Here is a 72,089-nt window from a genome sequence, read left to right on the forward strand (position 1 = left end):
GCTCAGTGGTATGAGCTATAGCAAGGTTGTTGCCAGGAAGAGAGAGGTGAGTTAATTTAGCATTTAAAGTGCCAAATGAAAGACCAACCAAGAGCCTTTGGATGCCACAAGGAAAGGATTTCCTCTGAACTTCCTCAAACACAGGAAGAAATGAACCACCTTCTCCAAAACAAGATTTCACTTTCTTCTAAGTGCCACTATTCTCCCCAAACAATATGCCTCGTAAAATATATAAAGCAGCTAAATATATAAATACAACACACAAAAAATAAAAGTATCAGGGTCTCCAAGGAGACCACCTCAAAAGAGAAAGTATGTGCACACATCATTTATCAGAAGAGTTTTACATAAAGAATCTGCACGAATCTGAATTTCTTTTCCTTTGGAAATCCATGTTTTTACAAAGAGGCAGCCCTCTGTCTGTGCATAGATAACAATTAACAAACTTCTATGATTCCCCCCCCCCCCTGCCTGAGAGAAAGACTCACAGATGGCTTCAGAATCTCAAGAAGCTGCCTGCTTCTGCTGTCTCCGGGGACATCTTACTTCTATTCAAGTACACCTGTGTTCCAGGAATGAGTTTGCAAAGAGTATGAAATCCTACCTGGAGTACAGCACAGCTGAGATGGACTCTCAAACCACCCTAATGAGAGTTTTTTTTTTAACCAAAAGACAATAGCGTTTCACTGACAATCCGAAAACTGCTCTGTGAATGTGGCAGCAGCAGCCCAGTTCTAATAATGTGTAGGGAACTCACATGAATTTGTGCCTCAGACACAGGTGTCTACTTGCAGATAAAAAACTCTCTTTGCTGTTAGCACTATGTCTCTGCACCACACATCTCCAAGCTGAGTCACCCCTCAGGAAAGGGGGGGGGAGTAGCTGCAATATTTCTACCTAAGTGACCATGTGCTTGTCTTAAGTGTTCTAGATGGGCAATAAACCAACGCTGGTTCCTACCCCATGCCAGAACAACCCAAGCTCAGCACCACCCCCTCTATCCCCGGACAAACTTATAGGCATTAAATTATGCAAGCATGTAACTCCATTTGACAGTCTCGGGAGCTGGATGTGGCAGTAATAAGGTTCAAATCCTACCTCAATCATGGGATTCACTGAATGACTGAATACAGTCATTCTCTCTCAGATTCAACGACTTACCTCACAGGGTTAGGGGGAAGGTAAGAAACACATGAACTGGGAAAGCATTTACTATGGACCAGTGTTTTATATGGGATTAGATGACAACCCATCCCATGGCAGTCACACAAAAAGTACTCTTGATTTTTGCAGATTTAAGCAACTGACAGGGTAGGAGATGAACAAGGAACCACATAGTCTACGTAGCATTATATCATAAGCTAGAAGCTTCTCTCACTAGCAGCAGGATCTGCTATTTGCAAGACAACTGTTCATATCACAAGAACAAGAATTTGGCCTGCAAGCAACTATCCCTAAGACTGCTGCAACATTGCATTCCAAAGCACAGGAATTACCTGCACGCACAAAACAGTCAAGTACAATGATTAAATAACACCACCCAGTGTTTGTCTTAACCAGGTCAATCATACCACACAGGAGGTTATTATTTTTGTCTTTGTTTAGGCAAAGCCCCCCCTTGTTTGTGGTGGTCCAACGTGTGTATCTTTGCAGATAACGCAGAGTTTGCTCCGTTTAAATCCAAGTACAGTACCCGAAGGCATTAATTTGCAGGCTTGGTCTCACAGCAGCATTGGAAGTGAACTGGCACACGGAGAAGCGGTTTTCTTGCCATACGCTTAAAACCAAAAGAGGGAGGGGAGAGAGAAAGAGGGGACGAAAGAAAGCTGCAGACACTGGGCCACAGTGTCACTTGGGAGTACGCCAGAAGTTTTGGCTTTTTCCTTGTGACCCCTTATAGCTGCACCACCAAGGTAAAAACTAGCTGTGAGAGGCATTGGTGGGACACAGAGGCCCACCTGATGTTCCACTAATAATACTTCAGGGTCTGAGAGAGAAAAGGTCTCCTTCTCTGCCATCGATGCTGCTCAGTGTTTGTTTTAGGTAACACGCCGTCAATCATTTGCACGTGTCAGTGTTGTTGTCTGTACTTCTTTCCGCTTCTGTCGGTGCCGAGTATGAGGCCTCCACACTGTGCCACATGCCGTAGGCAAAATAAATAACAAAACCTGAGGGAATGAACAAAGCATTAGAGAGGGCAGGAAGGCACACAGGCTGTACCTATTACATTAAGAACATAAGAAAGGCCATGCTTGGTCAGACCAAGGCCCATCAAGTTCAGCAGTCTGCTCACACAGTGGTCAATCAGGTGCCTCTAGGAAGCTCCCAAACAAGACAACTGCAGCAGCACCATCCTGCCTGTGTTCCACAGCACCTAATATATTAGGCATGCTCCTCTGATCCTGGGGAGAACAGATATGCATCATTACCTCAAGAGAATATGCTACAGCTAATACAGTGATACCCGTTCAGTGGCTCAGGGGCCTACTGTGGCTCTTCTGAGCACCATTGCTTGTGGAAAGCCAGCAATGGGGCTTGTGGGTAGCAGGTTGTTCCCATCTTCAAACATCCACTGCTGGAGGGTGAGACACAACATGCTCAGAAGTAACTCTGGTAATAGTTACGTATTTTGTAGTTACGTATTTTGTAGTTGTATGTCTTTGTTTGGTGGGGTGGCGCACAAAGCATGCAGTACTTGTATTTAGATCAGGGAGTTATCATTTTATTGTAGTAATAATATCTGATAGTTTTAACACTTTTTTGTATTATATCAGATTTTGCTGGTATTTGACTGTAAATAAACTGAATTGAAAATTGAAATTGTAGTAAGTCTTTGGCTCATTCTCACTGCCAGTACAACAAACATCTCTCTCCTTTACTTGGGGAGACTCAGTGCCACAAAGCTTAAGGTAGACTTTAACTCAAGAAATCATGAGGTAAAGGTGTAAAGGACCACTAAAGATACAGATGGGATTCTGGTCCTCTCAATATTCTAGAACCAAGGCCAGGCAAAATTAGTGAACAAAAACTCTCAGCCTACAAGATTCAGGAAGTAACCCACACTACACTTTAAGAGAGGACCTCTTATTTGTAGGGTTCATGTGGTGAAGTAATCATGAAGTATCCCTATCAGGTATGCACAGTGAACCCCTCTTCTAAATGATTATGTATTGTAATTTGTAATTCACTACAGACTGAAGATCTTTCAGAGCACAGTAAATAACAGGAGCTCTGACCACATTGGGGCATATTCAGAAAAAAGGGTTTCCCTCTCAAAATTTGACAAGGAGTCAGTGTGTGTGTGTGTGTGTGTGTGTGTGTGTGTGTGTGTGTGTGTGTGTGTGTGTGTGTAAAGCGCCGTCAAGTCGCAGCTGACTTATGGCGACCCCTTTTGGGGTTTTCATGGCAAGAGACTAACAGAGGTGGTTTGCCAGTGCCTTCCTCTTGTGAAGAACTTTAGTGGGTCAAAAACACATGTAAGAATTGGGACTTCAGATACTATTGAAAAAAGGGTCTTGGCCATATAAAATGTTGATTTTTAACTTTGCACTATGCCTTCTGAAAAGCAGCAAAGAATTTTTCCTCACAGTGTATTTTTTATAATAGGATCTTGCAAATCCTAAATTACAGCATGGGCTGAGGGATTAAAGGAGACCCAGACTAGAACAAACAAAGGGAGAAAGAGAGAAAATAGTTAGGGAAGGGGAAAATGAGATGGCCACCTGCAAGTCCTTGCAGGTCCCCTGCTTGTACTTAGAATAAATCTGATCATGAACCATGGTCAAACACCAACTAGCAAACTCACCTACTGACATCCAGATAGCAAAACGTATCCAGGTGCCACCGTCCAGCTGCATCATGAGATAAATATTCACAAAGATGCTCAGGATTGGAAGGATAGGCAGAAAGGGGACCTGGAAAACAAAACAAGCACAACTGTACTTCTGGATCACACCTAAAGGCAGGCATGGAGCAGTTCACACAGTCATTTTCTCGTGAGGTCATGTCAAAATCAAGGAACAGCTTCATTGCAGATCACTTGCTACTAAAGTAAATTTGTCACCCCCTGATCAATGGAAGGAAATGGGGGAAATTACACACATATTCTATCTAACTGCAGTTTAAAATTGAATGTGGAAACCAATCTCAGCAAGTAAAAATTCACCTGGGTTGGGACTTTCCCCTGGGATGTGATCCTATTACATCTATAGCAAACGTCGGTCCTACTATAGATATACTTGGTCACCAGCTTCCTTGTTAAAACCAACAGTAAATTCAATGTCACCTCATTAATTTTATTGATGTTTTGTCTAAACACTCCACAAAGATCAGAAGTAAACAAGCAAATTAAGAATCAAAAATACAAATGAGCCTTAAATCAACCAAATGCCTGCTGCTGAGAGATAGCCTTGCCCCTACACACTTCAAGCTAGCAGAGACGGGAATTCATTAGCTGCCTTCCTACCATGATATATGCCTGGACTCCTGGTCTGCCATACTGATGACCACCCTGATACCACAAGCCTCTTTTACTGAGTTAGAATACAGAACCTGGGCTGCATCAGTTCTTTTCCTGTCCACACATTTTTGTAACAGGTCACTATTAGCACAATAAATAGCGAACAACTCAGAATTGTAGACCTGAAAGTCATGTTGAAGGAGGGGCCATGGCTCAGTGGTAGAGCATCTGCTTGGCATGCAGAAGGTCCCAGAATCAATCCCCGGCATCTCCAGTTAAAGGAACCAGGCAAGTAGGTGATGTGAAAGACCTCTACCTGAGACCCAGGAGAGCCACTGCTGGCCTGAGTAGGAAATACTGATTTTGATGGACCAAGGGTCTGATTCAGTATAAGGCAGCTTCATGTGTTCATGTGAGTTCCAATCTCCCTTCACTCCCAGGCCCCTGAAGAAAAACCTCTGGACACACAGCTAAGCTTCTCCTCAGATATCAGAAGGAAACTGCGTGACTAGCCCAAGGTCACCCAGCTGGCTTAATGTGGAGGAGTGGGGAAACAAATCCGGTTCACCAGGTTAGCGTCCGCCACTCATGTGGAGGAGTGGGGAAGCAAACCTGGTTCTCCAGATCAGAGTCCACCACTCCAAACAACCGCTCTTAACCAATACACCATGCCAGCTTGCTTTTTTTTAAAACCACAACACTCTTAACTACTTCAAGATTTAAAGCATCAGCAGGTGTGGTACAGCTTGTTTGCCATTCAGTCAGAAGGAAGAAGTGCGGCCTAGCCTACTCTCAGCCTAACCTCTGTTAAGACAGGCATACAAAAAAGGAATACGAGGAACACTGAAGGCTAAACCCGAGGTGCATTTAGCCAATCTGCGTGGGAAAGTTTGCTCTCTGTTCCCCACAAGTGTTTTCTCCTAGCAAAAGCAGCCTCCCATTAATCTGTCCCCGAATGTGAGAAGTCAGCAGGCCCTGGGATTGCTTTCCGCAACCCGTTTTCTTGCAGGCTGCTTACCTTGAAGGAGAGCTTGGTTTTGCTTTCAGGTTGTCTCCAAATAACCACAGTGACAACAAAGCAGAGGAGGAAAACTATAACAAGCAGGCTAATAGCCCATGTGGTCCCCTTCATCAGAGTGTCTTTGCCAAGGACAGTCAAGCTGCAGAAGGTGACGATAAGGAAACCTGAGAACAAGATACACAAGTGTTTGTTATTCTAACATAGTGGAGAGGAGGGAAAGCTACAATTTTAAAGTGAAATCAGGTCAAGTAAAACCACCAGGAGCAGCCACACATACTGATGTAGGTAGGAGGATTCCATAGCTTGCAATGCCCATTTGCTGTACTGCTTAAGGCAAGCGGATGTTTTCTTAACAGTTAGCAGGAAAAAGCTTATCGATTATGGTTGCCAGGCCTTCTTTGTTGGGTTTATTTGTATCCCTGTGCCTTTAACAGATTGCACAAAACAGGCAAAAATGCAGCAAGCAAGCCTTAAAAAAAAAAAAAAACCACAAGCATTGTTTGATCTCCATGGTGGGACAAGGTCCAGCTGTTGAGGTGCTATCTCCTAGGCAGATGTTACAAGCCAACTCCACCAAGCTCTTGAGCTAAGAACTATGACAGACCTTGGTGCAAGTGCCAGCTCAGGCATGCGCTGGCCAGGTAAGCCTTAGCCATTACCCTCAGCTGCACAACCTTGTCACAAGTGAATATAAAAGGGTTTCTCACATCATGTACTGGAAACACTTTGCATGTTAGCAAAAGTTTTTCATAAAAGCATCGTTTACTATCATCCAGTTATCTCTCTGGCCATTTATAAACGGCTGTTTCCTCGTTGTCACCCCACTTACTATTTCGGGGCTTTGCTTTGATTATGCTTGCATTTTCTAACCGTCAAGAGGTTGCCTCGCTCTCCCCGCCCGTTTCCACATGTTTTGCCCGCGTTTTGTGGATTTGTGTTTAGCCGGCATCCAGAAAACATCGGGAAAATGCACGGAAAGAGTGAGCCGACCTCTGATGGTCGGAAAATGAATATATAATCAAAGCAAAGCCCCAAAATAATTGGTGGGGTGACCGTGAGGAAACAGCCATGCATAAATGGCCTCTGTGTTTCCTCCAGTATTAAATGGTCTTCACCTAGAGACTATGCTGGACATGCCAACCATTCCCAAATGGCCTGGAGAAAAAAGGAGGTGAGGCTATGGGTCACTGGTCAAGTGTCTGTTTTGCAAGCAAAGTGTCCCAGGTAGCATCTCTGGTTAAAAGGATCAGGTGGCAGATAATGCAGAACAGCTCTGGTTGAGACCCTCAACAGCTGCTGCCAGTCAGAGAGGACAATGTGGATCTTGACAGACCATTAGTCTAAGTCAGTGGTTCTCAACCTGGGGGTCGGGACCCCCAAGGGGGTCGCGAAGTGTTTTCTGGGGGGTCGCCGCCACTGTCCTGGGACAGCCCCCATCCCGGGCTGTCCAGGACTAACCCAGACACCTTGTAACCCTGATCCATCCGCGAGGGCAGGGAAGACCCCAAGCAGAGAGGTGAGGAACTGGCCGACCGACAGCCAGAAGGAGCTGGGCTGCAGAGACGCGGCGGCGTGCCGCCGCACACCAGCTGTAGCCCCGCTGCCCAGCTGAGAGGCCGGCGGGCCAGCCCTGGGCGCGGTCGCACCTGCACCGGGCAGATGATGCGGCAGGATGTGTGGGAGGCAGAGGAAGCTCCCCTGGCTCGGCCAGTTCAGGTCTCGCAGGAGAAGAGGGCGGTCCCCCTTGAGGCCGCTACAGCCACGTTGTTTTTACTTTTAGCCACGCTCGGGTGGGGGGGGAGCTTCAGCCTGGAATCCAAGTGCGCATGTCTGTAGTGTGGCTTCGCTTTTCTGCCCTGAGTCATCAGTTCCGCTCTGCCCTGATTCATCAGTTTCACTCTGGCAAGGCCAAGGGGGAGAGAGTTGAGGTGCATGTGCAGTTCGGGATTTCCCCCTCGAGCGCGCAGGTTCGGTGAGGCGCAGAAGGAGCGGTGAATGGCAGAGGGGAGAAAAAGGCACGAAAAGTCCGAGCGGGATAAGCGGCCCTCGGCTCTTTCCTGGCCCTTCGCTCTCGTGAGGTGATTAAACGGAGCTCCGCTTTGAGGGATAACTGCAGTTCTGTGCACAAGCAGTGTCCCAGTCACAAGAGATGGGGTTTCCTCACGAGAGCCCCGGCCTGCTTGGAAGAGTTTTTGGGGAGAGAGGGGAGGTCAAGGAACGCAGTGCATGCTCAGAGGCACTCTTTCCTCCGTGCCAGGAAAGGTTGCAGCGCCACACAGTCACAGCCGCTGCGCAACAGGTGGTAGTACCGTTGGCTTGTTGGTTTTAAACTTTAAAATTTAAAGTAATTATATATATGGATACCCTGGACTGCCAAAAAAACAAATGTGTTTTCTTTATCCTATTGAAAATGTCATTTATGCAAATGTGACAAGGGTCGCAGGTTACTTGGCAATTGTAAAAGGGGGTCGCGACTTGAAAAAGGTTGAGAACCACTGGTCTAAGTGGAATGCAGTTTCATGAGTTGAACATAATCCATCCATATTTTCCCACTTGGTTTGTCAAACACACCAAAACCCTTATTTAACACAATTCACACAGCCCCACCACCTCCATCAGCCCTGAATCAATAGGCACGGCCACATCTCTTACCTATGATGCAGGAGGAGACATTCACTATAAACCCAGAGAGTTTGGAAGGATCAGAGTTTTGGGGGAAGAGAACAGCTTTTAGGGAGCACTTCTCTTCTTCCTCCGGAAGAAACCCAACCTGGGATTCACTGGTGCTCACAGACTCATTGTTGTCTGCCTCATCCGTTGTGCTGGCCATCTGGTATGCCAAGTTGGGCTGCTCAGGTTGGTACCTAAGAGGAGGGAAACTAAGTTAACAGACACATCACCTGTAATGACAAGGAAGGCTGGCCTAGTTTTTGTTTTCTTCCACCTGGATATCATCACTGATGAGTCTCAAGAAAAGGGATGGCCAAACACTGCCAAACATTACCTAAATATTTTGGGTTTATCCAGAGCTGCAGTTTCTGGACACCATTGTGAAACTGTGCAACGGGCACCTAAGCACCATCTTATATTGAAAACCCAGTGACCAAACATACCTGCATGCTTCCAGCTACCACCCAGAACTATAAAATAATCCACAGTCTACAGTCAAGAACTAAGTTAGAAAGATCTGTGAAAAGATTTTCCACACCATGTGCATCTAATGAAGTGAGGTTTGACTCATGGAAGCACATATTAGCATATACTTTGTTAGTCTTCAAGGTACCACTGAACATCTGTTTTTTATTTTACTTTCATTTCCTTAGACAAATCAAACCTGCTCTTCTCTATTCCTTCGTATTTAATTATTTATAATATGTATATCTTGCCTATCTCCATAGATTCAAGGTGGCTACACAAGGGAACTCTGAAGATACCCACTATTTAAACAAACCAAGGAACAGGAGCACAAAACCACCCCACCAAGAGGAATCTAGGACACCAGTAACCTAGGAATATCCATACTGAGATAAACTTTAAAAATATAGAAGTGGTTTTCTTCTCAAAGATTGAGAAGACCTTATCAGTTCTAGAAGTGAGTTCTCTTTATCTGATGCAGCCCCTTTTCCTGTCTAATTTTAGTCCCCCCACACAATATAAGGAAGGGCCTGTTTTATATAGAGTCAGATCTATAACCACTCTAACTTTTTAAATCAACCGACAAGGCTGTTAGCCCTAAAAAAAAATCATGTGGGAGGAGGCTACACGGCCTTGTGATTAGAGGTGTCACAAGCAGATGTTATTGCAAAGCAGCCTGCCAAAGCAAATAAAGATAAAGGATTTTGTCCAGGCAGCTGTTAGGCTGAAGGAGTGATCAAACGCGGCACGGACATCTGGGCACAAGCAAGCCCCGAGCTATCTGCACCCACGATTAGGTGAGTGTAAAGGCGGAAGGGATCTTAGAAGCCCAGGTAGCAATGCTTCTGAAACCAATGTGCTCTCAGGATTAGCATTTGTCCTTTGGCTGTTAAATGGATGCCAGATTCTCAAAGGCCTTAATCTGTTTTCGGCTATCGTGTACAGCTACTTTTGAGCCCAAAGAATTTTTTTAAAAAATAAATGCCCCTTTGCTGCACATTAGGGTCCACCCTTTGGTGGTGGAAAGTGCTGTCACATCAAAGCTAATTTATGGAGACCCCATAGGGTTTTCAAGGGTTTTCGTCCTGCGTACCCTTAATGACACCGTTCTTGTTAGTTTTTAATTGTTGAATTTGTGTATACATGTGTCCTGTTTTCAAAGCCTTTTTAATTGTTCACCACCTTCAGAGTGGAAAAGCTGCATACAAGTGTTTTAGATAAATACTGAGCTAAATGGCTTAATGGTCAGACTAGATATAAGGCTATTGGGTATTATATGACCAGGCCTATGGAACAGAGGCACATTCTGAAATAGCTAAGTTAAGAAAGCATCTGATGTATTCAGTCTTTTCTCTGGGCTGCTGTGTATAAAAGTTGCTTCGTACCTTAGTACCAACACGCAGGCAGCCACCAAGGAGTAAGCCAGGAGTGTCCCGATGGACATAAGATCAACGAGATCTTTCAGGTCAAAAAGAAAGGCCATGACAGCTGGTGGGAGAGACAGAAAGAAAACATAAATAAACCAGGATATTTACATTTCACAAAAAAGCCAGCTTAACTGTAGCAGTTCAGTCCTTACGCACACCTCCATTCAGACCACCCTCAGAGAAAAGAGAAATTAGTAAATTGCACAGGGAGGGGGAGAAGAACAGGAGAGAATGGCCAACACAGCCAGCATTTATCTTCTGGTTTTTCCTGCAGTAATCTTCACTACTGAAGACCACTTTTTAAAAATTGGACAATGGCTGTCTTCAGGAACTGCGCAGAGTCCGTGAAGAAGAACCTTGAGGTCTAGAAAGTACAAGTAATCCTACATGCAACACTTTCCATTGCTTTACTTGTTTGAAGAAGTGAAACTTCTGGCAAAAACTGTGACAGGAGACGTAAACAAGGAGCAGTGAGAACCCTAGAGAAAAACAAAATACTGCAGAATGTATACATTTCTCCAGGATGATAGATTTTCTCCAAAAACAATCTAGTTTCTGAGCCTTTGACACTGCACATATGTCCAGTTTTTTTTACAACCATGAGAGCTTGAAACATCTCTTTAAAAATAATCTTAAGAGTTCTTCGTGTGTCCCTAGATTCTACTGTACACAAAGCCATTGAACACATGAAGCTGCCTTATACTGAATTAGACCCTTGGTCCATCAAAGTCAGTATTATCTACTCAGACCGGCAGTGGCTCTCCAGGGTCTCAGGCAGGGGTCTATTCACAAGCACCTACTTGTCTAGTCTCTTTAACTGGCGATGCTGGGGCCACAGCCCCTCCATTCCATGCTATACTTCTCCCTGACACTGTGTCGAAAGATCTCTCAAATCCCAAGACTAATGAAGCCTTGGCTACTTACCGTAGAGGCTCATTCTCTTCCGAGGCGAAGGGCATCCTGAGCAATGGGTTGTTTTCCTCTCCATCCAGGTAGGCAGGACCTAAACTTAAAACTTCCTGTCTCCCTTGGCGGGAAAACAGCCTACAGGAAGCCAGTTGCCGGCTAGCCTAGCTATGTTGACAGGAATAAGTACGAACTCGCGGGAAAATGCTTGCATAAGAACGTAACAGCTTGTGCTCATAACGTGAGCATAGGGACAGTCTTAACAACTAAATAACGTTGTCATTTCTAAAAGATCCCGGGTGGGCAGGGTGCCCTTCGCCTCAGAAGAGAATGAGCCTCTACGGTAAGTAGCCAAGGCTTCATTCTCCCCCGAGGCAAGGGCATCCTGAGCAATGGGCCCTTATCGAGCTCCCCATTGGGTGTGTGTAGCTCTAATCGACAACGTTTTGCAATACCCTACGGCCAAAGGCTGCCTGGGCAGAAGACCAGGAGTTAATCCTGTAGTGCTTAACGAATGTTGAGACCGATGACCAGGTGGCGGCCCGACAAATCTCCTCAGCAGGTGCCTGTTTGTCAAATGCAGCCGTGGTGGCCGCACTTCGAAGGGAGTGAGCCGTGATGCCACCTGGCACCGCAATACCGGTCTTCTGGTATGCCTCTTTAATGCATTGCCTCAAGGTGTAGCCGATAGCAGCCGCTGACACTGAAAATGCCTATAAACATAAAGTCAGATTGTCTAAACTCAGCTGTCCTATCTATGAAAATGCGGATAGCCCTCCTTAAGTCCAGTGAATGCCACTGGGTTTCCTTGGGACCTGATGGCTTAGGGCAGAAGGATGGAAGGTTAATCTCCTGTGTCCGGTGGAATCTAGAATTGATCTTAGGCAGGAACGTGGGGTCGGGTGTTAGCACGACCTTATCTTTATGGAACACGCAAAGGCCTTTCCTAATAGATAGGGCTCTTAATTCTGAAACTCTCCTAGCGGAGGTGATTGCCGTCAGGAAGAGAACCTGGGTCCCTTCGGCAACAATCATTCTAAGCCCTGCCCCATAATGGGGGGGGGGGGTCACAAGACCAGACTATGCTTCCTCTCCTTCCTTGCATGCTAGAATTTAACTCAGGAGACACCTTTTGGATAGATGAGAAAATAAACTGCAAATGTAAGACCGTTAGATAATGTTTTTCCTTTTTTAGCAACCAGCCTGGTGAAGAGTTCTTCGGAACTTGAATGTACGCTGGTTTTCCTTATACTACTTAACCTACAATACATGAAAATCTTCTCCCCCACCCCATTGATGTGTTTATGGGAGGGGAAGTCTACAAAGTACTTAGAAAGCTTTTTACATTCCATACTCTAAACCTCTTTGCCGATTTAAATTATGAACCTTGCTTATAATCTAGTAGAAAAAGCAAGCACAATATGCAACAGGAGGAAGAATTTCACAATAGCTTGTGCAAGGTACCTTAACTGTGCCTGACTTGCACATTTCAGGCTATCATAAGTATCAGAAAGCCCTATTTAGAAAAACGACAGGTGGACACAAACCTTGGCAGTTGTTGTGCGTGTATGATTTTGACTGTTAGGGAGAATATGCGATGAACCAGAGCTCTAAAGCAAAGGGGAGTAAAACATGTCATCTGTAGACAGACTATAACCTCAGCAATCAAGACTGTTCAGTTTAAGGGGAGATGGAATTTGACTGCTGGACCTCCTACAGTAATGAGTAAGGCAGAAATCCTATAACGAGCAATGCTAGAAATAACTGGGGTAGCCAATACGAGATGTGCTGTACCAAGAGAATTATTTTTCTTTAGGCACTGTAACCCATTCAATAAAAGATCAAACAAATAGGTGCAAAGATTATTTGCCAGAAGGGCACTAATGAAGCAAAATCTCACAAGGATAGGAGGAAAGAATCAGGTTCACTGTCCTGTCTTCCTTGGAAGAAGGACAAGATAAAAATTGTAAAAGGCAGGCCAAGTTTTCAAAGAATTCTTTGTAAAGAAAGGAAGGAAGAACAAAAGAAAGGGAAGAAAAAACGAAAAAGGAAGGAAGAATGAAAGAACGAAAGAACAGGAAGAACGAAAGAACAAAAAACGGGAAGGAAAGAACGGAAAAGGAAGGAAGAACGAAAGAAAGGTGACAGTATTCATATATAAGGTTGCACTGGTTTCTAACAATTACCTACCCAGGACTTAGGAGTGCCCCCCCTCAAAAGATGCCTGTACCAGTGAGTACTGCCACAAAAAAGCCCTTGTAATTATCTGCACACAAACTGAACTTGACCACTTCGCACACTGAAATCAAATGGTGGAAATAGCTTACAGCGAGCTGTTTGTGTTTAAAACAGTGGTGGATCATTCATTTGTGTTATTTTGAAATGTGGATCTGGTCTCACCTGCCACAGCTCCTGATACTAAGGTAGCAATCATCGGAGTTTTCGTCCTCTCATTGACACGAGCCAAACATCTGAACAGGAGTCCATCTTCTGCCATGGCGTAAATGACTCGAGGCATGGGAAACATAGACCCAAGCAGGCTAGCAAGGGACAAAGGCAGCAATTATTGACAATACATTTCTTACATACCCATGGCATAAGCAAATACAACGTAGAAACATTCCAGCAAAATGGTCTTCATCTCTACCTTAAGGAATGTACATTCTTCACAGAAAAAAACAATTTGCAATATCAGCATCTAAAACCAGGATGAGAAAGAGAAAGAAGAGAAGGGATGCTTTTGGAATCTTGTAACAGTGAGATCTAGAAAACTCTACTTCTCTCACTAAAGCTGGAATTTCCACTCAGTCTTACAGACCAATCCTAAACAGTGCTACCCTTTAAGCACACAGACTGACTGCTTAGGATTTCTCTGTTAAGAATTTCAAGCAATTCATTCTAAACTAAAACTGGTCTCTCAAACAATTAAACCGACATTTTAAACTCCTGCTTTTCTGCCTAATATGGAATTCAAGGTGCCTGGTATTTAAGTCCAGAGACTGTAAAATGAAAACAGTAAATTGTACCAAAAACAGCCTCAGATATCACATTAAGATCAAGTAGAGCCATAATTCTACAAGTGTACCAAGAATAAATACATGCTGTAAATCTGAGGATGGTCTCAGACATGCCCTTTCTGACGCAGAAATAGGATTTGGGCTTTTAAAAATCCTGCATCTGAGGATGGTGGAAAGGAGTGCCCTTTACAGTAGTTACTATGTCTTTCTCTCACTGAGTCACCATATTGATCACCAGCGTGTTTCCAAAGGCTTGAGATCTATCTTCAGGCAGCTATATCCAATACCCAACGGAGCCTCCCTAAGTAGAATTACATCTTTCTAAGTCCACCTACATAGGACGGCCATGTAAATGCTCTCTTAAGGACGAGAAATAGGCATCATCAAGGCACCATCAAGTGAACATTTCCTACCTACCATTCCTACTCCCCACTAATATATTTTGAGTTGTTGCTCGGGGAGGGGGTGCTTTCTTCATAACTTAAACAATTGTTTGAAATATTGTCGAAGGCTTTCACGGTCAGAGTTCATCGGTTCTTGTAGGTTATCTGGGCTGTGTGACCATGGTCTTGGTATTTTCTTTCCTGACGTTTCGCCAGCTGCTGTGGCAGGCATCTTCAGAGGAGTAACACTGAAGGACAGTGTCATAGACACTGATAACCTACAAGATAACCTACAAGAACCGAATTGTTTGAAAGTTACCTTTATCGTAGTATCCTTTCAAACAAATTTTAAGCGAAGATGGGAGCAGACCCCTTAACAGTGTAATGGATTTAAAACTGAGATTTAAAATGAAGATCATGGATGGTAGGGAGATGCACAATGTGATATCACTCTTCTGCTTTCAATTTCCAGTTATATATGGAGCTCACCCTACCAACAGTTTATACCCAATGGCTTGTTTCACCATCTCTAAAAACCAGAGGAAGTGTGGGGAACGGGATGGGAAAAGAGGGGCTCTTTCTCTGCAATTCCTCAATGGTCACCCATTTGTTTTTCATATCTGTTCATCAGTAAGAATCTATTTTCATCGTCCACCATTCAGTACAATGTGTTGTTAAGGCAGCTTTCCAAATATTAATGCCATCAATACAACAGAGAGTAAACCACAGAAGTAAAAGCAACAGAACAGCAACTCAGTAGTCAGGGATCAGAAGACAAAGAGACATCCTCTGCAGCAGGACAACAGAGGAGTTGGAGCACCATGATTTCTACTTCAGAAACAACATGGATCTAATTATAAACATAGAACTGGGTCCCATCTAAAATTTCTGCACATGCCGGGGGGAGGATTTTCACTCACATCAGGGGTTAAGAGCAGTGGTTTGGAGCAGTGGAATTTGATCTGGAGAACTGGGTTTGATTCCCCACTCCTCCACAGGAGTGGCGGAGGCTAATCTGGTGAACTGGATTTGTTTCCCCACTCCTGCATATGAAGTCAGCTGGGTGACCCTGGGCTAGTCATATTCTCTCAGCCCCACCTACCCCACAGGGTGTCTTTTGTGAGGAGGGGATGGTGATTGTAAGCTGGTTTGATTCTTCCTTAAGTGGTAGAGAAAGTCAGCATATAAAAACCAACTCTTCTTATCCCACAGCAGACCTCAGACTGCCGCCCCCTGCCAAACAGCAGCATTTTGAAGGACATTTTGGGCTGCAGGTAGAGGAGAAGAGGCAGGGAAAATTCTATTTCTGTAGGTGCAAATCCTTCTTTCTGGAAATTTTCAGGTGGGATCCAACTCAGAAAACCTGCTTAAGGCACACAACTCTTAAAGCAGCCTTTTTTGCCTTCTGCTGTAGAGCAGGTTTGTAACACCTTCACTGACCCAAGTCAAAGGAAATAACACTTACCTAGTAGAAAGAGCACAGAGTGAGCCCACAGCTACCGCATAGTTTGCACCTTCCCATTTCACATACTTAAAAGCATTAGGCAATGGGCTGTTTGTATCTAGCAGGTAGTAAGGCATCATAAGAGTGAGGGCGGCTGACACACCAAAGTATGCAACAAAGCAAATAAGAAGCGAGGCGACAATTCCTATTGGAATCGCTTTCTGGGGATTTTTCACTTCCTCTCCTGCAAAAAATCAGCAAACACAGAAACTGTTATTGCAAAAATGAACATTTAATAGGCCAACTCCCTCCTTGGCAGGGAAAATACCACTCTTCCCAGCCAGCAATGCTTAATCTTACTTGCGTCACCAAATCAAAGCCATCAAGTTGTAGCTAACTGACGAAACGGTACGCATTTGCCAAAAGGTACATTTCCTCTTTCAAGTTTTTAGCTTTTCAACGAATCAGTTCGTATTTGTGCAAGATATTTCTCCTACCGACACCCTTTTTTGTTTCTCTATTAAGATTTAGGACAGAAAGCAATTCTTTTTGCCACATTAAAACTGGAAATGGGATGAGATTCATATAGTATGGTGTATATATTCCTGCTAAACAAAATTAAGATTCTTCACTACCACCACATTGGAGGGGGGACATGCTCAGCAGGAAAAATCATAAAAACAAGATTACTTTCCACATGAAGAATTAATAACGTACACCTAATTACCATAGCTAATGGCATGTAGTTACATTGTTAATAACTATGACATTCCAGAATGTTGCTCTAAATGTGAAACAGCTTGATTCAAACACACCGAAGTCACATGGTTCACTAAAACAAGTCACATGGTTCACCAAAATGGAATCTGACTCGCTTTTACTTGTCTCCATTTCTAAGTAATTAGCATTTCTCCTTTCGAGTTTATCAACAAGAGCTAGAAGCTTTTTTAAAAAACTAGAACTATAACCCTCATAATTCTGTCCAGAGACTACAGTCACTAAAACAAACAATTTCAACGGACACGGCCTGCAGATGTCTATCCCAACATGAAGCCTTCCCAATCACATAACAATCAGTTTTGGAAGTTCTGACTGCCCGAAATGTTTAATCAACTAGAACATCTAGAAGGAGTCTCAGGGACAACTCTTTCACTCACCTGTCATGCTAGTTACTACTGATGATACCATGTCAGCTCCCTCAACCCACCTTGACTTACTACAGGCTTTGCTGTTATAATCTGGTGCTTTTTAATATCTTCATGAAGCCATAGTATGAGATCATCCATAATTCTGAGTTGGTCGTCATCAGTATCTGGGGGACACCTAGATCTTTATTTCATTAACTAAGCAGCTAGAACCACCTATCTCTGTCCTAAAATCAGTGCCTAGAAGGCACAGTCCAATGGACAAGCAAGAACAACCAGGGGAGTGGGGGGCACAAACTAGCAATATTAACTCTTCATAGCCAACATGATGATAGGACATCAAGGACATGGCATACTCTGATGTGAGTGTTGGAAAGCTTGTAGGACTTCAGCATACTTATTGTTGTGCTGGACAGTTAAAACATTGGGTGCTGCAAAGCTCACCAGAGGTTGTTAATATACATAACTTGGCAGTGCCTGGTCATCTCCACCACAAAAGATGCACTAAGGAACTTATATTGCTTTTCATCCCATCCTGTGACTTTACCTTCAAGGACAGAGGCCATGGCTCAGCAGTAGAGCATTTTCTTTGCATACCGAGGAAGGTCCCAGGTTCAATCCCAGGTAACTGGCTAAACAGATTAGGTAGTGATGTGAAAGGCCTCTGAGACCCTAGAGGGCCACTGCCAGTCAAAGTAGATAGCACTGACATTGCTAGACTAATGGTCTAATTAAGTATAAGGCAGCTTCAGATATTCCTTCCTCCAACTGGTGTCAGGGAGAAGTTCGGTGAAGCCTTTCCATTGGCATGTTAACTTAAAGCAAGCACCCTTTATTTGGTAGAGATTCCTCCACCCTGCAAAGCAGAGGCATTTAAAGATGTTATCACCTGTGTGCGTGTGTTAAGCGCCGTCAAGTCACTTCTGACTCATGGCGACCCTATGAGTTAATCATCTCGAAAATGACCTCTCATCAACAGCCTTGCTCAGGTCTTGCAAACTAAGGGCTGTGGCTTCCTTTATTGAGTCAATCCATCTCTTGCTGGGGTCTTCCTCTTTTCCTGCTGCCCTCAACTTTTCCTAGCACCTGTAGCCAATGTTTATTATGCAATTCTGCTTAGTTATTACTTCCAGTCAACAGTTCTGGCTACTACTTTAATTCCCACCTGTGGCACTGCTGACTACTTACGGGCATCCCATGCTGCATGGTAACGGGGTGAGAATTTTATTTTACTTCTGACTCTCTACTCCTATAGTTTAATGCTATCCTGAACAGCAAGTATTCAAATAAGGCACAAACACAGACAGAATTAACAGTGAAGAGGTGCGCTCACTCATGGTGAAGTGTGACCTTACCTGTGGTGGCAATGCAGTCAAATCCTACAAACGCATAAAAGCAGGTAGCTGCCCCTGACAGAACTCCAGAGAAACCATAGGGCATGAACCCACCGGCACCATGTGGGATTTCCTCCTGGGTGTCACTAAAAACATCAAACAAGAGACCGGAGGGGATTCTGTTAGCAAGACTCACCCATTCAAAGGATATCCTTGCAACCAGACACATGTTTGACAGGGTAAAGGCCTGTTCTATACTCTTTCTCAGGCTGACCCTTTCCTTACTAGATTGTTGTGATTTTATCTCTCTCCCTCTGAGAAAGCATAGTATGCAGTTTGCTATTGGTTTAAGTGTCACAATCTTCCTTCAAAGAATCCTGGGAACTGTAGCTTGGAGAGACACATAAAAGCTCATGCTACACCAAAACCTGTTTTTCCTTTATGGAGCTGCAAGACTCATATTTAGCTTTGCTGCAATACAATAAAAAGGCTACCCCACTGAAACGTGAAGATATTCTGTTAGAGATCCATAGGCTTCATTCTAAATTACAGTTATTTGGTACTGGTTTTATTGTTGTAACCTACTCTGGGTCCCAGTTATCTGGAAAAAAGGGCCTTTTTTAAGAGCCCCGTGGTGCAGAGTAGTAAGCTGCAGTACTGCAGTCCAAGCTCTGCTCACGACCTGAGTTCGATCCCAACAGAAGTTGGTTTCAGGTAGCTGGCTCAAGGTCGACTCAGCCTTCCATCCTTCCAAAATTGGTAAGGTAAGTACCCAGCTTGCTGGGGGTAAAGGGAAGATGACTGGGGAAGGCACTGGCAAACCACCCAGTAAACAAAGTCTGCCTAGTAAACGTCGGGATGTGACATCACCCCATGGGTCAGGAATGACCCCGTGCTTGCACAGGGGGCCTTTACCTTTTATAACGGTTTTAAATAAACAAAGTTCCCACAATTTCCTCAGGTGTGAAAAAACTATAAAACAATTTTAAAGTCTGTGGTATGGCTCTGCCCGAAAGTTTGGGGCTATGCAAAGGACATGCAGATTTGAAGTCATTACAAAGCCCAGCATATTAAGGCTGTAATACTCTCAAGTATATAGGAAATCCCACTGAAATTTGTGAGAAATATTTTTTGAGTAGGAATTGATAAAATAGGGCTTACATACTTGATTCCTTGATTATTTTTGAGAGATTTTTTTCTAAGTGTCTACAAATCTGCCAGATTTATTCAGGAATGGACTGGATATTCAAAAGGGGTTTTAAATCCCCATTCATCTTTCATTATTAAGTCTTGCATAACTTTGTAAATCATAAGGAAAGCATCTGACAGCTGCTTGCTTCTTCTTATAGCCAAGGGATGCTGTGCTGTAAAAGCCCAAATTAACAGTGCGATCCTAAACAGTTTCAGCATTCTAAGACTACAGAAGTCAATGGATTTAGAAGGGTATAAACTCTTCTGCAGATTGCTCAGTAAGAGTTCCACCCTCCTTTTTATCACAACAACCTAGTAAGGTAAGGGTCACTTTGCCAGAGAGACAGCAGGTGGCCCACAGTTACCCGGTGAGCTTCATGGCCCAAGTAAGAATAGGAGCCTGAGTAACCCCAGTCCTAGCTTGGTGCTTTAACCACTACACCACCACCACCCTCAGAGTTGTACTGTGTGTGTAAAGGTGCCGTTAAATCACAGCTGACTTATGGTGACTCCAGCAAGGAATGTTCAAGGCAATTAGAGGTGGTTTGCCATTGCCTTCCTCTGCAGAATTTGCCTTAGAGGTCTTCCTTCCAAGTACTGACCCTGCTTAGCTTCTGAGAGCTGGCAAGATCGGCCTATACCATGATGCCTTCCTTCCCAGTTTTGTAGTACTGTACCCAAAAATTACTCAAAAGTGAGATACAGTACACAAACTGCCCCTGCCCCCAAAAAACAACCTCCATGTTGATGGCCTCCACGTGCTTCGTAGCATGTCAACTAACCCCCAACTTGCTCCAATCGAACAATAAGCATTGGGGAATGTTCTACCATTCAGTAGGTCCTTATACTAGAACATTACCCCTGTGCATTTCTTTTGAAAAGGCTTTACATTTCACACTTTTTTTTTGTGAAAAAATTTTTTTCTTCTTCTAGTGTCATACACATGTTAAAACTGACTCAACAGTAACTGAGAGGCACAAATTCAGCAGGCAATCAAACAAATCCATTTATTCAGGGTTGGGCAATGATCACTCAATAAATGAATTTGGAGGGAGCCTACTGTACACCCTGGAATGAACCTGCAAAGAATCTTTCAACTGCTATCATCGCTACTCACTAAAACAAGTAAAATCATCCCGTGGCTCTGGAATATTGGAAGAGAAGAGTTAGTGGGTCAAGAACAGGAATGACCAACAAAGGAAGGAGGTGCATAAGAACATAAGGCCATGCTGGATCAGACCAAGTTCCATCACATCCAGCCATCTGTTCACACAGTGGCCAACCATGTGACTCTAGAAGGCCCACAAACAAGACAACTGCAGCAGCATTGTCCTGCCTGTGTTCCAAAGCATGCTCCTCTGATCCTGGAGAGAATAGGTATGCATCATGACTAGTATCCATTTTTACTAGTAGCCATGAATAGTTCTCTCCTCCATGAACATGTCAACTCCCCTCTTAAAGCCTTCCAAGTTGGCAGCCATCACCACATCCTGGGGCAAGGAGTTCCACCCCTTTGAGCTCAGGGGCTTGCTCTTGGCAGTCAAATTCCAGAGAAACTGAGCTCCTGGAAAAGTAATGCAGTAGCCTGTGACCTGAGCCAGGACAGAGACAAAGAGACCTCTGTATTACCTAGCAGGATTGTGAAAATCCTTCTCAGAGCGTAGTTTAGGAGGTGGTAAGAGGATTCCTTCTGTGGCTGGAAACATGGGCAGATTTAGCAACAAAATCTTGACGATTTTCCCCCCCTTTGGTATACAAGCCTTTCTTAATGTAAGAAGGCAGTGGTGTTAGCCAGTTCTGATTTCATTATTTTGTCATCTGTCTGCTGTCCAGGGAGTCTGAAGGCTTTGCATAATATTCAGAATAAATATCCTCGCCTACAACTTAAATTCAGCGGCTTGGATCCCGTACCTCTCCTCCATGGAGGGTTCTCTCTGGGTACTGTGAAGGCCATCCACAGCTAAGCTTGATTCCTCTCATGCTTAGGAACTTTGAGCTAATTGAAAATTAGCTGGAATTACACATCTGGAGTTGCCTGGCAAGGGAGGATGAGAACTCTGCAACAGAGGACTGCCTCTACAGCACCTGGAGAGAAGCAAAGGTATAGGATCCGAGCCATTGTGTCTTGTTTTATTTTTTAACTGTAGACACAACCGGCTCTGAAGGAGGCCAACAGGGCACCCAGTTCCCAGAGGTGTGGAGGTTTCAGAAATGTCACTATCATCACAACAACTGGGGGGTCCACTTGCTCGCCTATGCAGAGGTGTCAGTACACAAACCATACCTCCCCATGTGCACAAAGCAAAAACAAAATCTAATATAGGAAGACCTGTGTGTGACTCTTAAGCGTGAATCACAATAAACACTCTTATAAACCAATGTAAAGAGTCAAGTTCATTTGCAATGCAGGTAGCACATCCACTATAATTGTTTCCAATACAACTGGGATGGTAGATATTCCCCACAGGTGACTAAATCAAGTCCATAAATTGAAAGCACTCCGCAGAAGACACTACGAGGAAGATGGGTCTTCTAGAAGCAATCCATTTCGTGGTTGACTTCTTTAGTTCCAACTGCCTTTTCTTATGTACTGCATCAATCCTTAAGCTTACAATCAGCATACAAAATGTATGTAACACCTTTCAAAGTTCCAAAAATGGATACTAACTCCACATGTGAACAGCAACAGCCCATATGCTCACACTGGGGGGGCACCTCATGAACTCTAGTCTAAACACGTTCTAACAAACGGCACCAAATTAAGCAAAAATGAATTCTTAAGATGGAACTTGCACAGCGTGCATCGCCACAAAAAAACCCACAACATACAAACATTAGAAAAATAATAAAAGCTGGCACTTACTTGTATCCATGTGAGGCGTTTGTTGCATTATTCACAGTGTCACCTGGGAGTTGCCAATTTTTTATTGATCCCTTCACAAATCCCGACACCATCACAAAGCCCAAGACAAGAACGTTGATGCAAGTGAACACTTTGTTAACCATTGCAGATTCTTTCACTCCGAACGTTAAAAGTCCTAGGAAAAAAATTGATTGGATAATTAGACATTTTGCACTCCAGCCGTAAAGAAAAAACAAGGTGTTTTATTTCTGCAAAAGAGATGTATTGACCCCTTCATCCCACACAACCCACTGTGCTGCTAATCATTTTTTAAAAAAAATTTGGACACCACATCAAGTTACTGACAAGCCTGGTTCAGTAATACAGTATAATCATAGCTTAGTGATAGAGCATCTGCTCTGCATGCAGAAAGTCCCAGGTTCAACCCCTGGCATCTCCGGTTAACGGACTCAAGTAGCAGATTGACATGAAGGACCTCTCCCTGATATCCTGGAGAGCTGCTGCCAGTCAGAGGAGACAATACTTGCCTTGGTAGGCCAGTGGTCTGACTCAGTATAAGGCTGTTTCACGCGTCTCAGACTTGCTATGGGTTGCACTGATAAAGTATCCATGCAATCATTCACTTGTGTAAGCAGGCGTTCTGAGCTTCTTTGCCGTTACAGCTACTTGCTCACAAACTTGACAGGCCTAAAATATGGGCACTTTCAAAAGTAGTTACCAATGCAGAATGAGGAACTGCCCATTCAGGGTGGAAAAAAAACAAGTAGTCCCAAAGTTCGCACCTAAAGACCACACCTGGTCTGCATCCTTGGGAAAACCTGCAAAATGCTGATTGACCCAGAATACGGCATAGCTGCAATTTTCACATATCTGCAGACTGTTCATAAGACCAGTTCAACAAATGCCAAAATACACAGGTGGATCTTGCATTTTTATAAAAATGGCATTTGGTTTCAAGTAAACATACTGCTGGTTTTAATTTCAGCATAATTACATGCAACTACGGGGCTGGAAGGATTTTTTGTTTTGTTTTGTTTTAGAATTCTGCAGTCATACGTACATATTTTAATGTTTTGACTCTTCTAAAATAAACAGCCATCCAACAGGGCGGCTGCAATTTGGTCTTTTTTTTTTTTCCACAGCCTCCTGGCTGGGACATTATATGAACTGGCAGCATATGAAGGTGACAGTTACAAACCCAAGTTCTTCTGCCATGTCCAGAGCCTTTCAGCTGCCATCTCCCTAGCAACCATATATTCCATGGATGGTATAAGCAGCCACTATTGTAGCTCTCCTCATTTTTCCCCTTCAGCATCCAGGACACGCTTATCAAAGCAATTCCAAACAGGAGGTGGCCACAGCAGCCCTAACTCTGCAGCTGCTCAACAGGTCAACCTGACACTTACAGCAAACAAAGACACTTTAAAAACAAAGCCAAAATAAATCAGGGTGTTCTTCTTTTCCAGCAAAAGCAAACAGGAGGATTGCAGAACAACGAATTATTAGCCAGAGAAGCTTCGAAAAGTGAATCTGTCTTCCTTACCTGTTAAGATTAAGATAATGAACACAGAAAAGATGTCCGGGTATTTTGCTAACACTCCAGGAGCATCCATAGACATGTGCTTATGAAAGAAGGTCTCAAGATGCTTGCCTATAAGTTCATCAAATGTTGCGCTCCATGCTCTGGCCACGCTTGACGTTCCTGTCAGAGAACAAAAAATCAAAACCTGCGATAGTCTGCTTGTTGTTCGATTTAGAACGCAGAAAGACAATGAAGGAGAGAGGGGAGGGAGGTCTTTGGGTGCACTGAATTTGGACCAGAGAGAGACGGTGCAAAATTATTCATGCACATTCCTATAAACCCAAATGGCAGACTAGGGCATCAATAAATTCAATGTGGGGATTGCTGCCAATCCCTCCTAATCTCTCTCTCTCCCTTACACATACACACCTTATTTGTGTATCTTTTTTAAAAGGTGTGGGTTCCTGTTCTTCCAATTCCAAGCCAAACTATACAACACACACTTTGGGGAAGTTGTAGCCCCAAACTACCCTGACTGGTGCTAATGGAAGCTAATGGAATGATCTCCTGAGAGCTTGTTAGCCAAATGTACTTTCTAGTTATCAGGCATGGCAGCAGGTTCAGTTAGAGACTTCTAGAAGAAATGCTGCAGAATGCATTTTTATCCTACTATCCATTCAGTCTTCCATCTAGAATCCAAAATTAGCATAATCCTTGACTCTCATTTTTTGACAAATGTCCTTTATCAATCTCTCAAATTCACAACACAGGGCTAAAGTAAGCAGCTGAATTTTCTTTCTACCCATGTACTTCTTCTGACCAATGTATAGCACAAATCCTATGCAGAGTTAATCCAATCTAAGCCAGTTGAAATCAATGCATAGGACTGTACTCCAAGTGGGCCATAAGAAAATCTGACACTATACTAATTGGTCCAAATATTTTGTAAGTTACACCACAGCTACCAAGCTTTCTTTATATGAAAGTGTGGACACTTGTTTCCCCTATTTCCTCGAGCTCTCAAAAATATTAATAACTGGAATTTCAGCAACAGAGTGAAGAAGTTAGTATTACTAGGTCCCATACCACTAGGGTGGAAATGGCCATGTGGGACACAGCCGAAGAAGTGGTTACTTCCCATATTATTGCTATGGGTTCCCTAGGGAGGTAAGCGAGCAGCCACTTGTGACAAAGACGCCTTTTCTTGCTAAGTGAATGATGCAATCATATCCATGATTACTCCAGTGTAAACCCATTGAAATCAGTTGGTTATTACTCTGCATAGGACTAGATAGATAGATAGATAGCCTGCTCTTATGGAGAGCCAAGTTCTAACACACTCAATTGTATAAAAGCCAGAATCCAAGGAAATGTGCATTTCAAAGTTATGACCACAACCACCTTTGTCTGTCCTTGTCTTTTTGAAGTGTCTATCAAATATAAATGAACCACGCTTGCCAAACATTTGCCCTGCACTTAGTTTAATAGCCCTTTGAAGTGTTAAACCCCATCAGCTAGACTTTTTGATCTTACTGAGAGCTTCAGTCGGAGGATCTTTTGTATCAACTATTGACATATTAAGTGCATTCTAGCAAAGTACATGGTCTTGCTGCCCACCCAACCACTGGAGTCTTAACACTAGCTAATCCTAAATTTGGATCCTACATTAGCTAAGACTTTCTGGCAGTTTTTGACCAGGGCCCCAAAAGCTAATCCCCTATAATCCCTTTTGAAAATGGAAGATTCTTCTCCCTGGCCAGGCCTCTCCCATTGAGGGAATCAATGCCCACTTATCATTAGAAGACATATGTTTAGATCTGCGTAATAGTTACATATTTACTTGAAAGGAAGATGAAACAGTGTAAGTGACCATCCCTGAAAATGTTGAACGCAAAAAGTTTCTTTTTTTAATTATTGGACATAACTGTAATTGGTATGCGAATTTAAGATATTACCCTCTTTTTTGATGGTATACCTGGAAAAAAAACTCGTCTTGCATTTGAGTAAGTACTGCGAGTGTACGCCTGGCTTGCCACTAACACCCACACAATCCTATGTATAAAATTATAGCTTTAGTTCACTATTGTCCCCTACCCATTGCCTTGTTCTTTGATGCCTTATCTGTCTATCAATAACATGTTCTGCAATTTTTTTAAAATGTCCTTAAATGCCTGTAAACATATAATTGTCCTCCTTGGGAGGGAAAAGGGGGCTTTTGGTTCCTATTATGGTGGGACTCAAGTTCTTTGACAGTTGACATAACATACAAGAGGCTGAGAACCACTGATCTAGACCACTATCTCTATACGCTCTATAAACTACTGATGTAAAGAGGAATGCATATAAGGAAAGTTGGGAAGGGCCCCTGAGCTCTGTGAGTCTGAGGGATAACAACCTTGCTCAAGAATAAGCCCTCCTCTCAAACACTTCCACATGTAGCCCCAAACTGGAAAAGGAACAATATGCTGATGCATAGCAAATTCACCCCCAGGGGCATGATCCAGAGGGAGAAGAAGAGTTGGTTTTTATATGCCTACTTTCTCTACCACTTAAGGAAGAATCAAACCAGCTTACAATCACCTTCCTTTCCCCTCCCCACAACAGACACCCTGTGAGGTAGGTGGGGCTGAAAGAGTGTGACTAGGCCAAGGTCACCCAGCTGGCTTCATGTGTAGGAGTGGGGAAACAAATCCAGTTCACCAGATTAGCCTCTGCCATTCATGTGGAGTAGTGGGGAATCAAATCAGGTTCTCCAGATCAAAGTCCATTGCTCCAAACCACCATTCTTAACCACTACACCACGTTGGTTCTTGAACAGCTTCAACTCCCAAAAGCTTCTACCCTGAAACTTCTTGTTGGTCTCTAAGGTGGTACTGGACTTGAATATAACCATTCTATGGCAGAATGCCCTCTGAAACGTATTTTACTGGAGGCACTTGCTGTTTGACTGAATTGCTTTCCATATTTTGTAATCAGCCTTGACTCTCAAGTGAAAAAAAAGCAGGCTACAAATGAATAATAAAATAATAATGGTGGGACCTAATCCCACCAGCAAAGCTGATGGAACAATCAATTCTTCGCTGCACTACATGCACAAGTAGGGGATAGTTTAGCATTTATTTCAGGTTGTTAAAACGAGCTGGGGGGTTCCAGAACACAACTGTTTTAGCATCGGAAAGAAGAGGAGCCAGAAAAGCAGACTGAAAGAGGATGTGAAACGAGACTGACCACTTTTTCGTATCTCTATTCATCCCGTTGCTGCCCAGTTTTCTGACTTCAAGCCATGCTTCAGTCTAATGAGCAGCAGTCACTCCTATGAATTCACAGGACTGGAACAAAAATAAACTAGCTTGGCCATAAAAGCCTCCCCGCCCCATTAGCCCAGAGGCCTCTGAAAGGAAGGGGGGGCACAGAAGTTGTTACCCTAAGTTTCAAAATTTGGAGTCATGTAATTGTAGCAACCAGATATTCATAAAGCCACCAGACCAATGTCTTCTATAGCCTAGAATATAAATGAACATGTGAACACCATGGGCAAAGATTTTTTAAAAATCTGCAGTTCGGTTTCCTGAATTATCCCTGAGCACACCTCAGCACAGGTGAGCTATCCTTGAGCATTCCAAATTCAGTTCTTAATCAACCTCATACTTTGAGAAACTGACCAACAGAGAGAAGGGGGAAAGATTCCCACTGCTCCTAGGGAGTCACCCTCTGATCAAGAGCTGTGTTTTATAACGTGTACAAATGCCTACAAAGCAAGGAAATTCCTGAAACGATGTGTATGAACTCCAAGGGGATGTAAATAAATAGTGAGCTTTTGATGTTTAACATACATCCCTCCAAACCCTTCCAACAGCAACACTTATTTTTGTGAACAAATTTCCTCCTTGAATACAGTCACAAGGTGCTTCACCAACCACTACAAAAATAAACTAACAACTAACTTTATTTCTCTCTTCAACACCCCCCCCCCCACACACACACACACTTCCCTTTTTTATATATGATCTGAATGCTTGGGCCACACGATAAAAACTGCCCACTGCAGGACTGCACTGCACATAGTTTGGATACCAACACAGACAAAGACGAACATTGTTCAGCTGCATTCCAGTCATTGCAGAAGAGGAAAAAACCTGCTTTGAGCAGATTTTAGACACAGTTGCTGTAATGATGTAGAATTCCCTAAAGGTGTTCCTGGTGGTGATGCAATATTAAGCTCGACATGCTAAATTAAACTTGCTATCTAGGGAACAAAACTAAAAAATTTAAATCAATACAAGCCAAATTTATATACAGTCCCCCTACAGGGACACTAATTTAACGCAAGGGGAAAAAACAAATTCTGATACTCGACAGAATTCAGTAAATTACATGAACTGCGCGATTGTTTGGTCTAATAAATCAACCAAGCCATATTAGAATCAAACTACGCATTCAAAATAATTATGCGGTGCTATTCTATTGGGAATGTGCAACTTCAGGATGCAAACAAGGAGATCATGTTTAAATACTCCTCTATGAAAAAGTCCCTGCCAATTGAGGATAAAATAGAAGAGATGGCACGAGACCTGGCTGAAACTACTAAGGTGTTTTACCCCTCAATAAAAAGGTTTTTTTTAAGTCACCAGCCCAGGGGGTGGGAGGATACACCATGTGAATATTGGTCACATGGTTAACTAGGTTGTACCGTGGAGAGCAAATTCCATGTGAGATTTACCACTGGGGAAACCAGCATGGAGAGAATTATACCTATCCTCAACTGCGCTGCTTTTCCCACCCTGCCCCCGCCTACCCAACAGATGCTTTCAAGTATTAAAAAAAGAAAGAAACCAAACCTGCTAGTCAAGCCTTTAGAAAAGTAAAACATCAGCGCATTCTCAGTATGCCAGTTTCCTACATGCAACCTATTTTTACTGGGAGAACTGGCAATGCCACTCCTACAGTTTGAAGTGCTACACATATGTACGCACGTGTGTGCATGAACACACACGTCCCCTACACAAACACATAGTCTGCCAACTCTTGACAGTGCCAATCTCCTCTCCTCTGTATTAAATTTTCCCATGCCCTCAAACAGGAGACTGGCAATCAAATATGGTCTTGCCGATTACACTTTAAGGACCTAATGCAATACAGCACGGTTTTATCAGCCAGGAAGCAGGTCCACACACAGGGTTAAGGATCCATTCCCCTAAAGATCCATTTTCCAGTGCAAGAACTAAAAGAAATTCTTGAATCATAGTAAGCCTCCTTCTGCTGAATTTGAAGAACAGATCCTTGGGATCCAGCCCCATCTGGGGCAGCTACCTTCACCTCCTCCCCAAACAAGAGTCAGAAACTCAGACCACCATATATCATAGTCCAATACCCTTAATCCTACTGATTTCATGGGTCTAAACGTGTTTAACTTTATACTGCAATGCACTTTCTCTCTTTTTCTTAGTAACAGCATCATCTAGAACTAAGTATTATCAGTCTATCCATGTTCAATAACCACTCCTTCTTACCCAAATTGATTATGTTGAAACAGGAAACATAGAGTAGCTTGCACAATGAGCTTTGAACTCTGAAAAAAGGGAACTGCTGTTAAGAATACTATTATACAAACGTTCCACAAATGCAGATGTGCCGTTAAATGGAGCAGTGATCCAAAATACCCACCAATGACATAGGAAAGAATGAGATTCCATCCAGTGATGAATGCCCACAGCTCACCCACAGTGACATAGCTGTACAGATACGCTGATCCAGTCTTTGGAACCCGAGCACCAAATTCGCCATAGCAAAGTCCAGCCAGCACAGATGCCAGAGCAGCAATCAGGAATGAGATCACAATGGCGGGTCCTGCATTTTCTCGGGCCACTGCCCCAGCAAGCACATAAACTCCTGCCCCAAGCGTGCTGCCCACACCGAGAGCAACCAAGTCAAATGTGTTGAGGCATCGCGAGAAACGGCTGTCTTCTCTTGTGCAGTCCACGACTTTCCGACGGAACAACTGCTGTCCAATGCCAACAAGACCTTTGCAACCCATCTTTCTCAAAGGAACCTAGAAAAGAAAGAAATGCATAAGTGAATCAAAGGCAGTTTGAACTACCTATAGCAAATTCTTCCACATGTACTATACTTCCATGCAGAAAAAAATTCAGAAAATATTTGCAGAAATGTTTGCATTTCCAAAAAGGCACTGTTACATAAAACAGATTCATAACATAATGAATTCAAATGATGCCAGCTAGATTAGGCAATTTCAAAAAGCCATTAAATGTTTACCACAAAAATATACCGCTGCTTCACAGCAGAGAAGAAGAGTTGGGTTTTATATGCTGACTTTCTCTACCACTTAAGGAAGAATCAAACCGGTTTACAGTCCTTTGCTTCCTCTCCCTACAACAGACACCTTGTGAGGTAGGTGGGGCTGAGAGAGCTGTGACTAGCCCAAGGTCACCCAGCTGGCTTCATGTGTAGGAGTGGGGAAACCAACCCTGTTCACCAGATTAGCGTCCGCCACTCATGTGGAGGAGTGGGGAATCAAACCCGGTTCTCCAGATTGCAATCCACCACTCCTAACCACTACATCATGCTGACTCTCCTACCTAGAGCATGCAGAATTTGTTAATAGAATCCAATCCATAGTCCTGTTTGTCTGTTGCAACCAAAAGGAAGTCTTGTGGCAACTGAAAGACTAATAAATGTATTGGGGCATAAGAGTTCACAAGTCAGAATCCATTTTTAGATGCATAGCTTTAACCTCAGTATGGCTAGGGTGCCTCTGCCATTCATACACAAATTTGCTAAAAGAGGGTAACACGTCATTTGTTAGGCCTTAGCAAAGAGTGCTTTAAAATTTCATACACAAAGTCAGATGAGCAACCTAAATTTGTTTCTTATCAAACTAGGGTATTCCCTTTCAATTGCCAAACTCAAGAAATGCACTTGATAACTGGCACAGTTTTGCTACATGTGTGACAATGAGCACAAAGCCCAACTTTTCAGCTTCTGTTCCAGCAACGGCAAATGAGAGAAAACGTGACCTTCGTTTGCTGCAGAATCCACAGCTAAGGATGTTAAAAGAAAGAGGGCATTAACCTTCCTGCAAGTTCTCAATTATAAGGAGGGATAAGGTGACACTGGGTAGCAGCCTGAATAGCCCAGACTAGCCTGAGCTCATCAGTTTGGAAGCTAAGCATAGTCAGCCATGGTCAGCACTTGGATGGGAGACAGTCAAGAAGACCAGGGTTGCTATGCAGAGGAAGGCAGTGACAGACTCCCTCTGTTAATCTCTTGCCTTGAAAACCCCATGAGGGTTAGCCTTAAGTCAGTTGTGACTTGATGGCAACTGGAAGGTAGCCAGTATTACTATTTTTTTTAAAAGAAACATATAGAAGAACAACCTTCGCTGAAGAACCAGCATTGTTTCTGAAATGCAAACCTTATCTCACTAACCTTTCAAAAATCTTTGCAAAACAATAGGTATCTGCAATTTCCCAGGAGCCTACAAATAACCACGTGGGGCCACCATCAGCCTACAGACCTTACATTATGCAAGTCTAAATTAAAAACAAACTCAATAAGATTACTGCAATCTAGGAAAAAATATAATTGTCCCCCACTGGGACAGAGCTCTGTTCCTTTCACCTAACAGAAACTTATTTCCTGAAGAGGGCAAATTACTCTTCAACATATTGGGATGCAGAAAACCCAGATCCAAATCTTCTAGCCATGAAGATCAGCAATAAGCCTTTGGCAATTAATTTCTCAGTCAAACCTATACAGAACAGGTTTACAGCAATGATAAACAGACTAAAAACTATAAGGCACTAATCTATATAAATTAACAATACAGCTACCTCTGCTCCCAACCGCTGAACTAGCCTGTCTTAAGTGCACAGGAGCTGGGTCCTTGGGATTGGAGTGTTGTGGGCAGAGAGTATTACTGGCTCATACAGACAGGAACCATATAGAATAGCTACTTTAAATTATAATGTTTGCTAGGAATGATAATTACAGGATCTCTTGCTACACAGATATCTTAAGAAGATGCCAGCTGTAGAGATTATTTGACACCTGGCATTAAAGATTAGATCCCTTATCTAGCCTAGATAGCGTTGAAGGTTACAGATGACGTGATTCACTGATAAGGTTCCTGCAGTGAACGTATATAAGGGGTCTGGAATAGAGGCTCGTTGGAGGTCTTGGTAAGTGACTTTCCCAGCGGTAAGTGATGTATGTATAGATGCATTTGTGATCTGTGTATTGTACAATATGTAATATGCTAAGCCTATTTTGCAAATAGAGCTGTTTGAACTGTGTGCTTATGAGATATGAAATATTTGAAGTTATGTCGCTTACAATGAATTGTACTTTACATTGCTCTATACCTCAAGAAGATCTGCTTATTTGCTAAAAACTTACAATGTAACTATAACTGATTTGTAACTAACTTGATATTATGTTTGTAACTGAAGTACTTTGTGTCCTGATCCCACATTCTGTTTATGTTCTGAAGCATTTACAATAAAAAGGAATTTTTCTTAGAAAAGTTCAAAGCTTGTATCACTGCTTACGGGGCATCTGGTTAAGTAAGGTAACGTATTTCTTAGTGAGATACAAGACCTAGAAACCTATTTGCCTACACAGCACTAACCGCTACAGGAGGCTTTGCTGGGGGTCACCTGGGAAGCCCCTACAGACCAGACTGAGCCATGGGATACCCATTACACATCCCCTTTCTACAATGTAGCTTATCATAAGCAGAACAGGAGAACATAGTAGCAGCATGTGCAGTGATACTCTACAATTGTAGAGTTTGAATCTATTCTGGCCTCCCAAAATAGCATTACTAGGGTTGCCATCTGGCCAAGGGGGGGGGGGGGAGTGCTGTCCCTTTAATAGAAGTCAAAAGGAGAATATAGTAGCAGCATGTGCAGTGATACTCTACAATTGTAGAGTTTGAATCTATTCTGGCCTCCCAAAATAGCATTACTAGGGTTGCCATCTGGCCGGGGGGAGGGGAAGTGCTGTCCCTTTAAAGAAGTCAAAAGGACAGCTGAAAGCTTACCATGGTATGATAAACCATCAGTTTATAATTGCTGTACATCAGACTGAAATTAAAGGCACAGCTGGAGGGACCAGTTTAAAAGTTGGTAGCCTTAACTGAATTACAAATCCTGCGTAAGTCATTGGACATCTTCACATTAATAAATATCACATTTATTATTGTGTTCAAAGAAAAATGCTCTTGACAGTTAAAGATGTAAAATTTCCAGAAATTTTGAAGCCATAGGGAAGAAATTGATTTTTCCCTGCTTTTCCCCCAGAAAAAAAAGGACACTTGGGGAACATTTTGAAATGCATGCAATATTTTCTTTCATATTAAACCTAAGTTTATTCAACTGTGTGAACATAAAATGCACCTTTTATAACTTAGCACATAACACTGTATTATCTGACATATTTATGGAATCTAAAAGTATAAATGCCTTAGTTTTCTACAAGCAAAATTGCAAATACACCTAATGCTAAAGAGAATGGTGCAAACTATTGCACTCCTATACTTCAGCACACTTTTTTTCCAGTGCTCCCCCAAATCCCCAGGTTTTTGTTGAAAAAAGTTTAAAAAAAATCCTGGGGGGGGGGGAAGATTAGGGAAACTTTTCCCCAATATTTTTTGGGTTTCCCCCCTGGAACTTTCAGACTTCCAGCTATTTTCCTTTTACCATCAATATCTTATCTGACAGGACAAAGAAGGAGGGAGACATGGAATGGGGAGAGAGCTCAGAAGATGGGAAAAGTGTATAAACTACTGATGAAATCCTGCTCCCATATGTAACTCCTTACCCTTGATACTAGCGAGTAAAACCCTGCCTGGTGTCCCACTGTTGAAAATGCTCAAACCTGCCAGAGCACACAGTAGAGCTCTCTGAATATTGGCACCTTCCCATTGGAATTCTTTAACAAGGACTCCTCCCTGTACAGATTATATTGGCAGCTTCAGACATTTATTCACTAAAGCTGAGGCTGGCTAGTGTTGATTTTTTGCTTTTAATACTGTGTCAGCTGACAGAAGTTGTGTTACTCTTTGGATTCCCTTTGCTGTCCTTAAAATTGCTGTTCTCACTGATTATTTATTGGATTTAAGGTCTTGACTTTTATACGATGGTTTGAGCGTTCCAACTTATAAATCCTGAAAAGCAACTAAAAAACACACACATACAAATTAAAAAGATCGGTGCACTTTGCTTAAATGCATATTCACACCCTGTCTCCCTCTATAAACCGCACACCTCTGTATTTCAGCATTTCTCACTGATTTCCTTTACTTGCACAATATAGAAAGTGGAAAAGAAGTTCAATTGTTTCATTCCTAGCCTCTAAACGTATTTTGACTCTGCCTCCCAACAATCAGAAAACCAAGCATTCATTTTCTCTTTCTCTCTCCTATTATTAAGCCTACCATTTTCAACTATTCTGTCTACATTCTTCTCCAAATGCCTCCCACCTTCGCAGAGCTTGTAACAAACCACTCAAATTGCATCAGCAATTGGAACAGAAGGCCTCTTTCCTGCTGGGCTGGCAGACAAGAGTTTGTGTATGTGCTTTTTAAAATACCACCTTGCATTTTACCAGCATACCAGTAAGTAAGAATATCAGGACTCAACAGTTTATAGTTTAAAAGCATTTCCATGACAACGTCACCCACTCACTCACCTACCACAGTCACTAATAAACTTCACTAGTTTTCTTTCAGGTTTCAGAATGGCTGTTGGGTTCCTTAAGGTGCTATCCATTTTAAGAACTCTGATCCCTACAACATACCTGCCACTGAAAAACAAATGGGCCTTGCATACTTGCTGAATACCTAGCTATCTTTCCATTACATGATGCAGGGGAGAGAAAAAGTCCTCCAAAGATTGTGTAATAAAGGGTAATACTAATTGTAAACATTTATTCATAACATTTACCATTTTATTTTGCAAAGGACCACAGTTTTCAAGATCAGCTACATCCATAATCATTTATATAGGGAAAACAAACACCTTGACTCCCGCTAAGATATCGAGCAGCCTCATTTCAAAGAACATTATAGGTCGGGGTCCCCAACCTTTTTGAGCCTGCAAGCACCTTTGGAATTCTAACACAGGGTGGTGGATGCAAGTAAAAAATGGCTGCCACAGGAGGCACAACCAACCACAAAATATCAGGAAGTGCTGTTATGTATAATAGTTACAGACAGACAGTGTGGTGTAGTGGTTAACAGCGGTGGTTTGGAGCAGTGGACTCTAATCTGGAGAACCGGGTTTGATTCCCCACTCCTCCAAATGAGCGGCAGAGGCTAATCTGATGAGCCGGGTTAGTTTCCCCATTCCTACACATGAATCTGGCTGGGTGACATTGGGCTAGTCACAGCTCTCTTAGAATTCTCTCATTCCCACCTACCTCATAGGGTATCTGTTGTGAGGAAGGGAAGATGATTGTAAACCGGTTTGATTCTTCCTTAAGTGGTAGAGAAAGTTGACATATAAAAATCAACACTGCTTCTTCTTCTTACAGTACAGTTGCTTAGATACTACTGAAAATATCTGCTGGTGGAAGGATTTCCATCAGGATCCTGATTTCTCACCTCTTGCCTTCCTCTATAGCCCAATGTGACCCCTTTCTGCTCCTGATTGAAAGGGGACGCCCAGGAACAGCAGGAAGGGGAAATCGGAGATCTGCCAGGTCTGACAAAAATCGTCCCTAGCCCATAAATAATAAGTTTTTCTACAGTAGTGAAATTATTACATAAAAATAAAATTCTGTCTCAAATAGAATGGCTCTCAGTGCAGCAAATCTGACATTACATCCAATAGCATGTGTCCTAAAAACCATGAGTGGTAGAAAGTTTGCAGAACAGAGCTTCCCCACACCCCCATCACACTGGGGATCAGTGGACATACACAAACAGGATGGTAGTAAAGGGAAGGTCTACAGCAAGAATTAGAAATCTGGCGGAAATCACCCTATGCCACTGTTCCAAATCTCATCAGGGAGAAGGGTGGGGTATACATGAAAAAGTAAAAAAATAAATCTCTGGACCATACTTCACATTACACAGCAAGAAACCCAGGTTTGTCAAAATCCTGGGGCCATTCTTCACATTACACAGGAACAAACTCAGGTTTGTCACCAAGTTCAATCGGAGCCCAATTCCAGGTCTCTAATTTTGCATGACATGCTTACTTCACATTTTAAAGATGTAAATCTATGAAGTGTAAAAGAAGAAAACCAATACAGAAGTAATTGTTGTGTGGCATACTTACACTATGTCCTTCACTTGGTTTATTCTGCAGTTGGCATGACTTTCAAAATACAGTGTGTAACTACTTCAAAGTACAGACTTCAAGGATATGATTCGAGGTTGCTTATTTTACAATCTACAGAAATGCTACAAGTAGCGATGTTAAGATGGGAAACCTAAGCATGAACCCACAGCTATAACTGGCTATGTTAACTCCCATGTCATCCTTTTACAGATTATGGAACAGGGCCCCTGCCACATCCTGTATACCAGGGGTGGGGAACCTTTTTCTTGCCAAGGGCCATTTGCGTATTTATAGCATCATTTGGGGGCCATACCAGGCGTAGCTCTCCCGGTGGAGGGGGGTAGAAGCTAGGGTTGCCAGGTCTCCAGCCACCATCTGGAGGTTGGCAACCCTAGCAGAGGTTATGCAGAGGAGGGAAGGAAGGAAAAAAGAAAGAAAGAGGGAAAGAAGGAAGGAAGGAAAGAAAAAGAAAGAAGGAAGGAAAGAAAGAAAGGGAGGCTCCCCCCAAGACACACACACCCCTCATGGGGATCTCACTCACTCTCTCTCTCTCTCCGGGCCACCCAGCAGCCCAGGATCACGCACACACACTCACCCCTCCCCCACACAGGGAGCTCTCTCTCTCTCACACACACACACACACACACAAACGCAAGCATGCCAGCCGGGAAGAACGGAGCACGGGGAGGGCTGGGCGGGGACCCTCTGGCGGCGGCGCGGCAAGGGGGCGGGAAGAACGGAGCACGGGGAGGGTTGGGCGGGAACCCTCTGGAGGCAGCGCGGCAAGGGCGGGTGGTGGGAAGAAAGGAGCATGGGGAGGGTTGGGCGGGGATCCCCTGGCGGCGGCTCGGCAAGCGCGGGAGCTGGGAAGAACGGAGCACGGGGAGGGCTGGGTGAGGACCCTCCGGCGGTGGCTTGACTAGCATGCAAGCCAGGGGCAATGTAGCATGGGGAGGGTTGGGTGGGGACCCTCCGGCGGTGACGCAGCAAGCACACGGGGGGGGGGGAGAGAATGGAGACGGGTGCTTTGGCCACCTGGGGAACTTTAAGCTGCGGCGCGGCAAGCACACAGGGGGTGGGGGGGGAGAAGGAGGCAGGAGTTTTGGCCGCCCCAGCAGCTTCAGGCCGTGGTATGGAGTTGCGGCTGGGGGAGGGCCTGGCCGCTCGGGTCACAAACAAGCTAGGAGGGGGAGGAAGGTTCAAAGATGGCATGGTTGGAGAGCTGTTGGCCTTGGGGGAGAGCGAGGTGAGGGCTGCGTAGGGGCCCACCAAGCCGGCGGAAGGTGGGTGGCATACCACCCATTCACCTGGAAAAAGCTGGTAGGTTGCAGGCGAAGGGGAGGGGTCCTGAGAGAGCCGGCCAGACGCACGTGTTCTCCCTCCCGAGGAACAGGAAGCAAGGAACAGGAAGCCGGGAGACTTGGGGGAAACGCCCCCACAATCATCCAATCAGCCTTCAGTTTTTTGAGCATGTTCTCCCCCTTCCCAGTGAAGCCTGAAATGCCGAGAGGAGGGCCTGGCTAGCGATAGCTAGTTCCGTGGAGCTCCTGGCCTCGGCAGGTGGGCTGTGGAGCTCCCAGCCTCAGCAGGTGAGCCGGGGGCTTGACAAAATGTTCTCGCGGGCTGGATCCGGCCTGCGGGCCGGAGGTTCCCCACCCCTGCTGTATACAGACCACACGATGCTTCACTAAATAAGCCCAAAATGTGCAGTTGAATAAGGCTGTTGTCTATAGAGCAAAGGAGGTGGCTTCATTTTCCTTGTGGGACTGCCATTTAAAAAGAGACCCAATCTGTGAGGTTGATTCAGAAAACTCAGGAGTGGAAAATTTTTTGACTCAAAATGGAATGTTCAGAAATTCTAGCAACAAGCCTCTCCTATGGTTGACTGTGTCGATATAAATGGGTACTTCAACAAAAATCTTCAGAGCCTTATCAGTTTTCATATTCTCCCTTCGTACTTTGGAGATGCAAGTTACTAAGTGGGATTATATTTACTAAGTGGGATTTTATTAATATAACACGGGGGTTACCGCACTTGTATTCCCAGCGATGTATTAAGAGTTTGAAAACGTTATAAAAAATACTGTTCGCACTTTGTTTGGCCCCTTTAGCAGTGAAGACGTCTTCCAACCATTTATAAGCCGTGGTATCCAAAAACCCTTTTAAAGTGATGTTTTTTATAACGTTTTCAAACTCTTACTACATCGCTGGGAATACAAAGTGCGGTAACCCTCATAGTTAAAGTACACAGTACTTCGCCAAACACAAAACAGAGCCTAAAAATATGCTGCCTGCCCCATGGAACTTACAATATAGATCAGACAAGTGGGGAATGTATCAGATGCACTTTAGAAGAACACATACTGAGGAGGCAGTGAGGCAAAACCTTTCTCCAATGGAAGAGCCAGTTAAGTTGGAGAAAAGCTTTGAGTGATTACATTCACCTTATTACAGATACACAAGCAGGAACCAACTATAACTTGCGAGGGCATCTCATTTCCCCCTCGCCCACTATTTCTGCTTTCCCTTCACTGAAAGCCCTTATAGCTTGCAGAAGAAACTGCCTTCCAGATATGGGGGGAAGGGGGGGATTTATGAAGCACCTTTTTACAACTAAAAGAAGTGCCAAGCAGAGTCTCTGATCATCCACATCCTTCCTGGCTGAACACAGCATGCATCAAAATGTGGGAGTTTGCTCCGTAATTTTTCCCCCTCAGCTTTTTGCGCACGATCTGGCTATAATGGGACACATGCTCTTATTTACATGCACACACTTTCTGGAGAACACACAAAGACAAAAAGCTGGGAAGTCGCTCAGCAGAACCCAAAGCTGACAGAACACTCATGAAGGGGCATTTACACTTTGTGTTTTCCCCAACTGTACAGCTCCCGAGTATGCCAAACAAACAAATACTGATCTATTTCTGCATTATGGCTTAGTGTTACTTAAGAGGATCTAGCTTACTACTTTACAGACTTTATACTAGACACTGGCTGTGTAACAAGGAAAAAAACTCTCAACAGGATTAAAAACTTGCAAGATATTTAATCTAACGAGTGCTTTCCTTCATCTGCAGATTGCCCTTCAGTGATAACTATGTTGGCCAGGAGGAAAATCCAGACACAAAGAAATAGTTTTATCCCTCATGTAATGTTTCCTATAACTAAGTCCATTTTGGAATTTCCTTTAAATGTCTATAAAGAGTTTCCAGGAGAAAAGAGGGAAAGACCTGGAACAAATAACATTTTACCTTCCATTCTGTTACTGGTACCCTCATACGCTCTCTTTAAAACTGCAGCAATCAAAGGATCATTAGCTGTGGCTGAGTTTTACCTTGGAGATCTACTGAAAGGGAATCGTTTGGGAAGTAGTCATGTACAACTCAGTCTGGAGAAGGGAACTCCTTTGTTTGTACTCTACTCACTGGAGAACAAATTTAATGGAGAGCAATACCATCACCATGGACCAATTGAGAGGAGTTATGTCAGTTTGGGCACAGGGCAGCAACTGAGCCTCAGCCTAAAGTGTATGTGGCCAGGCTTAAAACACCTTCTGGTTTGCTCTGATCAACAATTTTCAACCCTCAGGCTTAAGCAGGGGAGATCAAAAACCAGGATGGGTGGGGGAGAATACCGACGCCAATTTTAAAAATATAAAGAGCTGAAAGAGAGATATCGTACCAAGGTGTTTAAACAGATCTCAAATAGTAAACTTGGAGGTAGCATGCCTATCCTTTATAATAACCACTGATTATTTGTAAAAGTGCATAAAGTATACTACATGCACACAGATGCACAAACATACAAGCCTGTTTACAGGCTCACAATATTAATATAAACATCAGACAGAAGATACCTTGAAGTATGCTGGAAACATTACACTTACTGGGTGAGGTTTAATTTTTTTAAAAGGTTATTAAAACGGAAGGGAGCAGACACAAGCCAGAAGAGGCACTTCCAGTCCCTTAACCATGGCCAAGTCAACACCAAGCCCATGAAGATTCCCCCCAACCCCATCACTCTCTAGGAGACCAGAAAGCTGCTTGGCTGATTTACATAGTGCAATTTGTCTTGGCAATTATGTATTTTCTACACCATGGTTTTTTTTACTCTTGGAGGGAAGAATACTTTGTTTTTCGTGCAGCCGCAGGAAAATTTTTCAGCACGCTTACTCCCTTCTGAAGTCAACAGTGCAGCTTCCAGGAAGGGAGGCGGTGATCCTGGTGGAAGATATGACCCAAACGTTTGCTATGAAAGACTTTGAAAATTTATTCAATTGATAAAAGCAACCCTCTCGATGAAATGGGTAAGAAATTTACAGACGTTGTACCAGCACTGAGCCAGTGGTAAGCTAAGGCTCTGTGCCTGGCATGGAATCATACTACGACGGCTGCTCCTGTGTCCTTTTTTGTTTGTTTCTAATGCTTAAAAGTGGCAAATTTTATTGGCAGAAAGTGGCCTTTAACATTTTATTATCAGCTTCCATAATGGAGTTATGGAAGCTACATATATGGCACTCACCATCTCCTAGGGCTAGAAAGCTATTGCCACATTATTAATAAAAGAAGAGATACTCTTGGAGCATGGACTTCCAACAGGTAGTTCATGAGCTACTGACAGCTCACTGGATACTGCAGAGTAGCTGACAGAGCCTCTAAAAGATCCAGGAAAGGACTGCAAAAAGATCTGCTCTAAACTTTTTTAACCTATTATTTCACAGAATTTTGCTCTGTGCTGTTTAACTGATAACTTTATGCTGGGGGAGGGGAATTAGCTCAGGATATTTTTCATTACCCAGACGTTACTTCATTCATGAAAACACCTCCTCCTCTAATGAAGTGGAGGAAATCTCAGATTGGCTCTCTTGCTTTGGGGGCGATGCGTTTTAGGAAAGAATCAAATGGGGACCAGGAAACATACCATTGAGGCCATTTTGTTTACTAAATATACAAATCAAGTAAACATGCCAAACAGAACGCAATCTATTTAGGGCAATGAAATGGTTTCCAATTAGGGTTGCCAGGTCCCTCTTTGCCAGCGGCAGGAGGTTTTTGGGGCGGAGCCTGAGGAGGGCGGGGTTTGGTGAGGGGAGGGACTTCAATGCCATAGAGTCCAATTGCCATAGCAGCCATTTTCTCCAGGGGACCTGATCTCTATTGCCTGGAGATCTCCAGCTATTAACTGGAAATTGGCAACCCTATTTCCAATTCATAATTTTTGAGCAACTGTCTTAAGGCCATTGATGCATGGCTGTTTCCTCGTGGGCACCTCACTGACTACTCTGGGGCTTTGCTTTGATTATACTTTCGTTTTCCAACCTGAGAGGTCACCTCGCTCTCCCCATGCATTTCCCCCACATTTTCTGGATGCTGGCTAAACACGAATCCAGAAAACAAGGGGGAAATGCGTGGAAACACACAGGGAGAATGAGGCGATCTCTGGTGGTCAGAAAATGCAAGCATAATCAAAGCAAAGCCCCAAAGTAGTTGGCAAGCTGACTGTGGGGAAACAGCCATACATAAATGGCCTTCAACAAAACTGAAGGCCTGAGGACTACCACCCCTTGTATTTGTGATTGAAGTCTGAAACCTAACTCCTGCTAAACATATCTATGTGTAAACATATCACTCCAGGCTTGAGATCTTCCCCTTACATTTGCTATGTTAGCATACCTAGAGAAAACCAAGCCTAATCAGCAGTTTTAGTAACTGGCAAAAGGGAAACCATCTCAGCCTAGTCGGCAGACTGCTTCCTCTTGATCATTCTTGGTGGATGGGAAGCCATCTTTTTTCTACACCCCAACATTTAACAAGGCCCGACTAAGAACAAGTCTTGACAGCGGAACTCCTCCTTTATATCTATGACAACTGCTTAGAAGTCACGACCTAGGGAGGAAAACAAGACCTTCCTGTAAACCCAGATAAACGTTATCCCAATGGTTGGGCTACTACTGTGTGCTGTTAAGTACACAAAGAATGGAGGGGCCAGGCCAATCACCAGCACCAGCCCTCTCTCTACTGCTGAGGATCATATACATAGGAAGAGAGATTTATTTAGTACATTTTTATCCCACATTCTCCAAACAGCTCAGGACACATAATTCACCTGTCTTTCATTTTATCCTCACAAAAATTCTGTGAGGTTGGTGAGACAGAGAGTGACTAGCCCAACATTACCCAGTGAGCTACACAGCAGAACAAGGATTGGAACCCAGGCCTTCCAGACCCTAGTCTAACATGCTAACCTCTACACTGTGCTGGCTTTAAGTTAGGGAACTGCTATCTTTATGCAAATAAAGATGCATACTGAAACAAACTGCTGACCTGTACGTGTGAGCTATTAGTATTACAAGCAATCCCTATCACTATATTTTTAACACTGTATTCCTTCTCCTAATAACCACTCACCTCAGATTACCACGACCCCATAACTCCTTCCCCCACAGAGAATAAAATACCATTATATGAAGTTATTCATTAGTAGCTTAAAAAGAACATATAAAAACTGATTAATGAAATAATTATTTCACAGGAACGAACCTAGTGAAGAGCCTATCAGGACCAGCTACTTAAACAAAAAGTATTTCACTAGTATTAACCCACTGAAATTTTGCAGTGTAAGATTGGAGAAAATCAAGTGATACTTCTACTTAGCAGAAACCAGTGAAGTGAAAATAAGAATTTTTTTTCCGGGGGGGATACTTCTTAGCACATTAAACACATTTCTCGTGATTATGTTTTTTAATCATAATTGAGCTGACATGTGTACTTTTTATGCAAAGGATTAAAAAGAAATTCATGGTTAATAGAGATAAAATCATGAAGATTAACAAGATTCACCAGAAAAAGATTTTATGAGCTCCAGTAACTTTTTGTTTTTAGCAGCAATAGATTAAAAACTCTAAAATTAAACCACCGATCTTGAGAGGAAACATGTATGATCGAGTCAGATAACAATATTCTTGTTTCTTTGTATTTTAACTTTTTATTATCTTTGTCTAAAAGCCAATGCACTGTATAGACTTTTCTAGAATTCAGTAAAGGTCTGAGTCAGATACTTTGAAGACGCCTAAAAATGTGTAGCTTACACATTTAAGTAACAAGTAACAAGTGTACACCACCCCCAAATTTCTGAACGCTCCTTCTTGCTGTTAGCATTTAAAACCAACATTTTGTTTAAACATATTTTTTGGCATGCATATTCAGTTGCGCAGTGAAGATCCTTGTGTTGTGGCAGCTGCTGCTGAAACAACTTTTTAAAAATCTGCTCTGCCAATCAGACCTCCATTGGCCAAACCAATCCCAGAGGGGGAGGAATAAGGAAGGGGGGAGGAATAAGGGGGGAGCAAACTGAAATTACAACATAATATATCAAATAGCCCATATCTTCCATTGTGAGAGGAAGCTTAACAATACTCACAGACCACCGCAAGTATCTAGTAATACCCAACTAGGTGATTTTATCATGGATGTTTTAAATTGCTGGCCACCTTGCTGGCCCTTGTGAGGGCAGAAAGATGGGATATAAATGTTGTTAATAAATAAACAAGCTGAGGGAGATAAGGAGATCCAAACAAAGTATTCAAAAAAATTGTATTGCTCCAATGCATTTCAAGTCTCCTACGGACTCAATCTGCCGCAATCAAGGGAACAGATTTTTCAACTTATTACAGGAGCAAAAGCCTGTCTTAACTAACCCAGTGAAAGAGGCCATGTGGTGTAGTGATTACAGTGTTGCAGGCTCCAGGTGAGAATCACCACTCTTCCATGGAAACTTGCTGGGTGATCTTGGGCCAGTCGCACTCTCTCAGCCTAACCTATCTCGCAGGGTTGTTGTGAGGATAAGGTGAAGGAGAGGAGAATGGGGTAAACTGCTTTGGGTCCTCATGGGATAGAGAAGCATGATATAAATGATGTGCACACAGAACAGAGCAAGGTTATATTCATGTTGAAATACTTCTTTTTAGCAGCACACAGACTAAGTAACCACATTGTGCAATACAAACAAGGGTCCGTTGACACGTACAAGAAACACTGGAATGCACCTGTTTGGGAACACAGCTGTGTGGGGAAAATTTTACTGCGAACTGGACCACTTGTACAGAGAATTAGCCACAGCCCTTTCAGTAATAATTGCTGCCCCTTCTCCAGCTGATGAAATCAAGGAAATGGCTGCGGATTCTGTCATGTTATACATTCATTTATTACATTTTTATCCTTCCTCCAAGGTTACTTCCCTGCCCCTTTTAACCCTCCCAACACCCCTCCATTTGGGAGGGAAGCAGTGTTCACCATTAGGATTTCTGGCATCCTAACCTTGATCTAGATCAAATCAACCCAGAACTCTCCCTAGAAGCTAAAATGACAAAACTGAGGCTATCGTACTTCAACCACATTATGAGAATACAAGAGTCACTGGAAAAGACAATAATGCTAGGAAAAGTTGAAGGCAGCAGGAAAAGAGGAAGACTCAGCAAGAGATGGATTGACTCAAAGGAAACCACAACCCTCAGTTTGTAAGACCTGAGCAAGGCTGTTAGTGAGAGGACGTTTTTGAGGTCTTTAATTCATAGGGTTGCCATGAGTCAGCAGTGACTTGACGGCACTTAATACACATACAACCTTGTGTTAATGGAAGAGTGCGTTACCCACGATCCTCCTGACATGCATGGCTGCAGTTTTGTATGATTAGGGCAACACTTCTATTTTCCCGCTCTGGTTCATGCAAACCCTCAAAACATCCAGGCTTCAAATCCCTCATACAAAAGCTAGAAAATATCAGCATGGCCCTATTTGAACAAAATGGCAATCATCGATATTGAGAAGATTACAAACACCAGTTTATATATGGTTGGGTCGCCAAAGGCATAATGACTGACCAGGCCTCCTGGGACTGTCCCATGGTCACTCAGTAAGCTCAAAAATCAGATCTCTCCACTTCTAGCCTAACACTCAACCCGCTATACCATACAAGTAGTGTATATGCATATATGTGATGTGCAGTTGCATAACTAAACAATACAGCATACAGAAAATAAGCAGTTTTTGTTTGTGTACAACTCTTACTGCAAATACAAGCATGCCTGGCTTATGCAATCATCAAGTGGGTGAAATACATTTGTTTCTAGCTATAACATACATAAGATATTAATACATAATGCATAGGAAAACTCTGAACACTTAGTATTACCAGTATAACTAATTGCATTGACATATGAAGCATCTTAGGAACAGGCTGGGCAATAATGCAATTATCTTGATGTCAAGAGCTGGTCTCTGAGTTGCAACTTTTTACTGCTTAGCTAAATAGGATTATCTACAACTGCAACATACTTTGATCCAAGAAAACACAGTGACCTATTTCAGACGTCAGGAAAATTCCCTTAAGGCTCAGACTGCTTCTCCCCTCCCATTTTCCGTTTCCAGTGACCACAGTTTGCCATGGCACCCAAATTGGGAACACCATGGTTACTGGTAACCCAAGTTTGCCTGTGGATCAGAATCTAGTTGGAGGGCAAACAGTAGTCAGTAATAATCAGAGGTTGCCTGATTCAGCTCTCATAGCAAACAATGATTATAGAAAAGCAGGAAATTGAGAAGGTAACTGGCATGCACTAAAAGAGAAAGGAATCAGAAACATACAACCCCTACACCCGTGTTCCCAGAGACAAACCATGGGCACTTTCACACATGCCAAATAATGCACTTTGAAGCTAGATTTTACTATGTGAAACAGCAAAATTCACTTGCAAACTATTGTTAAAGTGGATTGAAAGTAGACTGAAAGTGTATTATTCGGCATGTGTGAAAGCGTGCCATATTTAGGCTATGATGTCCCAACTTGACCCATATGTATGCTACACATATCAGAATTAAGTACCCTAAGGTCAAGAACAAACCTACATGAGGGCCAAAGCTAAGTGCAAATGATCTTCTGTAATTGTATATAATGAATTTATTACAGGCAAAAAACAACAACTTGTATACAGCCTCTATATTTCTATTATAAAAAAACCATACCTTTTGCTTTCAGAGAAGTTATACCTATTTCTTTGAAATTAAAAAGGATATAATGTTGTGGCCTACACAAAAGTTGTGCTCAGATCAAATTCTGGGAATCACAAAGTTTGCTTCCATTCTCTTTTACACAGCCTGGAACTATGGAATAGCTACACTAGATCTACACTCTTTCTGCTTTCAATGTAAATTGAAGTAGTTAATAAAACAGAGCATGATTCTTAGGAACATTTATGGGTCCGACATACCAAGGGTAGAAGGTACCTAAAAATACTTAATTTCTCCCAAAAGGGGAATTACCTAACATCATCCACAGTAAAGAGCAAGTTCAAACAGCTCAGTCACTGGAGAAGACTGACGTTTGTATTAGGGCAGGGCGCACACATAGTGTTTCTTCCAAGAAAACGCATTGTTCCTGGCTTGGGAGAAGTGCTTTTCAAGGCAGGAACCTGAGCCTATACTGAGGAAGTTGTTTCAAATACACCTGGCAGGGAGCAAGTGGGAGGGGGCTCTGTATTATATCCCTGTCACTCTTTCCCTTACATTCAAATGCTTAGGGCTGGTTTACATATTACAGCCACCATATGCAACCTGCTTTCAGTCATTCCAAATGAAAGTTGTTTGCAAACAATAAACCAGCACTAGAGCAGTTCACAAGGCAGTTAAATGTATACATCGGCACTATGAGCTACTCCAAATGAACGAAGTAATATTAAACAACAGCTATCATGTGCAGCAATTTAAGAGAGCCAGCTGTGGAGTAGTGGTCAGGAGCAGCGGATTCTAATCTGGAGAACTGGGTTCTATTTCCCCACTCCTCCACACCTCTGAATGTCTCTTGCCCTGAAAAATCCTAAGGGGTCGTCATAAGACAGCTGTGACTTGACAACACTTTCCACCACACCACACAATTTAAACCAGGCTCAACAAAGATAACAAATGTATTCGTCATACATACTGGCATCACAACAAATGGCAATGAGACAGCCAGTGTGATGTAGCGCTTAGTATCAGACTAGGATCTGTGAGACCCAGGTTGAAATTCCTTCTGTGCCATGGAAATTTGCTGGGTGACTTTGGGCCAACCACTCCCACAGCCTAATCCTACCTCACAGGGTGAGGACAAAATGGAGGACAGCAGAATGTTGTAAGCCATTTTGGGCCCCTATTGGGGAGAAAGGTAGGAAATAAATGAAGTAAATCAAGTTCAAGGTACTGGTTTTGAACCCTTACACGGTCTGGGACCATCGTACCTGCAGGACCGCTTCTCCTGGTACGCCCCCCAAGAGCGCTTTATGCTCAATGAGTAGCAACTTGCTGATGGTCCCCAGACCACGGAGTGTGCAGCTGTCCTCAACAAGGGCCAGGGATTTTTCGGCCCCGGCCTGGTGGAACAGTCTTCCAAGTAGCATCAGGGCCCTGCGGGACCTAAATGAGTTCCACAGGGCCTGTAAAACAGAACTGTTCCACCAGGTCTGTAACAGAGGGCAGTCGCAAGTTTAATCATTACAATTGTTTGCTGGACTCCCCATCCTCCCAACTTGGTTTGGGGGTCCACTGCCAACTGGATCTGTCCAGTAGTTTGTGATCCGAAACTAAATGCCATCTTGTTTACTATATTATATGATATAGGGAATTTTAAAATATGTTTTAATATATGTTTTATTATTTCTTGTGAGCTGCTCTGAGCCCGGCTTGCCAGGAATGAGAGCGGGATATAAATCTAATAAATAATCTCCTTTTTAGCATTTTGTCGGACACCAAGTTGGCATAATCTCCAAAGAGATCACCGGTCCAGAACAGTTGCCATCAGATGACATACTATTGCAGGAGGAAAACTTGAAAAAAAACATAAGAAGGAAATAAAAACAAAGAAGACGAGTTGGTTATTATACCCCGCTTTTCTCTACCTTTAAGGAGTCTCACAGTGGATAATAATAGCCTTCCCTTCTCCCCCCCCCCTCACAACAGATACTTGTGAGATAGGTGGGGCTGAGAGCGTTCTGAGAGAACTGTGACTAGCCCAAGGTCACCCAGCAGGCTGTTATGCGGAGTGGGGAATCGAACCCAGTTCTCCGGGTTAGAGTCTGCCGCTTGTAACCACTATGCCACACTGGCTTAGGAAATCACAGCAAAGGGAAGAATAAGGCAGCAAGTTCTGGCAGGCTACACTGATGCAGCTAGAACACCAAATAAGATGAAGGAAGGCAGATAAGTTGGCAAGGAAGGCAGAGAAGCCTACAGTAACAATTTACAGAGTCCAGGTCAATTTCATAAAAGAGAACCAAACAGCTATGTTGGAAGAATCTGTCATCTTATTTTATTGTTTTTGTTGGTCTTCCTTCTCCTTGGCAGGTGTTTTAGAAGACCCACACCAACATCATACGAATAGACCACTCAGAAGCCCACATACTCCTTTGCATTGCTTGAGTAACTGCACAGCTGACAGTGAAGAGAGCAGCCAATTGGCACCGATCACTGTTCACAGTAATTAACAGATCGCTGTTGCTTCATCTTCTTCCACGTTTCAGTTCATACCAGCAGGGCTTTCTGGGGGTGCCACCCGACAAACTTGCATTCTCTGCTGTGGAACCTTGGGAAGGATTTGCCTGAGAAGGTCAGGAAGGCTCCTGCTTCTGTCTTTATGCAAACTATTTAAAACAATTGTTCAAAAGGACATTTCTATAAAGGTAACAGGGCCACACAGAGCCCTGTTGGCATAGAATGGTAAGCTGCAGTACTGCAGTCAAAGCTCTGCTCACAACCTGAGTTCAATCCCAATGGAAGTCGGTTTCACATAGCCAGCTCAAGGTTGACTCAGCCCTCCATCCTTCTGAGGTCGGTAAAACGAGTACACAGCTTGCTGGGGGTAAAGTGTAGACGACTGGGGAAGGCAATGGCAAACCACCCCGTAAACATAGTCTGCCTAGTAAACGTCAGGATGTGACGTCACCCCATGGGTCAGTAATGACCTCGTGCTTACACAGGGGACTACCTTTACCTAATGTGCACGTGTAAAGTGCCATCAAGTCGCAGCCGACTTATGGCAACCTCTTGGGCCATCCAGGTCAGGGCTACCTTTACCTAATAGGGCTATGTTATAACAGAACAGTTCAGTAAGGTTTTTTTTTGTTTGTTTGTTTTTGTTTTACAAAAAACAGACTAGACCACTGCGGATAACAGGCATTATCTGTTTGCTGTAGGTACCATCCTACTCCCACCACATTGTCTTCTACTTATGTAACACTTATGCAATTTTCTGTATTAACATATTACGTCTAATATTTTGTTTCACATTTCTGTAATCCTAGTCCAATTACACTGCCTATTAGATGTCACATTCTATTGATTGCATTGACTTACACTGTGTGATTCACTTCGAGTCTCAGTGAGAAAGGCGGACTATAAATAAAGTCAAGTAAATAAATAAATAAACTGTGACAGGGAGAAATGACTCACTCATATAATCATGGTTCTGATGTGAAGCAATTTTTCTCCTGACAAAAGATGTGCAGAGCAGCCCTATGAAAGTATCCAGCAAACAAAACCTAATTGAAGTTGAGAAGTTGTTCTCGCATATGTTCTACTACTATATACCAAGGCACGTCATCCCAACAACTTGCGCCTAATTTTGAATGCGGCAGCACAAAATTTAGCAGTGTCAACAGAAGTCATGAAGGAGCATGATACCATCCTGGTTTCCTTAATTTGTTTCAGCTCATATATTTATCACATGGTTTTTACTGTTATGACTTTTTTGCCTCCATTTATCTCACTTTTTCTTCCCTCAAATTTCAAGCATCAAATTAAGATATAAAAGGAGTTCACCAGCTGGGAGTGCATGGCTATACAGGAGAGGTCAGTCAGACTCATGCTGAAGATTTTGTAGGAATTTTGTTGTAAACCAACAGATAACATTTACTTATGTTGCCTAATATCTTTCCAGTAATGATCAGTTGTAATGTATTTTCCCATTACGGTAACTGACAACTACAGCCAGTTATATTAAACAGTCATACTAACATCCAGTTATACATTAAACAATCTGACTACATCACCTACAGGATACCACCCCCCAAGGTGACTTCCCACTCCAAACAGGAATTTCCTTACAAATATAAGCAAATGAGTTGCAGTGTCACATTCAAAACGTATTTCCATTACATAGATAGGCAAGCAGGTGTCCAAAGTCTACAAACCTAGTTTACCTGCTGCATGACTTAAAAAAAACAATGGGCAAACAGACACAACCAGGTCTTCATTATTACTAAAGCCTGCACTTGAAATCAAACCAGGGATTCCCATTTTGAGTTCTGGTTCTCGCTTCTTGTATAATTTGGGGAAGGCCGTTTATGCATGGGAGTTTTTGCCTTGGGTTCGCTGCTCTCTAGACGCACATTTTCTCCATCCGAATTCTCAAAACTCTGCATGGGGGCTTATTGTTGAGCTTTGAGAATCTGGACGGGGAAAACGTTAATCTAGAGAGCAGCAAATCCAAGGCAAAACTTCCCATGCATAAATGGCCCAAGAGTAACAAGGGCGCTTTCACACATCCTGAATAATGCCCTTTTGCGATGGAGTTTGCCGTTTCACACAGTGAAATCCAGCTGCAAAGTGGGTTGAAAGTGCATTATTCAGCATGTGTGAATGTACCCTAATGAGAAACAAGCAAAATGCGTATCTGATCACAAGAGGGATAATTTTTTTTTAAAAAGGCTATACCTAAAAACAGAAACTTCAGCACGTGCGCCTGAGCAGCCACTGCCCGTCCACCTCCTGCGAGAGACCCCTCCTCTCCTGCCTCGCCGAAGGCAAGGGAGGCCACCGCGAGCGGCTTCCTGACCATAAATAGCTGGGCTCGTCCCGTCTCGTTCAACCGCCGGGCTCGTTGCATCAGGCGGCTCCCCGCCCCGCCCGCCGCTCCCTCCTGTCCGCCAAATGGGCTCTTGCGAGCGGGGAAAGGTAACGGGGAGCGCCGGGCAAAAGCGCGGAAAGGCAGTCGAGGATAACGGAGAAGCGAAGAGGCGGGCTGTGCTTTATGAGGGATGGCTCACCGGCCATTTACGCCCGGGAGGGTTTGCCGCTCTCCAGATGCCCCCTTTTCCCGCTCCAAATTCTCCAAACTCCGCCCGGGGGCTGATCGTCGCGTGTTGAGACTTCGGGTGGGGGGCAACGGGCTTCTAGGGCGCGGCAAACCCCAGGCCAACCCCCCCCCCGGGCGTCAATGTCCACCGTGTCGGAAGAACCATCCGCCCTTCCCCGGGAACTCAAAAAAAGCGCCATGTAAGGCAAGGCGGAATGAGGTCGGCCGGGCAGCGCCGGAGTCCCGCAGCTGGGAAGGGGGGAGAGTTAGGGCGGGATGGGGGGAGCGAGGGGAGGGCGCCGCGACCCCAAAGCCCTCCGGCGTGCCGGCCGCTTCCACCAGCCTTCAGCAGGGCGCGTGCTTCCGCCCTCTCCCCCTCCCGCTCCCGACTATAAATATTGCATCATGCACCACGCTGAGCAAAATGGACTCCCCAGCGCCTTGGCATGTGGCGGAGCGCCTGAGCACATGTCGCCCGGCCGAGCAGAAGGCAGCCGGGGCCGGCTGGAGCCAGGCGCACGGCGCAGATGGCCAGGGGGCTGCAAGAGAGCTGGGGCGGGCGGGCGGGCGCGCTCCCGCCCCAGCTCTCCGGCTCGGGCCACCCCCGCAAGGTGCCTGACCTCCCCGGCCAAGGGGGAGGAAGAAAGGGCGGCGGGAGGAGGAGCGCGCTTTCGCCCACTCACCTTGGCTGCGCCCCGGTCCGGAGAAGCGCCCCCTGCGCCGGCGGGGAAGGGGCCGCTTTGGGCGGCGAGGGGCTTCGAGGCGAGCGGAGACGCCCAGCTGCTGGGGCTGCAGGAGGAGGAGGAAGAGGAAGGCCAGGAGTCGCCTGGGCTGGGGCTGGGGCTGGCACGACTGGCTCCCTCGCAGGCGGCCGCGTTTTACAACCGTTTCCCCGGGCTGCTCGGAGGCTCCTCCTCTCTTTGGTGAATGGAGGGAGGGGAGGGGAAGCCCTGGCCGAGGAGGGAAGAGGGTGGGGGCGGCAAAGGGGCCGCCCCCTTCTCTCCACCTCCACCAGCGTGCGAGGAGACAGGCAGGCGGGCGGGCGTCCCCGCGGCTGGCCAACTGGGCGGAGGAGGGAGGACGGGCGGGCGAGGGGCGCGGGGCGCGGGGCGAGGGCAGCTGCTGGAGCTCTCGGCGCCGGCTGCTGCTCCTCCTCCCCCTGCCTGGCTGGGGGCCTGGGGCAGGCCGGGCCCCGCAGCGCGCGTCAAAAGGGCAGGAGCGCGCGGAAACATCCCTCCCCCCCCCCCCGCCCGAAGGTGTGTCCGGGCCGCGTGTGTGGAGACGCGCCGCCCCCGCGCTTCCGCACGGCCCCCGAGTCGAACGCGGGTGCGTGTGGGGGGGGGGAGGCGAGCCGGGGGGAGCGACGCTTGGTTGCTTTCCCGCGTCTTCGGAGGGGCTCTGGCAAGGGGGTAGATTTAGAAAAGCGCCCCGCCCCCGCCGCCCCCCACGTTCGTGTGAGTCGCTTCCGACTCATGGCGACCCTATGAATGCCAGTCCTCCAAAACGTCCTGCCTTTGACAGCCTTGCTCAGGTCTTGCAAACTGAGGGCTGTGGCTTCCTTTATTGAGTCAGTCCATCTCTTTTTGGGTCTTCCTCTTTTCCTGCTGCCCTCCACTTTTCCGAGCATGATTGTCTTCTCCTATCTGAAGAAGTGAGCTGTGGCTCACGAAAGCTCATACCCTACCCGAAAATATTTTTGTTAGTCTTTAAGGTGCTACTGGACTCTTGCCCTTTATGACTAAGAATATTTTCTTGTAGGGTATGAGCTTTCTTTTAAGGTGCTACTGGACTCTTGCCCTTTTTGTCTTCTCCAGCGACTCTTGTCTTCTCATAATGGGACCAAAATACAATAGCCTCAGTTTAGTCAGTTGTTTCCACCACCACCACCACCAATACGCTACTCAATGGTATGAGGGCAGAAGATTGTTCCTCAAGTCCATGTAGCGTTTCCAGTTGCAAAATAGGTTGCCTTCGCTAACCACGTGTGTTATCATTCCAGTTTTATCTCACTTGGGGTTTTTTTTTTTTTTTTGGTAGCCTCTGTCAATCCCTTGGATTTATTTATTTAAAAGCTTCTGCGCCGACTTTGGACACAAACATACCCCCTCCCTCACCATATGCAGATTTTACAATGCATCTACACCAGGGGTTCTCAACAAGGTGGGGATTCCCCCCTGGGGGGATATTAGGGTTGGGGGGGATTGGGACCACTATTCAGCAAAGTGTGATGTCCTGTAGATTGTGCACAATCTGTAAAATTGTAGTTTGTTTTAAATTTAATCTGCGACATTCAATAACGTTTATGTCACAGATTAAAATTGATTCTTGAACATGCAGCATTATTATGGTCTTCAAATTTTGCAATGCATCTACACAGATAACAACAGAAAAGCAGGGAAAGACTAGGCGAATTGGAAACCTCAGTCCTTTCAACTGGACAGCTGTTTTGCAGCATATGCTTAACTTTCTGACTGAGATGAGTTGGATTTAAAATATTTTTGGCTGGACCAGTGCCTGTATTATTTTTGAAACACCATTCAGAGAACCATGTCAGAATAAATATCATTACAATATCCATAGAACAAGGCCTTCTATTCAATGGATACAATGAGGAAGAAGAGATTTTATTAGAGGAAGGCAGTTTTAATTTGTCACCCACTGCAATTGTTGAAAAATTTTCTTGTTCCAAAAAACTCAAACATCTCCTACAGCTGTTATATAATGTTTAGCGAAGAGAAGCACTTCCCTTTTCTCTAAGTCTTATCTAATGTGCCATAGAAATTTGGTCAAGTCATAGTCTTAGGCTAACATGCTCACGAATGCACAAAGCTGCCTTATATTGAATCAGAACCTTGGCCCGTCACGTTCAGTACTGTACACTCAGACTGACAGGAGCTCTCCAGGGTCTCACATGACCTACTACTGCCTGATCCTTTTGCCTGGAGATGCTGGGGATTGAACCTGGGACCTTCTGCACGCCAAGCATATGCTCTGCCACTGAGCCATGCCCCCTCCCTAGCCACAACCCCTACCTCACAGGGTTGTTGTGAGGATACCGAAGGGGAGAATTATGTAAGCTGCTTTGGGTTCCCAATGGGGAGAAAGGCAGGGTATAAATGAAATAAGTCATCTATTTTTGAGCAGCACCATAGACTACATGATTGATAGAGCTGCCGGGGCGGGGGGTGGGATTTCTCTACAAACCTGAAGGAAGTCCCAGGGTTGCAGAAAAATCTTAAACCAAAGAAAATATATCAGGGGATTAAAGCTCGCCCAAATAACAGAAACAACACTACCTTTAACAAAGAATGCCTACTGGACTCTCTGTGGTTGTTGGGGTTGCTAGGCAGCCATAACAATATTGCCAAGCTGTACTTTCTGTCAAGCCAAGCCGTGGGGGGAAGAGTGAACTGGGAGGCTGAAACCATCCTGGAAAAGGTCCCTTCCCCATTTCCAGGAGAACGCTCCTGAGACAGGCTTAGCAGAAACTACTAGAAAGTTACTATCTGCGCAACTTGGCATAGCCCAGCAGCAGCAGCCACAAGGCCCAGCTCAGCCTAGCTGTAGTCCAGCCCAGTGCTGAAGGCCACCGTGCAACTTGACCAGGCTTTTCCCAGGGAGTGGCTGCCAGGGGTAGGGGAGGAGGGAAAGCTGAATGAATATAGAGGGGGCTCATAAATTGACTGGAAAGAGGCAAAAGGAGAGAAGTGATGGAAGCTGCCACAGAAGGGAAAGAAGAAATAGCGGGGGTGGGGGAGAAAGACATGGAAATGACTTGCCCCCTGTACTTCCTTGAGGGTCCCCCACTTGTATATTACTTATTGTACAGAGGGTCCCACACTGTACTTCCTTGAGGGTCCTCCACTTTCCTGCATTGTGCAGGGCGTTGGACTAGATGACCCTGGTGGTCCCTTCCTACTCTATGATTCTATATCCTTTAATTTTCTCTCAATTTTTAGTGAATACAATCCAATACACCGTGTATTAGGTGTCTTCCAGTGTTGTACAACAGACACTTGTCAACTAAGATTTTCAACTCCAGAGAACTGTTTGGATATTTGACAACAGCGGCTAGATTAGTATTGGCAACATTTTGGAAACGAGACATTCCAGATTTAGACAAATGGCAACAAAAAATGTATGAATTTGTAACGACAATGTACAAGATGTTTTCAAATGTAAGATGAAATAGACTCCCTGAAGGAGTATAAACTGTGAATATTTGTTTGTTTGTTTGTTTTCCTGAAAATCTTAATAAAATATTTTTTAAAAAAAGATTTTCAATGTGGATGTTGAATTAGCATGGCAAGGCTAGGAAAATTGTGCTATTGCCTATTACAGCAACTATGAATGATCAGTGAATCTGAATTTTGCATAGAATCCCGCATGTGAATTTTACCTAGAAATGTCACAGATTGTAATGAGCTGTCTATTTTGAGATTTCTTTGAGCTGTCTATTTGGAGATTTTTTTCTCCCTCAATCCAAGTATGTATGTTATCTGCCAATTTAGAAGAATATTTCATGCACCTGACAAAGTAGCTCATGTTCCATGATGCAATAAATCTGCAAGTCTTCAAGGAGCCATACAAATGATAATTTCTCCACTTTTTTTGTTACTACAAGCTACCCTGTAGTTAGCCTTTAAAATAACTATGGCCTTTAAAGGTGGTGGTGGTGGTTGAGGATGACAATGTGTGTTGTTTTTGTTGGCTTGATTTTACCATCTTTTATTGCCTTGAGATTAGACCATCCACTGAAGCAAGACTCAGAGGGGAATTGGATTCGCCCTTGTAACTCCCATTCACCAGAGTATATTTTAGAAGGTTCTTAACATTTAACAGATAACCCAAGGGCTTTGGTAGATTCTTAAAAGAAAACTAATTTTTGCAAGAGACTCTAAGAATGAGTTTTACAGCCCAGTCCTAAACAGATTTGCTGCAAAGCAAATCCAACCAATCCTTCCTTCTAAGTTATGTAGCTGGATCTAATTCATATTTACTCAGAAGAAGAGTTGTTTTATACCCCACTTTTCTGTACCTTAAGGAGTCTCAAAGCCACTTACGGAGTGGCCTTTCCTCTCCCCACAACAGACATCTTGTGAAGTAAGTGGGGCTGCGAGAGATCTGTGAGAACCGTGACTGGCCCACGGTCACCTAGCAGACTTCATGTGGAGGTGCAGGGAATCAAGCCCGGTTCTCCGGATTAGAGTCCAATGCTCTTAAACTTTACACCACACTGGCTCTCAGAAGTATGTCCCTCTGAGTTCAGTGGCCTTATTTCAAAGTAGGTGTGCATAAGAGTCCATTCTTAATGACCACTTCTGAGTGTTTTAATGCAAGATACAAAGCAGAAGAGAACCATGTGAGTGCTGTTCAGATGTAACTCTTACATTGCCTTACAGGCACAGGAGATTAAAATCTTGTTCTTCACATCACTTATGAAAAATACCAAAGCATGTTCATACTGAGCAGTCTGGGCTGAATCATCACTTGGCGCATCGCCTGACTTGACTATCGGGCTGTGCAAGCCACATTAAACATTTTCAGTAACTATGGAAAGCTGGTTTCTCAGTCCAAGAGTAGTTACTTTGAGAGCGCATTTCTTCCTGAGGCCATGGTTAGACCTTGTAAAGGCATGGTCAGACCTTGTCAGTCTAACACTGAAGGAGCAAAAATAATAATAATAACCCCAAAACACTTCCATATGTTAGCACTTTTCCATAGCTCTAGAGTGTTGTGTTGGAACCGGCACCAAAACATGTTGAAGGAAGGGAAAGAAGGACAAGATGTTTGTGACCAAGGGTAAATAAGTGAAATATATTTTGGCTGCTTTACCCCCCCCAAAAAAAAAAATTAAATGTGCTGACTTGGGAGGGGTATCGCATTTTAATAAGGTTACTATCCACCAAAAACATGCTCAGGGGTACTTTGAAATAAGTAAATAAGCAGCCTGAACTTGCAATGTCACTATCAACATTCTAAGTTTTTTTAAAATGTATTTTTCATATACTTTTACAATTTATACGTACTATCATAGTTTAGCCCTGACATGGATGGCCCAGGCTAGCCTGATCTCGTCAGATCTCAGAAGCTAAGCAGGGTCAGCCCTGGTTAGTATTTGGATGGGAGACCACCAAGGAATACCAGGGTTGCTGTGCAGAGGAAGGCACTGGCAAACCACCTCTGATAGTCTCTTGCCATGAAAACCCCAAAAGGGTTCGCCATAAGTCGACTGCGACTTGAAGGCACTTTACACACATCATAGTTTCCCCTAGACAATTCTTGTAATTGTAGTTTAGTGAGGTGCTGAAAATGTCTGAGAACCCTACAGTGTAGTCCTAAGCAGAGTTACGTCCTTCTTCTACCAGTTGACTTCAATGAAATGGGTTGACTTTTCTTAGGACGTTGTTTTAAGCCGCTTCACACAGAACTAAAACTTCCAGAGTTCCCTGTGTTACTGTAAGTTGGCAGGAAAGGCTGAGACAAAGAATTGATTGCTTTACCAGGGTCTGAACAAAAAGACGGAAGAGGTTTGATGAGTCCTCAGGAGTCAGGACCCAAGAGAATGCCTGGGCTATTCCCTTGAATACTGATTGATTGCTGGGATGGGTGCAGATAGGGTAAGTAATGGTCTGCTTGGAGTGCTGATTAAATCACCTTAGAGTGACACAATGGCAATTAGCTAGCCCCATTGTCCAGCCAGTCACACCTTAGGGCCAGCGGGAAAGTACAGCTGCCAGCCACCTTCCTGCCTTGGCTTGACACGCAAGATGGATCCCAGAACTTTATGAAAGGCATCCATTTTGTGGGGAGTAGTGTCTTGCTCTTTGGCCCCCACACCTTCATGGCACCCAAGAGGAGGGGTCCAACTGCTTATACCTGGACAGAAGGAATGACTCTTAAGCCAGTTCAGATGTATAGGAAGAATATGCCCCAATGCTTCTATTCAGGTGCTTTCCCCTGGATGACTGTTGAATGTATTGTTCCACCAGAAATATGTATCACATGATGGTCAATGGGAACCATGGCGGATAATCCATGGTGGTACAATGGAGTGGCCACACTGTGTATCCTCTGAATAGGGGCCGCAACAGTGCTTGCATAGGAACCGCACACGATGAGGCATTAACAGGCTGCATCCAGACAACACAACATAAACAGCAGCAGTAAACTGGGAAGGGGTAACCCCAAAGAAGAAACACTAATCAGTGTAAGGAGCTAGCTTCTGATCTGGATTTATTTATTTAATATATTTCTATAACATTTTTCATAAAAGCTCGAACTGGTTTCCAGTTTCCTTATACAATAAATAATTAACATGTCACCATACCAGAAGAAGCCATATAAAGCCAACCATCAGCCAAATGCTCTTCTGAAAAGCTATGCCTAAACTGCAAAAGGAAACACACAGTCCTGATATAATTTGAAAGCCCCTTTCTGAAATGATGGACCTGTCACAGAAAACATTCTTGCCCAGGCTGAGGCAGTCTTCAACCCTCTTAGGGAGGGAAACTTATGCAGGCCCCGTGAGAAGACCATAGAACCCACCTCAAGTAAGTGAGTCCCTGGCCATATAGTGCTTTATAGGACAAAACTTGGTTTCTGCTTGGGCTGCTCATTTTTACATTATGTTATTTTTCCACATGTTTCTAAGCTTGATAGTATCAAAAGTAGGCTTTTAAAGAGAGAAAGGCTACATCATATTGATGGCAGAGAGCCTGAGATGGTGGTTCACAGTCGTTTATCCCAAGGCACTACTTGGTCAAATAAAAACTGCTGCTGTTGTAATCAAGAGCAGGTTTCAGCATAAATAGATTCAATGGTAGATTGTTTAATTAAGCAGCAAAATTTTTGTTATTAACCAATCCTTACCCCCACAAAATGAGTTTTGAGCTGAATTTAGAAGATTGCAGACTATGCCTCGCTCCTGGAGGTTGGCAACCCTACTCACAGCAAATATCAGTGATACGTTAAACGAAATCACTTCCTGATAACTTAGTAATATCCTTTTCTCTGCCTTTTTGAGAGGATGATGAACAGTCAAAAAGAATAGAGGCCGTATTTTGCCACACTCGTAGAATCGGTCTTCTAGTTGTAAACAGGCCATGTGATTCTGTCTAGCATTTTACACCATGCTTGCTGTTTCAACATTACACTGAACAAACCCCACCTATATATCTTGCATTTTCATCTGCCTAAAATGTAAAAATTGTGTGGTTTTTTCTGTAGTGTTTGCCAAGTGAGGCTTGTGCATCTTCTATCTAGTACATCTTTATCCCACCCTTCCCTTGAGGTATTCAGGGTGTGGTGTACATGGTTCTCTCCCCCCACCCCCAATTTCTACCCTTATAACAACCCTGTGTAGTAGGTTGGGCTGGGAGAGAACGAATGGGCCAACATTACCCAGCAATCTTCATGGCAATGAATGCTAAAATCCAGGTCTCCCAAATCCTAATTTGGCATGCTAACTACTACACCACTTTGGCCCTATATTAGTACACAGTCTAGTTCCAGAGAGAAAGCTGTTGTTACAGTGCAATCTTAAACACGTCCTGCTGAAGTCTGTTTAACGGGCTTTCTCCCAGGTAAGTGTTCTCAGGATTGTACTGTTAGTCGACTCTAATGCAACAAGATCAAATAAGAGCCTTGTGGCAACTTAACATATTTAAAGGGGTATGGATTACAACCCACATTATCAGATGCAGGAAGTAGATCCTTAGTTGACTGTTGTGTATACTAAAAAAAAGGTGGTTCTGGGGAAAATGCTAGAAAAGCATACTGTTCACTTCTTCAAAACCCTAGGTGTAGAAGTCACTCCAGTCTACTTACCAAGAAGTAAACTGCATTGAAAACAATCTGGTTTACTTCCAGGTAAGAACATATACAGCTGCCTTATACTAAGAGCATTGGTCCATCAAAGACAGTATCATCTACTCAGACTGGCAATGGCTCTCTGGGGTCTCAGACAGAGAGAGGGGCTGTGGCTCAGTGGTAGAGCATCTGCTTGACATGCAGAAGGTCCCAGGTTCAATCCTGGCATCTCCAGTTAAAGGGACTAGGCAAGTAGGTGATGTGAAAGACTTCTGCTTGAGATCCTGGAGAGCCGCTGCCGGCCTGAGTAGACAATACTGACTTTGATGGACCAAGGGTCTGATTCAGTATAAGGCAGCTTCATGTGTTCATGTGTCTTCCACATCACCTACTACCTGCTCCTTTTAGTTGGCACTGCTTGAGACTGAAGCTGGGACCTCTGTGCAAAGCAGATGCTCTACTACTGAGCCAGAGTCCTGGCCCCAAAGAGTCAGTTGAATAGGCCACTAATTAAACTGACCAGCAATGCATTCCTGAACAGAATCACACCCATCTAAGCCCATTGCCCTGATAAATGTTCCACTGATTTACTGCTGTCATATTTTTATTCCCCCTTTCCTCCAATGTGATATTCAGGATTCTTCTCTCTTCTACTGCATAAACCCAACAGTCCTATGAAGTAGGTTGGGCTGAGGGAGAGTGATTGACCCCAAATGAACTTCACAGCTGAACAGGGATTTCAAACCAGCTTTCCCCGGTTCTTGTCTGACACTCTAATCACCACATTATAATGGCTTACATCACACGGCCTTCACAGGTGCATCAGACAGGGCTGTCAGTCTGATAATTTATAGTAGAAAAGTATTCCTCCTCAGGCTTTATCAGGAGTTCTAGCATTTCCATGTTATATCCTGTCTGGTTTATCCCATTCCTTTTTATCGTTGTTATGTTTTGCATGATGAAAATTATAGTCGCTTGTCACTCAGGTTTGCAAGAACCAAAGAAATACTGGCAGAGCTCTGGTTTCACAATTAGAATCATAGAATCATAAAGTCGGAAGGGACCACCAGGGTCATCTAGTCCAACCCCTCATACAATGCAGGAAATTCACAACTACCTCCCCCACACACACCCAGTGACCCCTACTCCATGCCAAGAAGCCCCCTCTCATGATCTGCTTAAGGTCATAGAATCAGCATTGCTGACAGATGGCCAACTAGCCTCTACTTAAAAACTTCCAGGGAAGGAGAGCTTACCACCTCCTGGGGAAGCCTGTTCCACTGAAGAATCACTCTAACTGTTAGAAAATTCTTCCTAATGTCTAGACGGAAACTCTTTTGATTTAATTTCAACCCGTGAGTTCTGGTCCAACCTTCTGGGGCAACAGAAAACAACTCGGCACCATCCTCTATTTTCACACAACCATAATTAAATTGTGGAACTCCCTGCCCCAAAATGTGGTGATGGCTGCCAACTTGGAAGGCTTTAAGAGGGGAGTGGATATGTTCATGGAGGAAAGGGGTATTCATGGCTACTAGTTAAAATGGATACTAGCCATGATGAATACCTATTCTCTCCAGGATCAGAGGAGCATGCCTATTATCTTAAATACTGTGGGACACACTTAAGATGGTGCTGCTGCAGTCATCTTGTTTGGGGGCTTCCTAGAGGCATCTGGTTGGCCACTGTATGAACAGACTGCTGGACTTGATGGGCCTTGCTCTGATCCAGCAGGGCTTTTCTTATATTCTTATGTTCTCTATATGACAGCCCTTCAAGTACTTGAAGATGGTTATCATATCCCCTCTCAGTCTTTTCCTCTTCAGGCTAAACATACCCAGCCCTTCAACCTTACCTCATAGGAGGAAATTAGGAGATTAAAGTTTGAAATACACATTCTGTAAGTGTTGGTTTGGGGAGATAAGCTTTCATTCCAACCAGCTGTATTGTAATTCACTGGGTTTATGTAATTTATTACATTATGCTGAAGAAGTCTGTCGAAACGAGAAAATATCTGGATCCTTGTCCTAATTATTTACTGGATACATTGCATCAGTGTTATTGCAAACATTAATTTATGTATAATAAAAACTATCACATACTATACATAAACTGGCCACGAATTGTAAATTTTTCACAGTGTTTTGTCTTTTTGTAATTGTTTGGTACACTGTGGTCCCTTGTTTTCTTCTATGCTGTGCTCCTGGCAATCAAGTCAAGAGCACAGTAAAATGACTGCACATTCTGCATTTTTGCCTTTGTATTTGCTATTTATATACTGATGTTAATGGGAAAGTTATCTATTTTTAGATGCTCTAGACAGTCCGGGGCAGCAGTTCGGTACGTCTCTTTTGTATTCATTTAGAACTTTAATTTGTTTTGAATACCCCACATAGTGAAAACACAATTTCCTCAAACTGTAACCCTTAATAAACATAGCTCAGAGTAAAAAAAGGAAAAGTCTAATGTCATTAGGCCTATATGAGATTATTATTAATGCAGTAGCTCTTTATTTTTAAATTTCTCTCCTCTCTCTGTTGCAGAGATATATTTGTTCTACATATAGTGTTGTATCCTGTCAAAAAGATCCACACATTCAGAAGAGGGAGCAATTCCACCATACTGCAGCAGCCCCCCAATTCTACCTTCATGCTACTTCTCCTAGGGGGGGTCCTTTGTCCCCCCCCAGAGTAGCATTTCAGGGGTCAGTTTGGGCTGCTTTGGGAAGGAAGTTGTGCTTTCATGCACCAGATTTCAACATAATGTATTGGCTTTTCATTGGGAACTGTCTATTTCCATCTAAGGTGGTATCCCGCCAACATGGTGCCAGCTGGCACCTTTCTTGGAACCACTGAGTTTTTTCCAGGTGGGGCCAGATGGGGCTCTTGCCCAGTGCTGCTTCTGATTGGCTGTGTAGATTAAAATAATGTTGCTTTGGTGGCGGCTGCCACTACAGTGTTGGTTTTATACTGTCTCTCCTCTTTCCCAGTGTATTGTTTATATATAAACACACACACACACACACATATATATCTATATATATATAGTTCCTTTTTTAATTTTGATTTTAGTGTGACATTGTTCTGGGCCGAATTGGCCATATGAACAGTATAATTAAAGTGTATTGTTTAAATGACCCCTTTTCTTCACTGCACTTGCAGTTTCTCTCTCTCTCTCTCTCTCTGTGTAGCTCTGCATTTCATGGCAGTAGGGTTGCCAGGTCCCTCTTCTCAACCGGCGGGAGATTTTGGGGGAAGAGCCTGAAGAGGGCAGGGTTTGGGGAGGGAAGGGACTTCAATGCCATAGAGTTCAATTGCCAAAGCAGCCATTTTTCTCCAGGTGATCTGATCTCTTATCGGCTGGAGATCAGTTGAATTAGCAGGAGATCTCCTGCTACTACCTGGCAGTTTGCAACCCTACATGGCAGCCATGTTGTGATTGTGCCCACCACCTTGTGCCATAGGGTAGGTGTCCCAGTTAGGAACCAGTATGCTGTAATTTGCATCAAACTAGCCCGTTGAGGCAGGAGGACCAGTACCTACTTATTAGGAGATTGTACCAACCCATAGGCTGTAGGCCATTGATGATATGCCAAGAATATATGTTATTGAAGAGGAACTGATGAAGATATAAGAACAGAAATGGCCGTCTTCCTTTTCAGCCTGATTTTCTTGTCAACCTGACATATGTTGAATAAAAGGAATATTGAAGGCACTTTACACACAAAAAAAAGACAAAAGAGAATTTATGACATTAATATGAGATATTGTGATTGATTGTATACCTACCTGGTCAACATCTGAATTGTAACATATAATAGAACACCATTTTTCGGTACATTGTTGATTCCATGATACCTTTGTATTCTATATTTTGATTCCCATTACATTTTGGGTTATGTTTATATGAGTCAATATTCTGTGTGTCTTTGGGTTGAACTTGATTGTACACAGAAGTGTCTATTTTGATATAACCTCCAGGTACTAGCAGAAGATCTCCTGCTATTACAACTGATCTCCAGCCAATAGAGATCAGTTCCCCTGGAGGAAATGGCCGCTTTGTCAATTGGACTCTATGGCATTGGTCCCTCCCCTCTCCAAACCCCACCCTCCTCAGACTTCACCCCAAAAACCTCCCACCAGTGACAAAGAGGGACCTGGCAACCCTACTGTGCCATAATTCCAAAGATGCCCACAGGCTCAAAGAGGCTGGGGACTAGTGGGTATGAAACACATTAATATGACTTTTTTTCAGGGACAAATTAACAGTGCTACTTGCCAGAATTATACTTTTCTTTTCTACAAGGCACTGAAGGAAGTTGTTTTACGGCCTTTATTGAAACAACTTGGCAGCACTTAGTTATTATAATTAAGAGTGGGTGAAGATCTCTTCCAAACTTTGATAGATAGGTAAAGTAGGATGCATATGTTTTTAAAATCAGGTTAATTTTTAAGTATCTCTTTTTAAAACCTGGCTATTTTTCAAACTAGACTTTTAACTGTAATTAACTTTTTTTAATGAAAAAAAATCCATTTTTATCTTAGAAATTTATCTACCCTCGTAAGGATTCGTTCATTTTTCCTTCCAGAGAAGCATTGCTTGCTTCTGGGGTGTTGAAAGAAATTATGTTTGCATGGTTACCCTTGAACTACAAGGTTTTATATTACAGAGACTGATGGAAGTTAATGTGAACAGTTGTTAATGTGAACATTAAGAGCAGCATCTCCTTATACAAAGCTGAAAGATGTTAGGATGATAGATTATTTTCTGTTGTTTCTGAGGGACTAGCTTGTACAAATGGAAATTTTTCAGGTATGCAGCAAATTTATATGCAGGATTTGGGAGGAAAAACAAGCACACCTACACCACCAAGTCAAAGAAATCTTCCTACTCCACAAAAATAGAATCACCCCTCCATTACAGTCATTATCTTTTAGAAGTGAAATGTTAAAGTAAGCTAAGAGATAGAGAGCTGTCAGCTTTGGATTTCATATTTGATTTTCCTTTGCTTTTTCAAGTACCACAAAATCTGTGCAACGTGCTTATATGACCATGTACTTCATTATGAGACCACTTTAAGCCAGGCCAAACAAACATCGCTTCCAAGCCAGCTTTTGTGGTTATTTTAATACCCCCATCTGGAAAAGACTGAGGGAGAGATGGTATCCTCTTCAACTACCTGAAGGGCTGTCAAAGGGCAACAACTTCTTCTGTTGAGAATGGCCGGTTCCAGGTTTTGGGGGGCAGAAAGTGGTGCTCATACTTTTTGAAGGGAGACTAACTTCTCACCTTGGTTCACCATTACTGAAACACCACAGCCCAGGGCTTGGCTTGACCCCGCTTGCTGCCGTTTAGTGGCAGCCAGGAATAAAACTTGGTTCACTCTTGGCTTGTTAACAGCTTACAATAGTCAGCACATTGGGTAGAATGTGTGGGGAGATGGTGGGGGGAAGGGAGAGAGAGAGAAGGTGACACAAACACAGCCAAGATGCCAATGTATGCATCGAGAACACGCTGACTAAGATAATGGGGGTGCCTGCAGCCAGTATCCTATTTGCAAGGGCATGGGAGTAATATTTCTGCATCCACAGATGAAGAGTACCAGAACGAGGAACAACTTTAAAGAGCAGCTAAGACAGGGGTGTCAAACTCATTTGTTATGAAGGCTGGATATGACATAAATGTCTCTTGGCCAGGCCAGGTCACTTCAGGGGAAAGCCTTTGCCTCTATGTATTGTCTCTATGCATTGTTTCTCTCCAGGGTAATTGGTTTCCCACTATGTAAAGCAGGTTGCTGGACTAGTTGGTCTAATACAGCAGCGTTCTTACATTCTCTCACCTCTTTTCCCTCCTGCTGACTGCCCATGGGCCCAGAGCCTCCTATCCTGCTCAAGAGTTTGAGCCTTATGACCCCTCTACAAAAAAGTCACAACTCCCTTTTGGAAGCACTTTTAAATCTATAGAAGATAGAAGCAAAGCTCATTATTTCTCCATTATCATTTACTCTGTTCTTCATATATAGTCTCTCTCTCTCTCTGTGGTACACACTGCCAGTTTTCTAACTATTGTAGCTGTCCCAACACATGGCAAGTATCATTTCCAAACTGTAATGCTTTATGTGGTTTTCCTTCTCCTTGCGTCAGTAGTGACCCTGACCCTACCCTATGACAAGCATGAGCATGCAGCTTGCGTAGAAAAAATTTGGCATGAGAAACCAATGGGATACTAAGGCTGTTAGAAGGTGATACTGAAAATAACAGAATTGGAAGGGGCAGTTAGGTGCATCCATTTTCAGGGTGTTTTAAGGGGAGAAGAACAAAGAAACAATTTTTATTTACTTACATATTTATAATCCTCTTTTCTCCCCAATGAAGACCCAAAGAGGTTTACAGTCATTCCTGTCTTCCCCATTTTATCCTCACAACAATAAACCTATGAGGTGGGTTAGGCTGAAAGTGAGTGAGTTGCCCAAGGTCACCCAGTTACTTTCCTTGGCAGACCTCCATCTCCCAGATCTTAGTCCAGTGCTTTAACCAGAACACCACACTGGCTCTCAAATGCTAACTAGGTGGCGATATTATTCCTCAGATGACTCTGAAGTTTGTATGCCTATGAGTCATTCATAGTATCATATTGCAGAGTAAGGCCTTGTTCAGAATCACACTCCAGTTTTAATCAGAGTAGAGTTGTCAGTCTCCAGGTGGGGCCTGGAGATCTGGAATTACAGCTAAACTCTTGACAACGTTGATCAGTTCTCCTGGAGCAAATGGCTGCTTTGGAGGGTAGACTTAGGGCGAAAACGCACGGTCGCTTTAGCCTCCTTTATTCCCTGTTTCAGCCAGGATTCAGCCAGGATCGAACGCATGTTTGGCGAAAATGCATGCGTTCAATCCTGGCTGAATCCTGGCTGAAACAGGGAATAAAGCGACTGTGCGTTTCGCCCTTAATGGCATTACCCACTGCTGAGGTCCTTCCCATTCCAAAGCTCTGTCCTCCCCAAGCTCCACCTTCAAATCTCCAGGAGTATCCCAGTCTGAAGCTGGCAACCCTATCTGAGAGAAAGATTTGTGAACTAGCAACTTGCCCAATACACAGACAATATTTATCCAGTACTAGTTTACCACATGTAACCATACAGGCTTCTAGTTTTCTCTAGCATCCATCGATATGAATGATGATACTTTGACTATCCAGCCACATGGAATAAAATATCAAGGGAAGTAGGAGAGTAGCAAAATTTCCTTCAGTGTAGCATGAGCAAATGGTACTGAGAACTCTCTCAGTTATATGCCTGCTGTCACAACATGTGGCTTCATAATTCATTGCCTATATTCCACTATCTACAGTAGATACTCCACAGTCACGTACTCGAGTAACGTAGATTAATTGTCCCTGACACCTTTAACAATTTGGTGGTACTCTCAGTCAGCGACTCTGAGGTGGGAAATTCCTGGAGATTTGGGAGTGGAGTCTGGGTGGGGAGGGTGAGGTTTGGGGAGGGGCAGGACTTCAGCAGGTTATAATACCAAAGAGTCCACCCTCCAAAGCAGCCATTTCCTCCAGGGGGACTGATCTCTGTAGATCAGTTGTAATAGCCCCGTCTGGAGGCTGGCAACTGTAAATCAGAATCATTAAAGAATTATAAGAAGGTTGAGTTTATACACTGCAAATGTGTTTACACATTGAAGGGTAGTAGATATTCCAGGCAAGTTAATAAGGAAAACAAGAAAGTAAATCAGTATCATTAAAAAATTATAAGAAGGTCAAGTTTATGCACTGCAAACTTGTTTACACATTGAAGGGTGATAGATATTCCAGGCCGTAAAGAGCCCCGTGGCGCAGAGTGGTAAGCTGCAGTACTGCAGTCAAAAGCTCTGCTAACAACCTGAGTTCGATCCCAACGGAAGTTGGTTTCCAGTAGCCGGCTCAAGGTTGACTCAGCCTTCCTTCCGAGGTCTGTAAAATGAGTACCTAGCTTGCTGGGGGTAAAGGGAAGATGACTGGTGAAGGCACTAGCAAACCGCCCCGTAAACAAAGTCTGCCTAGGAAACGTCGGGATGTGACGTCACCCCATGGGTCAGGAATGACCCGGTGCTTGCACAGGGGACCTTTACCTTTTTTTAGATATTCCAGGCAAGTTAATACAAAAGACAAGAATGTGAGCTTGTGTATGTGGTCTACGAATCATCCTTTTAACTTCAAACTTCTACAATGGAACAGGACTTCAGAGGACTCCACCTACTAGAAGATACTGATTCAAATCTGCAACAGCTGTCAGTGTAATGGTAAACAAGTAGTAAATTGTCAGTGCATGATGAACAGCAGAAAATCCTGAACAGTTTTTTAAAAATGGTTTGTGCAGAATCTCAGTTTACTTCAGTTCCCAACATCCAAACACATTCCTGAACTTACTGATGGGGTAAACTACTGCTCTTTGAAGCAGTTTACTCCATCAGTAACATCAGCAATATCCTGCAGTATAGCAGTGATACTTCACTTCTATGTATTGTGGGAAGTCAACAGTGCAGACATTACAGAATTGAAACCTCACTTTTAGTATGGCTGGAGCAAACTACTATATTTTACTGCTGGAGTTACCGTTGGAGTAAACCCTTTGAGAGCATAGGCATAAATGCAGCTAGTTTTAAGAGGCCTGAGAAAGGATGACGATGGACCCAGCAAAGGCCACTCACAGCGGGTTAGGCAGGAAAGGACACATTCTATGGCACATCAAAAATAGCTTATCTCCTACACAGGGTAGCAGATGCCCTAGCTCTGGAATATTGGCATATACCCTTTTCCTGTAGGTAGGGTAGATAAGGGCAGCTTCCAAGCAATCAGACCTCAGGGTCTGTGGAGGAAGTGGAAAGATCATGCTGTTTGTTTGTTTGTTTATGTAAAATAGTTCCATCCCCACCTTTTCTCCCGGCATCCCAACATGAGATGGATTGACTCTATAAAGAAAGCCGTGGCCCTTTTTGCAAGACCCGAGCAATGATAAGGATGTTTTGGAGGACATTGATTCATAGGTAGGGTTGCCGGCTACGGGTTGGGAAATAACTGGAGATTTTTTGGGTGGAGCCTGAGGAAGGTGGGGTTTGGCAAGGGGAGGGACTTCAATGCCACAGAGTCCAGTTGCCAAAGCAGCCATTTTCTCCAGGGGAACTGATCTCTATCAGCTGGAGACCTGGCTGACTGTTTCTCCTCTGCTACAGATACTTAAAGCCTGGTCCTGGCCTTGGTCTCTTGGGCCTTAGCCTGAAGGTAGTATACAAAAGCTGGGAATAAGATCCACTAGGATGGAGGGAGGGAGAGAAGGAGATGTGCTGTATGTTCCGAAGTCCTTGCCCCCATTTCTTTGATTTGTTTCAACCTTTTTCCCTTTGGCATTGTAGGCCATTTTTGGGTCCTCATTGGGGAGAAAAGAGATATTCATAAATAAATAATAAGTAGGGTCCAGGAGTGCCAGACATGGGGCCAGAGACAAATGGTGCAGTCCAAGGCAAATTAGGATTGTGCTCCATAATCCAGGCAAGCAGCACGCCATGTTTCATAATCAGCAACTACAATGTGCAGAAGAGGTTTGTGTAATTCAAGGCAGGTGTGCAAGTCAAGGTTGTTAGCAGTAGTGTGAAGGAAAGGAAAGACTTAGCCTGGCAACTTGGTCTCTCACAGCTAGACAAATTACTTGGCTGCACAGCAACCTCTGAGTCTGGCTTGGGCCATGGGGTTATCTGACTCACAGTGCATTCCTATGCAGAGTTATTCTTCTCATCTAAACCCACTGAGCTTAGTGGACTAAGAAGCATAGGATTGCACTGGCCCCCTGTTAGGGTTGCCAAGTCTCTTCGCCACAGGAGGGAGGTTTTTGGAGCAGAGCCTAAGGAGGGCGGGGTTTGGGGAGGGGAGGGACTTAAATGCCATAGAGTCCAATTGCCAAAGTGGTCATTTTCTCCAGGGGAACTGATCTCTATTGGGTGGAGATCAGTTGTAATAGCAGGAGATCTCCATCTAGTACCTGGAGGTTGGCAACCCTACCCCCGGTGATTGATCCCAAGTGGTACCCTTGAGGATAGGGTTGCCAGGTCCCTCTTTGCCACCGGTGGGAGGTTTTTGGGGTGGAGCCTGAGGAGGGCAGGGTTTGGGGAGGGGAGGGACTTCAATGCCATAGAGTCCAATTGCCAAAACAGCCTTCTCCAGGTAAACAGATCTCTGTCAGCTGGAGATCAGTTGTAATAGCGGGAGATTTCTTGCCACCACTTGGAGGTTGGCAACCCTACTTGAGGATAGGGTTGCCAACTGCCAGGTAGTAGCAGGAGATCTGCAAATTCAACTGATCTCCAGCCGATAGAGATCAGATCCCCTGGAGAAAAATGGCACCTTTGGCAATTGAACTCTATGGCATTGAAGTCCCTCACCTCCCCAAACCCCGCCTTCTTCAGGCTCCACCCCCAAAATCTCCCGCCGGTTGCGAAGAGGGGCCTGGCAACCCTACTTGAGGAACAGTCGGTAAGGGAACAAAGCAAGTGTATTCAGAAGTAAGTTTAGAGGGGCTTACTGCCAGGAAAGTGTTCTTAGGATTGCAGCCTCACCCTAGTAGCACAGGAGGTAAAGCACCATGAAGGATAGGATCCAGAGACTAGCTTCTGTATTTAAGACCTACATACCTCTGGGGCCTTGTTTCTGTTGAACCTCAAAATATCTAAATTGGCCCAAAGATGTTTTCTAAATGCTCATTGCTGCCTCACACACATTTTTATGGGTATAGTCACTTTATGCCTCTTCCTAAAATTGTGATGCAGACAATGTGTTTTCAGCCACATGTATCATACAGGTACATGTGCCAAGGATCTGGGACTGGCTGCGTCTCCTTGCCACAGGTACACACAATGGTAGATGCATGTTTGCCTCCGTGAAGCAAGCAATACATGCCCTGAAGAACTGTGCTGTTGTCAGAAATCTCATGCCCAAAGCAGCTAGATATCCTGCAAGAACTGAACCCACAGTGAAATAATAAATTCTACATAAAGCAGACAATTCCAACAGAAACATTCCAATATCTTGGCTCAGCTGGCAGGCAATTAAGGCGCTGCGGAAATCAGATCGAGCTCCTAGTGCAAGAGAATGGATCCTACAGCTAACAGAAACAGCTTGGTGGAAGGCAATAATAGATACCATGCACTGCAAGGAAACAATGAACAATTAGGTTGGATCTGGAATCATTCCTCTCCCATGTTAATAAATACACTTGTGGTGATTATTCATACCCTTGCATCTCTTGTACATACTGTGCTTTTCTTTTGTCCTTTATGTTCTCCTTCCTTAATTGTTCTCTTCCCTCTACGATCCTTATGAATAGTTTTGATTTATTTGCTGACAGTGGAACTGTACTAGTAGTGTGGGCTTATTTATTTTAATGTTTAAACCTTTTACCATCCAAACGCTAAAGGTTCAGCATATCCGCATTCGGACACTCCTTGCACTGCTCAGGGTCGGTCATTCCCTTTCTGCATATCTGTAAGCAGAACTGAAATGAGCACTTAGAGCACCGCACTCCCCATAGAGATTCTCATGGTTAAGACCCTACTACATGTTTATTCAGAAGAAATTCCATCCAGCATAGTTTCACTTTCTCATTGTACTTTTCCTTTTGTTCCTTTGCTCTACAGCCTAATAAATTAGTTCTCCCATGGCAATGGCATTCCTGTATCAATCCTTAATCATCAATTCTTATGGAGGGGTAGGGTTACCAACCTCCAGGTGGTAGCAGGAGATCTCCCACCATTACAGCTGATCTCCAGGAGACAAAGATCAGTTCACCTGGAGAAAATGGCCACATTGGAAGGTGGACTCCATGGCATTATACCTCATTGATATCCCTCCCCAAACCCCACCCTCCTCAGGCCCCACCCCCAATATCTCCAGGTATTTCCCAGACCAGAGCTGGCAACCCTAGAAGGGTGGATTACTAGGGTTGCCAAGAGCCAGGTGGTGGCGGGCAAACCCCCGCCAATCCACCTGGCTGCC

The 72,089-nt window shown here is 43.8% G+C and overlaps 1 protein-coding gene across 1 annotated transcript; it reads right to left on the reverse strand.

Moving 5' to 3' along the window:
• Positions 1 to 2,058: 2,058 nt before the first annotated feature.
• Positions 2,059 to 29,892, reverse strand: SLC7A1 (solute carrier family 7 member 1). The gene is made up of 11 exons (XM_056858099.1): positions 29,512 to 29,892; positions 23,869 to 24,027; positions 22,326 to 22,500; positions 18,293 to 18,417; positions 15,814 to 16,036; positions 13,349 to 13,488; positions 10,001 to 10,103; positions 8,133 to 8,344; positions 5,478 to 5,644; positions 3,806 to 3,914; positions 2,059 to 2,168 (listed from the first exon to the last, which is right to left on the reverse strand). The coding sequence occupies exons 1-11, from the start codon at positions 29,879 to 29,881 to the stop codon at positions 2,059 to 2,061; spliced, it is 1,893 nt and encodes a 630-aa protein (XP_056714077.1). The 5' UTR covers positions 29,882 to 29,892.
• Positions 29,893 to 72,089: the final 42,197 nt, after the last annotated feature.

The sequence above is a fragment of the Euleptes europaea genome, chromosome 12 (genome assembly GCF_029931775.1).
Source record: "Euleptes europaea isolate rEulEur1 chromosome 12, rEulEur1.hap1, whole genome shotgun sequence".
NCBI lineage: Eukaryota > Metazoa > Chordata > Lepidosauria > Squamata > Sphaerodactylidae > Euleptes > Euleptes europaea.

Excerpts from the sequence above, each read along its gene's own strand:
- SLC7A1 (XM_056858099.1), bottom strand. The coding sequence starts at position 29,881 with ATGGGTTGCAAAGGTCTTGTTGGCATTGGACAGCAGTTGTTCCGTCGG. Across the intron at positions 18,418-22,325 it reads AACGCCTCACATGGATACAA|TGACACCCAGGAGGAAATCC; the intron begins GTAAGTGCCAGC and ends TGATGTTTTTAG. Across the intron at positions 10,104-13,348 it reads AGTATCAGGAGCTGTGGCAG|CTGTCATGGCCTTTCTTTTT; the intron begins GTGAGACCAGAT and ends CTCTCCCACCAG.